The following is a 59,946-nucleotide window of genomic DNA, read 5'->3' as shown; positions in this document are numbered from 1 at the left end:
TTGGGGATAATTCCTCATTTACACAGGCATTGCATGCATTTATTTATTTATGCAAGATGACACCACTCGACTTCATTTATTCCACCTAGTGTGCCACCTGTAGATGAGTTTGATGTAGGCCTCTTTATGGTTTGTGCATTTTGTCGCTCCATGCGGTGCTGCTAAAATCTTTTGCCATTGTTGTGGGGTAAAGGTGTTTTGGAGATCTTGTTCCCACTTGCTCGTATATGAGAGTTTATCATTAGGATCCTGGGCTAGGAGCTGTTTGTAACAGTTTGAAATAAGCTTTTTCCCATTCCATTCCTGTTTGCAGAGGTATTCCATAAATGTGTTAGTCCTAATAGTGGTATAGTCCTTTTCAGTGGAACGGACCTGGCCCAAGGTCATATTTCACAGCGAGGCTATCAAACGTTGCAAGGGAGTTGAGTGAGTATAGATCCGCTACTAAACGTATCCCCCTTTGGCACCAAGATGTGATCCGGATATGGGGAATGATTTTGGGTAGAGCCAGCAGTGGGAACAATGGTGAAGGAAACGAGCCAAAGTTATGTTTCAAAGCGAGTTTATGCCATGTTTGTAGCGTAAACCTGGTGGTAGGTAGCAAGCTGGTGAGGGGGGGTCTGTGTTCTTTATCCAGCTGGAAGTATTGCTTCAGTAGTCGGAGGTCAGCATACCCCGCTTCCAGGTCTATCCAATTTTTTTGCCCCAGAGGGGTGTGCATGCGCACTGCGGATTCCATTATTGATGCCGTATGATAGAACTTTATGTTTGGTATACCCAGGCCACCCGCCGCTCTGGACAACTGTGCGGTCTGGAATTTCACCCTCGGTTGTTTATCTTGCCAAGTAAAATGGTTGTGTCCTCTGTAAAGACTTACAATAGAAGAGCGACAGCGAGATCTGGAGGGTCCTGAACAAGTACAGTATCTGAGGCAGAAAGTTCATTTTAACAGCCACAATTCGGCCTAGCCAAGATATATATTCTCTTCTCCATCTATTACAATCCTGGGTTATTTTATGAAGCAGGGGTTGGTAGTTTAATTTAAAAATATTCTCTGGGTCTTTAGGTAGTTTAACACCTAGATAGACTAAGAATTTCTCTCTCCAATCAAACTGAAATGCAGAGTTAAGGGCTGCTAGGGAAAATTGTGGAAAGTTAATGGGGAGGGCTTGCGTTTATGTGGTGTTAATCTTATACCAGTAGATTTTTTGGAATTCTAGGAGTCTCTTCAGGAGATTCGGGATGGATATAGTAGGATTGGTTAAAGTGAGCAAGAGCAAAGAGCCCTATTTTCTGTATCCCTGCCTTTGTTGCTAGACCTCCAATATCTATGTCGTTCCTGATCTTCTGAGCCAGTGGTTCTACCATCAAGGTGAAGATGAGGGGGGAGAGCGGGCAGCCTTGGCAGGTCCCGTTAGTAATGGGGAAAGTGTCCGACAGGGTCCCGGAGACACTCACCTTGGCCGTTGAGAAGGAGTACAAAGGCTGAATTGCTTTTATAAAAGTGGGGCCAAGGGCAAATTGCTGGAGTGTTTTAGTCATGTAGAGCCCTGTCGAACGCCTTCTCTGCATCTAAAGACAATAGTACTGTGGGTTGTCTAGTTTGCTTAATTATGTGCAGTAAACTGTGGAATCTCCGGATGCTATCGGGTCCCTGCCTACCTAAAATAAATCCTACCTGGTCATTGTTAATCAAAGTGGGAAGTAGCTCATCCAGTCTATCGGCTAATATTTTAGAGTAGATTTTCAGGTCTGTGTTTAGCAGTGCGATCGGGCGGTAGTTTTGGCACAGGTCGGGGGGTTTATCTGGTTTCGGAATCGCGACAATCTGGCTGACCAAAAATTCCGGTTTAGTCACTCCCGTATCTTTAATATTATATATAGTGTTATATATAGTGTGTTTAAACTGCTGATAATATAAATTAGTAAATCCATCTTCTCCCGGTGATTTGTAATGTTTAAGATTTGTTATTATGTGTTCCACCTCTTCCTGTGTGATGTCCTTGTTCAAGTTTTCTAACTGCTGAGGAGTGGGATGAGGGAGCCATAGCGCTTAGAAACATTGGGGTATTAGGGCCTCCGTGGGTTGGAACTCTGTGGGATCCTTATTAAAATGATAAAATTTGGCATATTAGTTGGCAAAGTAGTCTGCCATGTGTCTGGGGTCTGTCAGCTTAGATGTGGGGGTAGAGAGGTAGGCTATTCTGGATTTGGCTTGTTGTTGTTTGAGTTGGGACACTAAAAGTTTATTGACTCTCCATCTCCCCTTGCTTTGTGTATGGTGGCTGGGCCATAGTTCTATACAGGAGCATGATCTGACCATGTACGGAGGCCGATCCACGTCTTAGAGATTTAAGATGTGGTTTGTGGGTCTGCAAGGAATAGGTCTATTCTAGTGTGGGTAATGTGTCTGGGGGAGAAGTACATGTATTCCCTTTCTCTCTGATTTATAGCTCTCCAGACATCTTTCAATGCATGGAGATGGAGTAAGTCTCTGAACTTCTGTGCTGGGGCGTTGGGCGGGGTAGTACTAGCAGTCAGATTCAATCTGTGGACATCTTATGTGGGGTCCAGGACTTCATTGAAGTCTCCTGCCATGATACACCTTCCCTGTTTGTAATTAAGTCATTTTGGTAGTGTTTTGGCTAAATATTGATTTTGGTTGTCTTAGGGACATAGATATTGATCAGGGTAAAATCAGTGGTTCCCAATTTACATAGCAACAGTAAATATCTTCCCTGGGGGTCAGCGATCACCTTGGACACCTGCAATGGAGAATTGAAACTCCTCTGGTTTTATTGGGGGAATAGCCATGAAGGCTAGATGGGTAATGTTTGTTGTGAAACCTTGGCAGGTTGTTCCTGCAGGAATGGGTTTCTTGATAAAAAAAGAATATCAGCTCGGGCCTTAAATGCGTCATGAATTGCCTGGTTGCATTTGTGGGGGGAGTTTAATCCCCTCGCATTAAGAGCGTAAAATCGTACCATTTCGAGGTGCAAGGCAAGTTGATCAGCCAAGTATGATGGCTGATCAACAATAAACAGGCATAACAATAAACAACATTGTGCACCAGAATGCATAACTAACTGGGTCGTGGTTTACTAGTGAGGGACCACAAAATTTGACTCCGGGGGGGGGGGGGTAGCAAAAGGTGGTGTGAATCCGATCCAGGAGTCACCGAGGATTCTCCACAAGAAAAGTGACTCTCCCATTGTATCACAGGAGAAAATACACTGATCCTGATAAACATGGGGTTAATTTCAGGGATGTAAACTAACAGGAACAAGGAGATGATAATGAGACAGGTCTCCATAGTCTCCTTTAGCCTTCCGGGCCTGAGTGCCACATCTTGGCCACTTTGTTAGGTGTTGAAGGTGGGGAAGTATGCGGCTGGCGTCTTCGTTCTGGATGTGTCAAATTGATGTTCCATTTACCCAGCACCTTTTTGGCCTCCTTCGGAGTAGCGAGGGTAACGGGATTACCGTTTCATAATACAATCCGCTTTACCGGATAGCCCCAGGGCTATTGGATGTTGTGCTGACGGAGCATCGCTGTGACTTTGTGGTAAGCTTTGTGTTTCAGGAGAGTGACTAGAGAGGTCGATATATATTTCCAAGTACTGAAATTTAGGTGGCCAGCCCTCCTTCTTGCGTGCCGATGTTAGCAACTTTGGTCTTGAAGAACAGTAGTCGCGGGATGACATCTCTAGGGGCTTTGACGGGAGCAGCCTTCAGTTTGGGTAATTGATGGATGCGATCCCCCGTGAGTACCAGGGCCTGGGCCTCCGTCATTGTGGTTTGTAGTAGTTCCAGGAGGTAGGCCTCAACTCTGCTGGCGGGACCGACTCAGGGATGCAGCGGACTATAATATTATTACTGCGGGCCCTGTCTTCGAGGTCGCTCACCTTGTCTCCGAGAGTGTCAAGTTCTGATTGCACCTTGGAGCATGTGTCGGTAAGCTCATTATGTGCGTCAGCAAATTCCTCCATCTTCTCTTCGATGTGTGCCATCCGTTCTCCTACATCTTGCAGTTCTCGGCTGAGGTCGGATGTCAGTTGTCTAAAATCGCCCTGGAGAGTAGTGCGGAGTTCCGTCAGTAGCTCTCGCAGCTGTTGGGCTGTGGCCGGGGCCGCATCTGGTACCGACATGTCTGGGAGCTCCACTAGGGAATCTCGATGTGTCTGGTCCAAGATGTCCCTGGAGTCTCATGCTGGGGACTTAGGCGGGCGCTGGAAGAATGCTGTGACTCGATTTTGATCTTTTTTGGGTTCTGTAAGCAGAGGTGTTCAAAAATCTCACCCTCTTGCTAATGCACCTGTCTCAGGTGCTGAGGATTAGCCTCGGTTCATCGGAGCGCACAGGGGCGATCAGCGGGCTGCTGCCGCCTGAGGCAGCAACCCTGATGCTGCCCCCTCTCCCATTCCGCGCTTAAAAGTTTAGTGTCGGAGCGGGTCAAAGGGGGCTGCATCACTAGCGCAGCGAGCACGTACTGCGCTTTCTGCACTAGCAGAGCTGAATTTTCGGTTTAAAAAATGGAAATTCGGCACATAAAGTTCCAGAAGGCGGCTTTTTGCCGCCCCTTGTAACTGGCCGTTCAATGCCGCCTGAGGCAAGGTGCTCACCTTGCCTCATGTCAGGAATGGCCCTGGGAGCGCAGTTACTTAGCATCCATCTTGTGGGCTGGTTAGCTCCGTCCCCCAAAAAGTAATAATGAAATTTTAACAAATTAACCTAGCGATCAGGGACAGGAAGGGCTCCTCTGAAACACACTTGAATGTTGGGCTGAAAGACTTTTTTTGTCCTTTAATCCTCTCATAAGGGGTTATAGGCAGAAATATGCAAGTTGTCTTAGTGGCCAATTATTCATACAGAACTGTTGCTTTAACTGCACAACAGGTAGAGAGTAATATTCTGAGACCATTTGCAACAGGTTTTCATTTTTTATTATATGAGGTTTCAGAGTTATTTAGCATTTGTTTTTTAGATGGGGTCAGTGACCTCCACTTAGGGTTGCCACCTTTTCTTGAAAAAAACATTGGCCTTCCTATATATTTATCTTTTCCCTATCAATAACATTGGAATCAACCATCATTTTTACCGGCGAGGCCACTAAAATACCGGCCAGGTGGCAACCCTACCTCCATTTGAAAGCTTGAAAGAGTCATAAGGAGGCAAATAATTAATAAATAAAAAATAATAATAATGATGACCAATTGAAAAGTTGGCCATTCTATAACATAGTAAAAGTTAACTGAAAGGTTAACTTTAACCCTTCACTGTTGTCAACCTGTGGTAATCAGGGACTTCCAGACCGACAACAAGTTTTGGGAGGCGCAGTTGCTTTATATCTAAGTTTACCCCAATGGGCACTTTTTAATAGTTGTTTCCACAACAAGCAACTACATGAACATCTGTTCTCTTTTATGACGCACCAAACTTTATTTGTAACAGGTTTTGTGAGAACATTTTTTTTCCACGTTTCCATCTTTGGCAGAACTTTATTGACAGCGGAAGGGGAACGCGTTACCACGGCGACGAAGCCTAGAAGGCGCCACGCGAGGCATGCTGGGAGAGCGGGAGCTTTGAGTGGCACTTGGCTGTCGATTTCATGCTATTTATTGCAGCAGTTGAAGGATTAAATCTGTAAGTATATCGCTACGGCTGCGATGCTGCTGGGTTGCTCCTCATATACCTTTTGGGCGGAACGATTATCATTTGTTACTTATTTTCAATGTGTGCAACAGGGATCTCCAGCCTTCCGCCCTCTACGGCTCAATTGCAGTTGCACCTCTCAAATCCTGCCCGCAAGTTGTAGGTCTTAGTTCAGCAACAGCTTAAGAGCTACATGATGAAAGGAAACGTCACTTTGAGCAACTTTCCCCTGTGCACAACTTACACGCATTTAGTGGCTTTCAACTAATTTCTAAATGCAATTTACATCATAATTTATTAATTTCTGTGCTCACTCCTGCTTCTGACACTTCTGACAAACAGCAGAGGTTACATTCAGGCAAAGCTCAGAACCAGCAGTGTAGAGGACAATGCAAAAAAAAAAAAAAAAAAGTCTCCAACTGCATTGAATGGAGACTCTTCTCTGTCATTACATTGGAGATAAATATCTTGGAAATAGCAACCAATCAGATCTTTGCTTCTCTTATCTAAAGGTGGCCATACACAGGCTGATAAAATCTGCCGACAGAACAAGTCGGCAGCTTTGCCTGTACTCACACAGGCGCATGTAGGCGCCGAACGCAAGTTGAGACGCAACATGCTGCATTTTTCCTGCGTTCGTCGCCTACACGCGCCTGTGTGAGTACAGCCCCATTTGAAATAATGAAATGCGTCTATTCCTGCGCTCCCCTGCGGCTGAATGCCGAAAAACGGAACGCAGGGGAGCGCAGGTAAAAACGCTCATGTGTAAGAGCCCTTAATCTAATTGCTGATTGGTAGCCATGGGCAACATCTCCAGATATTTATCTCCAATAATAAACATGCCCCAATCTCTAACCCACAACCAAAGATAAAGACATATTTTCTGCACGTTTGCAATTTACAACCAAGGATGTCAACCCCAAAATGATTTTTTGCATATTGAAAGAAAATCGAATTCTAAGTCTTTCTAATATATATTCATTATTGTGCTTGCAGAACACAGGGCTGTGGGTGCAACAGAGCCCAGGCCCAGGACTCCTTGTGCCTAGGGTTGCCTTCCTATATATTTATCTTTTTTCCCTATTAATAACATTGGGATCAACCATCATTTTTACCGGCCAGGCCAGTAAAATGCTGGTCAGGTGGCAACCCTACTTGAATGTTGAATGATGTGCTAGCTAAAGGGCTTTTAAGGGGACTCCTACGTGCCATCCCCAGTCTGCCCCTCTTGAATGCAAGAGTATTTGGAACAGAGCACAAAGACCTACACCTTTGGGCACTAAGCAAAGAACATCGTGCAAAATATCTAGCAGTTTGTGCCTGTTTTTGCACTGAGACCCCTGTATAGTAAATGATACCTAGCTGTAAAGAGAAAAAGTCTTAAAGCACCCACATGCTGTACTGTTGTAATATTGGTGTGTAGGTGCATCTCTGGTCATTTTGCCTGGTCATGTGCTTTCAGAAAGAGCCAGCACTTTAGGATGGAACTGCTTTCTGGCAGGCTGTTGTTTCTCCTACTCAATGTAACTGAATGTGTCGCAGTGGGACCTGGCTTTTTATATTGAGTGCTGTTCTTAGATTAACTGCTGTACAACTTGCAGTACAGCAGTAAAGAGTGACTGAATTTCATCAAGTCACATGGCTGGGGGCAGCTGGGGAAGTGACGATATGTCTAGCCCCATGTCAGATTTCAAAATGAAATATAAAAAAAATCTGTTTGCTCTTTTGAGAAACGGATTTCAGTGCAGAGTTCTGCTGGAGCAGCACTAAAACATTTTTTTCCCCCATGACAGTATCCCTTTAACTACAGAGAAAGCAGACTCTGTGGCTGCAGGCAGTTCCAGGAGGTATAGGGGCCGCATGAGGCCCTAATTCATATACAGTTTCAATAAATTTTGGTTAAACAGGTCAAACGCTAGACATTTTGGGGTCCTGAAAAATAATTTGCTGTGGGGCCCAGTCATTTCTAGTATTTCACTACTGGATAGGCAGTTTTCACCACTGGAACACCAATAACTTGCATGTCCTAAATAAACTGGACTGCCGGGAAACCCTGTACTTTCTGCTTGCCTATGGCAGGTGTTAACGTAGAACTAAAATCAATTGTTAATTAGGGGTCGTCTGTACTGGCCCCTCTCCCAAATCTGCATCATAGAAACTCTCTAAGGAAATCTTCTGCTCTTGGGCATCCTGGAGCATATTCATTTGATCACCATTAGAGAGAAGAGGGACAGAAGTCAAGTGGCCTGTCATGGTGGCTGCCAACCCTGCGGTACATATCTACATTTACACGATTGATACAGGAAACAGAGTTGTCCTGGGGGTGGAGTTGTTTGCTGTTATTGGGGAGATAAGAGGGTCCTATACAGAGGACCCATGAATACAATTTGTTTTAGTTCAAGCATAGACAATCTGCACCTTGTGCCAGGTGTTTATTGCTAGAGTGCAGAACACAGAAAGGTAACTAAATGAGCTAGTCACAAGAGCTTACTACATGATGCTCTTAAGGCCTTGCATTTGCTGTCCTTGGCATTCCTGCTCTTGCACCTAGCTCTGGAATCATATTTACAATAGTAACACAGATATAAAAAAATAACTCGTATAAATTGTAAAAAAAAAATCTATTCAGATACTGTACCCTAGGTTATATTTTACAAAGTCAACCAGATCACTTGCACACTTTTATATTAAGTTGCTGGGCCGCATAATTGCAAACTGATTTATGTAAATTGAATGTCCTTTTAGCTGGATTTTTTAAAAGTATCACCAATTTATCACAATAATACATAATAGCTGAGGTTAAGGGTCGCAAATCATTAAGTAGAAAATGAGGTTCATCTGTCATAGACACTGCTGTTACAGGGCTGATTGTTAAATTCTAATGCCAATTGTGCTGGTTCTTGAGCTCCTATGTCATGAAAATCTAAATTGATTACTATTCCTCCTTATAACTGACAGCAGCACAGAGCATGTGTTGTGATTCAGCAGAAAAGAAGATGGGGACGTACCAGGAGCATCTTCAGAGGCAAATATATTCACAGAGACTGTGGTTGCTTGGGACTAGTACAGAAACTAGTACCCAAAATATAATGTGTAGCATTTCTAACAGTTCTCCATTAAGAGCCATGCATTTGCCCTTGTATGAGTGTTTGGTTTTCTGCTGAAGTGTAGTGGAGTACACTGATCATATATACATATTGTCTTTTTTCCCCTCCTTTTATTGTAGCAACAAAATGCGAAGATCGGCAGCCCCAAGTCAACTCTGTGGGAATCCAGCAAAGAAACCTCGCTTTATACCTCCTGGAAATGTTAATAAAACGTGCCCAGATACAGAAATGAAACATTCAATAACTGATTTGAAGGTAAGAACTTACATGTTATTTATTTATTACCTATAAATATGTCAATAAAGTACCCCTTTTTGTAAAATATATAGTGAATAAAGTACCCCCTATTGTAAAATATAAGGATATTATAAGTTACCGAGGAGTTTCATGACCATATAAAAACACGAGGCCGAAGGAACTCCGAGGTAACTTCTAATATCCTTATATTTTGCAACTGGGGGTACTTTATTTATTATAATACACAAATTTCAGTGAGTCATGTGACAGAAATGACATCAGAACTCACCGTTTATAACTGATGACATCAGAACTCACCGTTTATAACTGATGACATCAGTACTCACCGTTTATAAGGATATAATTTACAAGATATTCATAGCTTTTGTGTATTATAAGGATATTATAAATTACCGAGGAGTTCCAGAACCATATAAAAGCACGAGGCCGAGTATTTTTATACAGGTCATGGAACTAAGAGGTAACTTTGAATATCCTCATATTTTGCACAAGTTTAAATACACAAGTTTGAGTCGTGACAGAAATGACATCATTAAGCTCTGATTATATCCAATGACATCACTAAGCACCGTTTATAAGGATATCATTTACAGGATATTCTTGGCTCTTGTGTATTATATAGTGAATAAAGTACCGCCTCTTGTAAAATATAAGGATATTAGAAGTTACCGAGGAGTTTCATGACCATATAAAAACACGAGTCCGAAGGCCGAGTGTTTTTATACAGGTCATGGAACTCCGAGGTAACTTCTAATATCCTCATATTTTACAACTGGGGGTACTTTATTTATTATAATACACAAATTTTAGTGAGTCATGTGACAGAAATTACATCACTACTCACCGTTTATAACTGATGACATCACTACTCACCGTTTATAAGGATATAATTTACAGGATATTCATGGCTTTTGTGTATTATATATAAATTATTAGCATATTGAAAAGCCAGGGTGCATTAAGGGTGTAACAGATAACAGTACAATCTGATGGCTTGATTGGCAGTTCTTTATTTCCCTATCCCCAATGGGGTTCGCCAAGTTTTTTTTTTATCCTATGGACTTTGTTTATATACCTCTACTCTAAAAATTCTAAATGTTATTATTTTTACTTCATAAAGCCTGGGCACGCTCATCTTGCTTATAACAAAAGCTGTTGTGCAATGCTTTTTGTACACTGTTTGTGTAGTCCATTCTCGCTAATCATAGTGTTGTAGACTATTGTTGCAGGGGAACATTATGCAGTTGAAGGAAGAAATATCTTAAAGGAGACATTTTGGGGCAGATTTATCAAGGGTCGAATTTCGAAGTAGAAAAAGCTTCGAAATTCGACCATCGAATTGCAATACTTCGAATATCGAAGTCAAAGTTTTTTTACATCGAATTTGGCCATTTGCAGTCGAAGTAAAATCGTTCGATCGAACGATGAAATCCTTCAAATCGAATCATTCGAAGTATTTCATCCATCAATCGTACGATTTTTCTTCGACTTCAAAAAACTTAAGAATGTCCCCATAGCTCTAGAATGTCCCCATAGGCTAACATAGCACTTTGGCAGGTTTAATTTGGCGAAGTATTGAAGTCAAAGTTTTTTTAAAGAGACAGTACTTTGATTATCGAATGGTCCAATATTCAAACTATTTTACTTAGAGACAAAGTCGTAGTATCCCAATCGATGGTTGAAGTATCCAAAAAAATGACTTCGAATTTTGAATTTTTTACTTAGAAAATTCCCTCGTATTCACTTCGACCCTTGATATATCTGCCCCATATATATATATATATATATATATATATATATAGATAGATAGATAGATAGATAGATAGATATAGAAGAGTGTTTCAGACTGATTTATTGAATATTTTTGCAAAAACCCTAATAATCCCTCCCTTCTCTTCCATTTCCTGCTCCCTGAATTCCCAGGCTGTGCAGGGGAGCCGGTGTTACTCAGCTCACTGCACTGTAGGACAGGAACCAATCAGAAGCTAGCAGGACCTGATGGGGAACTGAAGCCTGTCTTTGCTTGTGTGACTGCAGGGCTGTGATTGGCTGTCCCCCTCCTACTGTGCTTCTGGCAGGGACCGTTAGGACATGCCCACCCCTCATTTGAAACACAGACAGGGACCATTGAGCATCTATAGGGAGCTCTAATAAAAGGGCTATTTTTAAAGATAATATTAATTTTTTGCACCATGTAAAAGAAACACCATATATTACTTATTGCCTACAAAATTAGGGTTTTTTCATTTATCCTAAATGTCTCCTTTAACTGATAGATGTTGCAGAAAAAATACTTATACCTATATAATAATGAATATGAATTTGAAATTGAATTACCCCTTTTTTGTCCAGTATAATTTCTGATGGATTAACCAAAATATTAGCAAGTGTTTAAATATTCAGTTTTTCTTTTTTTTAGGATAAAACAGAATTGTCTTCAAGAGCCTTTGGAAGAATATGTGGTCTGAACACAGTGCTTCACAGGACAGAAGCAAGTGTGGTGCCAGTGTGCAGTGGTAAAACAGCCACTACGACAAGTGTTCCAGTGTGTAGATCTGTGGCTGGTAAGAACATATCTTGATTGTTGCTTTAAAATCTACACTAAATAGATAAGATTTTCCTGCGCCGCGTGGATGACAGTACATATGCTATATATATATATATATATATATATATATATATATATATATATATATATATATATATATATATATATATATATATATATATATATATATATATATATATGGCTAACTTGCCCTAATATTAATATCAGCATTATATAAATAGTGGTAAGTGGTAATAGTAAGTATAATAATTGTCAGGGGCCAAAGAGTGGCAAAAGTGTGATTTTGCTTGTGAGCAGGCAAACTTTCTAAATGCATGATATCTTGATGAACTGCTACAGTAACAAACTTGTACATAATTAGCAACAAAACCAAGGACTTGTTACATTGTACTTATTAGGTACTGCTGATTACAAGGTTACGTTCGTACTGTATATATTGATGTATTTGACGTTTTTTTCCTTTAAGATTTTTTTATTTATTTAGTATATTGTTTACTCACCCCACAATACGTCACTATGACATCACCACTCCCTTTTTCCGCCACTGGGGGTTTAAATGGTTGGTAATTGTTTGTGTGTGCACTTTGAGAAAGGCTAGAGTGCTAGCCGAAATGTTAGTAGTTTTTTTGATTGAATAAAACACTTGGAAACCTTTCATAAGACCTGTGAGTGCTAGCTTTTTCTTTTGCAATATATATATATATATATATATATTTATATGGCTAACTTGCCCTAATGTTAATATCAGCACTATATAAATAGTGGTAAGTAGTAAGTATAATAATTGTAAGTGGTAATAGTAAGTATAATAATTGTCAGGGGGCAAAGAGTGGCAAAAGTGTGATTTTGCTTGTGAGCAGGCAAACTTTCTAAATGCATGATATCAAGGTTAATTTAGGTGGTATGGGGGGGGGCTTGAAAATTTGACAATGCTCATAACTTTGTAAATGAAGGTAAATGCATTTGCACACATCAAATTACTAATGAAACAGAGGATCAGGGCTCTTTTGTATGTTGTAGTTAATTTTGCCAGACCAGTCGCAATTCCATTGTCCCCTTTTTATGTAATGCTGTTTATCCACAGCATTAAACAAGCACATTGCTTGAAAAATCTGTCTGATAAACTCCCTCTTATCCTGGATAAAATATAATATAATTTAGGCTTTTTTGTTAAATAAGTAGCAAAATATCTCAGGGACAAGGCTGCTTAAGTGTGGATGCATCCAAGCAGGGCTGCCATCAGGGGGGCACAGGGGGTACAGTTGTATACATACAAGCCCGGGCGGCCCAGCTGTGCTGCACTTTTTGAAAATGACAGTGCCCAAGTGAATCGCCGAACCACCGAAAACCAGAAGCGCCAAGGACCCGAAACCGCGAATGGAGCCGAAGCCACAAAAAGACCGGAAGTTAAAGTCCTGAAGCCACAAAAGGAGCCGAAGCTGTATCCCCGAAGCTACTAAAAGAATGGAGCAACGAAAAGAGGCGAAGGAAAATGAAGAAGCTGTTCTCGCAGAGGACAAGGAAGAAGAATCGAAGGTAAATTCCACAACGTTGTGCATCACTGTAATGTTAATAAACAAGTAAGGGGTTAACCCCGTTTGCATATGCTCCTGTGTGCCAGTTCCTCCTTTTGCTTTTCGCTAGTATAAACCCTACATGCACTGATGTAGCAGGGTAGGAGAAAGGCACAGAGACGCGAAATCACAGAAAAGTGTGTAACCATTATTATTCGCTGCTTCAGACCTCTTGTAATTCTCCCCCCCCCCCCAAACATTTGTGTGTAGTGACGACATTCATTAAAGGGGCTGTTCATCTTCAAACAACTAGTTGGTTTCAGATAGATCACCAGAAATAACGACTTTTTCCAATGACTTTCTATTTTCTATGTGTGACAGTTTTCTAATATTGAAGTCTCATTTCTCTCCTTCTGAAGCAGCTCTCGGAGGGGGGGGGTCGCCAATCCTGTAAACTGTTCTAAATTGATACATTTAGTTGATACATTTCTTATCTTTGTCCCTGCTGAGCAGAATCTCTGGGTTTCATTACAGGCAGCTGTTCAAATTGATACAATAGTTGCTAATACTCCAGAGATGCTGAGAAATGTATCAGCTAAATGTTGCAAAATTGTAACAGTTTAGAGTCTGACTGCGCCTGAATTAATTAACAATATAATAGACAAGCCTTTTTAAGTTGACGAGCCATCCAATTAGACCAGTATAGATGTTTGGCATTTCATCTTTAGATGCTTATTGACCTTTAAAACTATGCAATACTCTCAAAAAGCACGGGCTGTTAAAGTACTATCTATAGGCAATTAACCTTCAAGTGTCATGTGATGCTAGAATAGGTGGGCAGTTATGTCTTTCTATCAGAAATAAAACGTATCTGTCCTTGAAAGACTATCTCTGCCTTTATATGAAAGCAATTTTGTTCTGTTGCTCTTGGGCATTTTCTTTATTCCTTTACGAGAAATATATTCCTTTAAACCAGTGATCCCCATCCAGTGGCTTGCAAGAAACATATTGCTCAACAACCTATTGGATTTTGCTCCCAGGGGTTTTAAAGCAGGTGCTTATTTTTGATTTCCTGGCTTGAAGGCAAGTTTTAGTTGCATTAAAGAAACCATGTCTACTGCCAAACAGAGTCTCCTGTAGGCTACCAGCCCACATAGGGGCTACCAATAGCCAATCACAGCCCATATTTGGCACCCCCAGGAACTTTTTGCAACTTCTTTTAAATTTGAATGTGGCTCAGGTAAAAAAGGTTGGGGACCCCTGCTCTAAACATTGCAGGTCTCTATAAAAATATATCAAAATAAAACAGCTTATGTTTAAAACATGTTTCATACAAGTAAAGGCTTCTAATGAACAATTTTTTTTCTAAACGTATGTGTCATGGGTTAATCTCATATTGAAACTGCCATTTTAAAGGCAAACTAACTCCACTGTACAGTAATCAATAGCCCCCCATTTATAAGGCCAACTGCATTGCTAGCCACGTGTAAAAGACCAGGAGCTCTATCTGCAGAGGGTTTGGAGGTCACAATGTTTGTTCCAGTGTCTGTCTACCTGGCAGCCATTGGCAGTGAAAGCCCATCTGGTCCTGGCTTCCATTGTGTGTACTATGGTCCACAGTTGCTGCCATCAGATAGACAATTAAGCACAATGCATAATTTTGCAGAGCCAGTACAGGGGGCCCTGGACATTTATTTTTGGCCAGCAATGCGATTGGGGATTTGTACTATTGGTTAAAAATGGAAGGAGTGGGATTAGTTTTCCTTTAAAGGGCACCTATACTACAAAAATCATTTTCTCCAGCGGATTTGCAGACTGATAGATCCTATATTACATGCATGCGCATAGTGGGCAAGCTGGAGCATTTGCTCATTATGTACATGAGTGTACCCCAACATGGCCTCCTGCACCAGGCAGCATAACACTCACTAGGAGGGGTTTTCTTGACCAGATACTATTGTTTTCACAAACCAGAGTGTGTGCTGTTTTAAGCTGCCCATAGACGCAAAGAAGTCTCAATTTGTTGATTTTCGAAACCGTGCGGAGAGTCCCGAGATTTTTCATCCCACGGAGATCGGTCAATTGGTCGATTGGACAGGTTGATTTCTGCCGGCTGCCGATAATGTCTCTGCATGTATTGCCGATCGGACGATTTTCACTAGCTTTTGTCGGACAAAACTTTAGTACGATTGCTGTCAGGGGCAGAACATCATCTGATCTGTTCTTTTACTACTTCATTTGATCTGAAAGGTTAGTTGCAGGTCTGGAGATGGGGAAGTCCGATCGTTCGAGGATTCGAACGATTGGATCTTTGCGTCTATGACCAGTTTTCGCCTGCGGGTCAGGTAGAGGAAACAATTATTGGATGAGTTGATTAGTTCCTCATTAAGTACTTAATTTCCTTCTTCTGGGTGTATGCAGTGGTGGATTAATTGCTTGTGAGCGCACCTAGGCTACACTTTACACAAGCCCCCCTTCTAGGCTACTCCCATTCAAAAAAGTTTTGAAATATACAATTAACAAAAATGGCAAACTAAAAGAGAAAGGGATGAAAGACAAGATACAAGATGGATAAAGAGGTAAACGAGAAAGGGACAAAAGCAATGGTAGAAATTTTGATATGGGGCCTATAATCTTCACTCTATCTAGATGGTAGGAGTATTAGAGCAGCTTTGATTGTTAATGCTGATGCAGGTGGAATGCGACATGATGATGCGTCTGTGTGAGTACAGGCCCCTTAGAAAGAATAGATTACGTTTCATCCAGTGCTCTGCTGCTGTGGAACGCCTTAGGGTGGTGGCACACGCTCCGATTTGGGGAGAATAGTCGCCCAGCGACAAATCTCCTCTTCTTCAGGCGACTAATCTGCCCAAAATGCCATCCCGTCGGCTAGAATGTAAATTGCCCGGAGGATGGCACTCCTATCACTTCGGCTTTCCAAAGTCGCCCCATCCCGCTGGCGATTTACATTGTAGACGGCAGAAAGGCTTTTAGAGGAGATTAGTCACCCGGAGCAGCTGGCCGACTAATCTCCCCGAATCGGAGTGTGTGCCACCACCTGACCACAGTGGATCACAGGTAAAAATCACTCTTCAGTACGAGCCGTTAAACAAAGTAGTAATTGTCTTTGGAGGAGCAATTTTTAGGTTTTTTATTTTGCCCCAGCTGAGCTAGAAAGCCTGCAGGGCTTTGGGTGAATGATTTCTGTTTAACAAGCATGATAATAAAATTCAGAAGCCCTGAATACATCAGGGAACCAGATACACCTGACTATATGGCTGGGATCCTACTCGGCTGCCTTTAATCAGGGAATGCCCTGGCAATTAGGGGTTAAAGCAGCATCTCTTGTGTCTGAGCCGAATGCTTACAAATCCAAACCATTTGCAATGACTTATCCTTGTTTTTCCTTTTTTCCTGTTTTCCCTTTGCTTTTGCAGCAGAGACAGGTTCCCCTCCCCCCACGGCTGAGCAGAAGGTACAATGCAGGCGAGGCTGAGCTTTGCTGTGGAGTTTGAGCCTTGGGTGTAACCTAACCAGCTAGGGGAAGCACAGATCCTGATTGACAGCAGGACTAGCATTATGCAAATACCACAAGCCTGAACAGAGGCTGATTGGGGCCCCAGCAGGGGCTCTCATACACACGTCACATGTTTATCTTAAAGTCTTGCTCTTGTGTGTAAAGCACGCTTATCCCTTAATCTGCATTTTATACATTCTCTCTCCTATTGCACAGCATTAGAATTTTGTGTGTGTGTGATTTATCATCGTGGCGTCTCTCAGCATTCTTCACAAAGTCTTATGTAGGTCAGGCCTGTCTTAAGCAGATTTCCTGAACCTGTGTCAGATTAAGCTGAAGGAATTTTAATAAACCCTCCCATGTAGGCGTAGGCCTAAGCGAGACTAACCTAGTTAAGCCTGATTTTTTTTTTATGTGTGTGTGTCTGAGGGGGAAAAGAGCTGTGCAGAACTCAAGGCTGAATGGTGGCTCCAGGAACTGGCTGCTAATAAAAGGAGAACTGAAAAATGACGGGGAAAGCTCGCTCGTCTAATTTTACAGTATTTGAAAAGCTCGATTTGCTGAATCTGGTGAAGCCATACATAGGGGTGCTGGAGGAGCACACCAACAAACACTCGGTCATTATCGAAAAAAACAACTGTTGGGAGATCATCACCGAAAAGTACAACGCCATGGGGACTGGGCGGCCACCCCGCACGGCGCACGGTTTACGCACGCTGTACAAGAGGCTCAAGGAGTACGGCAAGCAGGAGCTGATGCAGTGCAAGACTTCGCAGGCCGACTACCAAACGACTGTGTCAGAGGCCACAAAGAAACTTGTCGAGATCATCCCACAATTTAGCGGCTTGTGCTTTGGACGAGACATCAGCTTAGTGCAAAGGTAAGATACCTCTGTATAGCACAACTCGTATATTTATCTTGTGTGTGTGTGGTTAGCTATATGGCTTGCAAATAATTCAATTGCAATATACCAGTCCTGATACAGGAGGAGTACTGTGTGTAGAACTTATAATGTAAGTTCCCTGTTGTTAGACTGACCCCTGCAATAGTGGTAAATACACCTATTACTGCAGCATGTGCCGTACTAAAGCCTTCACTGTATTACCGGCTGCTTGAAACCATGGATTAGAGGATTAGCAAATAACATCCTAATTCATCTTGCCCCTTAGTGTTGTTGGATAAAAGGCCTGCCAATCAATGTATGTGAGATTTGGGTTATATGCACCGCTTCCTTAGGCCGAGGGGAAGGGACCACTTATTCGATAAAAGGTGCTACAGCAGAGACTGTCCTCCCACGTAGTTGTTCTAGTGCCATTGTCTTACTGCCCTTCGTTACATATCTGAAAATGCAGGTAATCCTCATGCACACACATCATTTCATACAAATGGGGGCAGGGCACATATGTCTTCCAATTTCTACCACCAATACTGGAAAGCTGCTCCATGGAACCACTACCATGTTGCAAAGAGAACGTATTCTTTCAATGTTGGTGGTCCTTATTTAAATAGTTAAACAAGGTCCACATAATTTTCATTTATAGGCTAAGACTATTTTTTTCTTTAACCCCCGCTGTATACTTTAACGGCAAACCTGCATGCTTGCTTGTCAGTACTATGGAGTTTAATTCGTTTTTCTGCCCCATGAAAATGTTTAGCAAGTCCATAAGTTTTAATTTTTTAAAACAAGTTACTTTTCTGGTTTTTATATTAAAGGGCCAGGAACAGCATAAAGGGAATATATATTATTTTCACTTAGTAACTGTATTGGTTGCCTAGAACAGTAACAGTGCTAATTTATATGAGAGGTTGTAATCCTATAGATATGTAGACAGCCTTGATTTGCATCTAACCATCACTGAATAATTGTATGCAAACAGATTTTTCTATACTGACCCTTTAAGAGGTTAAAGAAAATATTTGATTTTTTGTTTACCACTTAGGGTTTTTTTCCCACAACGGATCAGTTTTAGCTGCCAGTTTAAAATTGACATTATGTTATAGCAAAAATGAGTAAGGTTTGTGTCAGTGCAAATTGATTTTATTTTCCCTGCTACAGCTCCTACCTTTGTACCCAAAGGCAAAGGTTGCATAGGGACCCATCAGCTTTCCACAGGTGGGGAGACATTGTTTCCTTCCCCCCACTCGTTATTCTAATGTACACACAATTCAGCTATATCCTGCAGAAAAACACAACTCTGCATAATGACAAAAAAAGGAATTCTATGCAGCAGCTATCCTGCCGCCCTGCAGTGTAGGCTCCCTTTCTGCATACCAACCCAAACCTGAAATTCCAGTCCTAGGATGTAAGCCTGCCAGCCAAACCTCTGTTTATGTGGGCAGATGCTTAGGGCATGTTTGCAACAAGGAAACTCCCTAGTGTTTTCCAAGGTCCTTCATTCCACAAAGCATTATATCTGTAATATGTTGAGCAAATAGTAGTATATTATATTCAGGAAACAAAAGTAAGGCAACACGAGTAAAGCTCCAACCAACCTATTGCTCTCCAGTTGCTGCTAAACTACAACTCCCAGCATCCCCTGAAAGCTCTCGATTGATACCATTAGCCTGGTTCAGAAACTGGAGGGCACAGACTGCAGCTTCTTGGTTAGTATTACAGGTTAATGGAGAATTGTTATGGCCTACTCAAACCCAGTACAGGTGTGGGATCCGTTATCCGGAAACCTGTTAACCAGAAAGCTCTGAATTATGGAAAGGCCATCTCCCATAGACTCCATTTTATCCAAATAATCAAAATTTTAAATAATGATTTTCTTTTTCTCTGTAATAATAAAACAGTATCTTGTACTTGATCCAAAGTAAGATATAATGAATCCTTATTGGAAGCTAAACCAGTCTATTGGGTTTATTTAATGTTTACATGATTTTCTAGTAGACTTAAGAGAATTCAACCCTTAACTAAAACAAACCCTACCCTACGTAGACTCCCCTCCCTCCCCCCCCCCAGCCTAGATGCCCCCTCGGAAATACCCCTACCTTTTTACTTACCCTTTGTGCAGATTCAGGGATCGCAGTTTACAGCAGCCATCTTCCGGGCCTTTTGTAATCTGAGACCCGCAAATAGGCTCATGCCCAGTTGGAGCAATTTCCCGCTTTGCGACAACTTGACATGAGCCGAAATGGACGGAAATTGCCGAAGCAATGGAAGAAGACCCGGAAGATGGCTTCCGTGAACTGCGATCCCTAAATCTGCACCAAGGTAAAAAGTAAAAAGGTAGGGGCAATTCCCCAGGGGGGGGGAGCTTGGCTAGGGAGAGAGGGGGGTCTACGTAGGGTAGGGTGGTAGGGTTTTTTTTAGTTAAGAGTTGAATTTTCCTTTAAGGTACGAAGAACCAAATTACGGAAAGATACATTATTTCGGAAACCCCCAGGTCCCGAGCATTCTGGATAACAGAACATATACAGATATATATAACAGATATACCTGTATCTTTAATTCATCTGTGTTACAGTAAAAGGATTTTGTTGCGTGACTTTAGTTTTAATAGCAGTCCATTGTACAGGTATAATGCCCTGTTGCTCTGCTTCCACAAGAGATCCAGCTTTTATAAATGCACTCTGTTTTGTGTGCAAGGCATTTAATTGAAATGGCAGGGTATATTTTTAATTGATATCCTCCTAAAAAGACAATACCTTTTTTTGTGCATTATTACTCAAAAATCAAGCAAACAACGCCATCTAGTAGTACAAAAAAATGCTTTTATGTGATTTCTATGGACAGTGACTCAGCTAAGGCAAGCAGTATGGCAGCATCCAAGGTTTTGTTTTCTATTCAGACATCCGTGGGTTTTTATAAAATCCCCCAGCCTGCCGCTGGAATCTTGTAGGTAAATCCTGTTTGACTAATATATAATTTCAATTATATGTGTTGCCTGTGCAGCTGCATATGAGTAAACTGAACTATTGTTTTTATATATTTTAGTGAATCCGTTGCTTCAGAGGGGGATATGGGATTAAGCTCACAGCAGCTACCCCTGCAAGAACAACTTGCTTCTGTCACAGTCCAGCTAGAGTCAGAGGATGAAGATGTGAAACCCCCTCCAGCTTTGCTCATAGAGCCACTACCTTCAGCTGAGCCTGAGATCGAAGAACCTGAGGATCAGCAATTTCAGCATACACTAGAGGGATCATTATCTCCTCTTTCCTCTGTGGACATGAGGTTATCCATATCTCCCCCAGTCCCAAGGATAGAGGAATGCTTCAGTCATACCGGGGAACGTTTAAGATCAACCTGTGCTTGCAGTCCTGAAACCCTGCAAATGGTGAGAAAAGAACATGAAATCATTCTGGGCAATCAGAGACAATATGGACTTTATATGAAGGAGAAGAGGGAAGGCTTGAAGAGAAGGCAACACTTAGAAGAGGAGTTATTAAGGGCAAAAATCAAGGTGGAAAAATTAAAGGCGTTGAAACTGCGACATGATCTACCTGAATACAGCAATCTATAAAACTTTTTTTTCATTTTTTTTTTTAAATTATTGTTTTAATTATTTGTTTACAAAAGAGACAAATGTTTTTTTTGCCCATATTGTTTACATCTATGGATAATTATAATACTGCTGGAAATTAGGCCAAATGCATTTAGATATATATGTAATATGTTAAGTTTTATCCTATGTTTAAGTGCAAAGGCTTAGGCTAATGTCACACCGGGCTGAAACTTGGTGTGCTGAAAAACGCAGGCCAAGAATCCGCCCTTTACCTTGCCTGGCCCCGGATCCATCATTTTGGGTGCAGGTACTAATTTAAGTAAAAATGCAAGCGCTCATATTTTTTTGACAAATTCGCCATGTGTACCTGCACTGGGGCCAACACATTTTTTTCCGCAGGCCGAGTTTCAGCTCTGTGTGGCATCAGCCTCATGGAGGCTCAGGGAGTACTGTGCTGATCAAAATAACCTTCATTAGAAGAGAACTACCTATGGCAGACACAGCCACTATCAGTTGGGATCACTCAGGAACATCTTCCTGAGATCACTGTAGCAGCCAGAACACTCAGGGGGTCATTTACTAAACGCAAGTGCTTTAGCACTAAGGGGCATAAGAGCATGGCCCACTTAACAAGCACTTGTGTCCCAGGCTATGGTGCACATAATGCTGGATTGAAATCGTCAGGGGGCACATGCAGAAACAGGGCATGATTGTCATGTGCTCCCCCTGCACAGCTGAATAATGCAAATATTACAGGGTAGGAAGGGGTACAGCGTTGACTAAGGTTGCCACCTGGCCAGTATTTTACCGGTCTGACCGTAAAAATGATGGTTGATCCCAATGTTATTATTAGGGAAAAAAGATAAATATATAGGAAGGCAAGTATTTTTTCCAGAAAAGGTGGCAACCCTAGCGTCAACTAACTCGGTCAATGTTGTATTCGTGAGAGTAGCAGCAATTCTATGAGCTCCGGAACAGGGCATTGTAAATTGTAGATACCCCTTAGCGTCTACAAGATTATTTATGTATTATACGCCAACCTAACCTGTCTATATGTAGCTAGAACTGCTTGTATGGCCACATCCCCATATATGTGGACCATAATGGGCCAAACCACCACCACCATCATTCATTTAGCCCATAGGCCATATATTGGATAACAGTGGGATGGGCGGGGCTAAATAATTAATTGTTAAAGAATAAGGGTGTTTCGGAATGCTAAACTTTTTTATGTTCTATTTAAGTTTAGCTTTTTAGTGAAGATCCTGATGAAATGAACTGGCAAATCATATGCCTTGCTGCATGACATTGGCACAAAGTAGGAACCATGATAGCATTCCAGCTGGTTCATTTTATCAAGGTCTCTGTCACTGCCTGGTTACAGGTTTTCCTAGTCTACACCGGAGCAATTTATTGTGTATTAACGGCACTCAGATTATCAGCACACTGTACTGTTTGGCAGCAATGGGTTACTGTTCTAGCATAAAACTCACCTGTATTAATGCATACATCCGTATAGTAATTACCAGGGTCTGCAAGGATTAGCCTAGGGATATCAACTCTATATTTATAATGAAATAACCGCTTCCAAATTAGTTTATCACTATACAGATTATAGAATATTTGTAAAAGTTAATTATCCCAGTTTTTAAAGGGTAACCTGTGTCCAGACTCCAACATGAAGGGGTAAACTAATCCATGACTTCTTTCAGAATCTAACTGGAAAAATCTAAAAAGGAATAAAATAGATTTATTTGGGCCAGTTGCTTATTATAACATTTGATTTATGAAAGTAAGTTTACTGTAGATGCTAGACTTGGAGCCCTAAACCTGCTGGTTCCTAGCATAGGATAGCAAGGAGATTTAAGTCAGTAGCTGCTATTTTAGTACCCACTTCTTGTGCCCATCCACATGCCCCATTATTTCTGTTCACTTAATCAGCGTTACCCAGGTACCTCTTAGTGACACGGAAATAAAGCAAAATGCATATATTTTTATGTTAATTTGTTAAACAGTTTGTGTCTATCAGGGATGCGTTTTAAAGTCCCCGGTTCCTGTATTTCGTTTGTCTTCTCCGCCTTATGATGGAGTGTCACTTATGGTCTCTGTATCTGACCAGTTTTGGATAAGTATGATTATCCCTAAAAATCCAGCAGGAAAGCAAATTATTCTCTAATTAAAGGAGATTTAAAGTAATCCCGCTAAATTAAGGGATTTCAGATGAATCTCTTAATATAAACCAGTTTGTGTTATACTGTTTTTTTTGTACGTTAATAGATAAAGCCATGGTTCCCTCTGCTATGTAAAGCAGGGGAGAGACCTATAGCTTTAAGACCATAAGAAAGTAATATATATTATAAACTACCTTATTTTTGAAGATTTTACTAGAATCCATTCCCTTGTTCAAAACACGAAGCTTAAAGTCCGATTTTACTTCACCTTTAAACTTTGTGTTTTGAATTTCCTCTAACATTAACTTTTGCTGTGATGTAAATTGTGGAACTCCAGAGACATTTTGCATTTAGTATATATTTTTATTTTTGTTGTTATAAATGGTTTGTCTTTATATTTTGTCTCCCACTAGCATGACTTTTAAAATGCTGGTTCCTGGGGTCAATCACAAACCTATATTTTTACATTTTTAATAGTGTTTATGTCCTATCTCTGTCTAGTCAGACACATTCCAATTAATTTTTCACTTGCCTTTCATACTACTTACTGGTTGCAAAGGCAAGGGGGCAGCTCTCCAGTTTGGACTAAAAACTGAACAAAAAACTTGTCTGTCTTATTAAAAATTACTTTAAAGGTGAACCGTTCCTTTAATTCAGTTCAGAGGAAAAATGCCTTCTGATTTAAATTTTGCTTTACGTTTTGTTCACCCCCCTTTGGGTTTTGTTTTTTATTTTTATTTCGCCCTTTCTCCCAAAATCTAGAATTGGGCAAATATATGTAAAGACAAAGGAGTACTTTGCGCTGCACATAACTTTCTGCATTTAAGCAGGGGTTGGAAACTTGAGAACTTGAAATATGAATGTGCACTCTATGTTTGATTTTTGAGTAAACCGAATTTAATTTGAAAACAAAATCTGTTTTTTTATTTTTTATAGACCTTGCATCTGTTCTAAATCAGCTGAGGCAATGTTTATACAGTTTAACAGCCTTTTAATAATAATATAATAATTATGATAATTATTGGTTACAATTCCTAGCTGTATCTTTTGGCACAGAATGCTTTAATAGATTTCTTATGGTTAGAATCACCAGCGTCTACTGAGGGTGTGTCTCACAAGGGCTACTACCCTATAGGTCCCCCAGGGACCCCCCACCACCCTCCCACTTGTTCATCCACCACCAGCCCCCCCCCCCACCCCTCACACGTGATCACCTTCTACTTACTCCGCTGCCATCTGGAGAACAACAATATTGCAGTTGGGGATCAGATCTGGGTTGGTGGGGCTTACCGGGTTTTTTTTCCCCAGTGTTCCCCCGGCCCAGTCTGACCCTGAGACTCGCATCTGAACGAGCCTGTGCCATGTTGGCCATTGCATACGGTTGCCACCTTTTAAAAGAATACTTACCGGCCAGTGGGGGGGAGTGGTAACCTAAAAGGGGCATGGCAGTGACATAAAGGGGTGTGGTTATAATGTAGCAGGGGTTCTGCTCGCAGCGGCCTGAGGATTGGTTATAGAACGATCCTTAAAGAAAAAAAGTTAAGTGTCAGGTAGATTGGGAGCGAGCCAAGGGCTAATCGTAACGGTATTAAAAATTTACTGGCAACGACATTGCCGGTAAATTTGTAATACCAGCCGCCAGGGCTGGATTTGTCTTTCTGGCGCCCCTAGGCCGGCTGCATTGTTTCTTCTCTGCGCCCCCCACTTCCAATTCCCCTTCCCCAGTGCAAAAGTGCACGCATGTGCACACTCTTCCCCCTGACCCTATCTGCACCGAGGACTGCGTGCACCAGGTAAAAAACTAGGAAACTGGCAACTACTTTGGGAATCCACTACTTTGGGATTTGGCAACATTTTGAAATTTCCTTGTTCTTGTCATCAACAGTCGTGTGATTCTGAGTATTTGGTCGAGTCCTGCCGAGCTGTGCCTGGTAATGCATAGTGATCTGGGGGCATAATGGAAACTGATCATCATTTTCTCACCCAGCATACAGACACTGACAGACTAAATCCCTTGTGTGACTAGGGTTGCCACCTGGCCAGTATTTTACCGGCCTGGCCGGTAAAAATTATGGTTGACCCCAATGTTCTTAATAGGGAAAAAAGATAAATAGATAGGAGGGCCAGTATTTTTTTTCAGAAAAGGTGGCAACCCTATGTGAGACATAGCCCTTACTGTGATCATTAAAACTGTCAGTTTGGATGAATGGAACAATATGTCTTCAGCTGACCATGTAATGTATAGTATAAGGCCAATTGAAGAAGATCCTTCCATTCATGTTACCAAAGCATGTTGGGTAAATATGTGTGTTGCGGTTTGGGTCAGGTCTGGGTCTTAGAAACAGTTTTTGCGCAGGACTCTAGTCCACAATGGAGAGTGATCTGTGACAGTTGCGGTCTGTCGTTGCATTTTGTTGATGTCTGCACACCTTCTAGTAACAAGAAGACACCCTTTCCTTATGAGCCAGTATTAGAATATGTTTTATAGCATAGTCACCTCAATTAAACATTTTCATTTATTACAGGTGACCCTTTTCTAAAATAATTGCTTATTTCAGGCTCCCTGATCCCCTGTGCGTGATGAGGGTGCCTGCATGTTCCCTTATATATCTCCCTGTTCCATGATTTCTGTTCATCTGGGATCCTGTACTGTCATGATATTTACATGAATCTCCTCTTGTTTATCTGGGAGAAAATCTCGAGTGTGGCGCTGCCTAGCAACTCGCATCAGGAAAAAAGCTGCCTGTAAGAGAAACGAAATTAATGCTTCTGTTTAACACCAATTGTTCTGTAGGCCTTTGTGTATAGTAAGCCAAATCCAAGCATTAAATACTCTTTGCTTATCATGTGAAAATGCAGACAAAGCAACTCCTATTTCTCGATAATAACATACATTCAATTGTGTTTGGTATTTCTGGAACTTAATGCTAAGTTCAAAAGTAAAAAATGCTAGCAAATAAAATGTAATAATTGCCCCTGTTTTGCACCTTTCTTTCGCAGCTATAGTTTATTATTTTTAGGAGTGCACGGAATCCAGGATTCGGTTCGGGACAAGATTCAGCCTTTTTCAGCAGGATTCGGCCGAATCCAAGTGTCTGGCTGAACTGAATCCAAAAAATCACATGACTTTTCGTCACACAAACAAGGAAGTCCAAATTTTTTAGCTGCGTGTCTGGTCTGGTTTTCCTCTTCATTTCCCTAATTTACATATGTAATTTAGGGTTTGGATTCAGTTCGTTTTTTTCGGACAAATCTTTCACAAAGAATTCAGCTGTATCTTTTACAAATGATTCGGGATTCGGCCGAATCCTAAAATAGTGGATTCCGTGTATCCCTACTTAATTTTAATGTGTAAAGATAACCAATTCTATACAACCGTTACCCTTGTTTGCTAATCGGGGTATTCATTTTACAGATGATCTTTTTGGGGGCCTATTATCAACATTCAAATATGTGAAGTTTTTTCAACCTCGACTAAACTCACATTTAAAAAAAAAAAAAAGACAAATGTGTAATTTATTTATTAAATGGTCCGAATATAGACGCACGAACAAATCAACACGTGGAACAAATCCAAATAAGAGTCCAAAAACCTTGAAAGTGTAAGAATTTATAAACAGAAAAAAAACCCAAAACGTCAAAGAAAGATTTTACAGTTTGCATAGGGCAGCTCCCATTGGTTTCTATATGACCTTGCCAGCTTTGAGATGACTATTAGAGTTTTTCATGGTTTTTCCACTTAATAAATACAGATTTTTTTTAATTACTTAAATACATGATTTTTAGCTGTAAAAAAGTTTGATTAGGGCAACTAAAAAAAAATGTGAAAAATGGCAAATTAGCTAATTTTTTAGATAAAATTTTCTGGACAAAAATGAGGCACTTTGCAATATTGCTTTAATTATTATTACTACTGTTATTATCCTTTATTTATATAACCTACTCTTCAGCGCTTTTACAGAGATTATACATCATTCTCATGAATCCCTGCATCAGTAGAGTTTACATTTTGTTATTGTTTTATGTTATTAATTTAACTGTTATGTTAATATTTTGTCCAAGTGCAGAAAAGAATTGTCTATATATTTTCTCCCTGCTTGTTCTTTGCACCAGGCAGTAAGGACTAAGATGCCGGGTGTTAGTGTTCAGTGCTGCTGGTGAGTAGCAGTTGCTGGAACAGGTAGTTGTCATTTATAACAGCTCTAAGACATCAGTTTTGACATCACTCTATCAATCCCATTCCTTCAGCAGAGTTGTCAGGTGGCTGGTATTTGGTTATCTGCCCATTGTTCTGTTGATAGGATGCTGATGCGCTGCTGGGAAGAGAGGGGGTGATATCACTTGCAGTTTAGCAGTAAAGAGTGACTGAAGTTTATCAGAGCATGTGACCTGGGGGCAGTTGGGAAACTGACAGTATGTCTAGCCCCATGCCAAATTTCAAAATTAAATATAAAAAAAATCTGTTCTTTTAAAAAATGGATTTGAGTGCAGAATTCTGCTGGAGCAGCACTATTAACTGTTTCTTTTTTTAAAAAAAACATGTTTCCCCCGCGACAGTATCCCTTTAAAGTGGTCTCACCTTCTGTTACATGCAGTAAAAGAACACAAGAATGAGGAGGAAGAATCCAGCTCTTTTGCAAAGTATTTCAGCGTGGTTTGGTGCAAGGCCTCTAAGAAGAAACACAAGAAGTGGGAAGGAGATGCAATCTTAATCGCTAAAGGGAGAGCAGTGACATTAAAGGACATGGAGGGAAAAGATATTGGAAAAGGTATAAATGGTTTCTAACCTTGTAAGACTGACTTGGGTGAGTGTGCCTTAGGTTTATTAAATGGATTTGATCAATACAATTCCAATTCAATTCTTTCAGCATCTATTCTATGCTCAGAACGGTTGTGTAGGCATTTCTCTATTATGCCACATGCTTTTTCTTGATTTTTTAGATCTTCTCTCTTTAAAGCTGGCCATACACGGGCTGAAAAAAGCTACCGACAGACCGAGTAGGCAGCTTATTGGCCCATTTGTGGGTTCCTCCGATGGGCTTCCCCAATTAATATCTGTCCAAGAGTTGACCAGATGTCAATTGGGCAGGGGCGGATCTGTTCGTTGATGCAGTCCCGCAATCCAACCGCCCGTTATGATCCGATCGTTGGGCACTAGGGCCCATGATCGGATCAGCCCGATATCGCTCACCTCAAGGTGGGCATATTAGGTAGAGAGATATGCTTGTTTGGCAACATCGCCAAACGAGCGGATCTCTATGTGTATGGCCACTTTAAGTGTTGCTTTATGGCATTCTTTTGGTATGTAAGGTTGATTTATCAGATGTTGTATAATCATTGACAGTTAGATCCACTATATCTTACAGGCGGCTCCTTTTGCCTAGAAGATGTATTAGAGCTCACTCTATTAAAATCACCAGGCATCATGTCTCTCTACATGCATTCGACCTTTGATAAATAGCCCCTAAATGTCAGATGTAGATACACAAACAAATTACACCATCTGACTTTATCTGATGCGCCTTTACATTCTAGCTATAGGGGGATCCTAAAAAATTCTTGCTTTTGCATGGTGTTGAGTGCAGTTGAATGGCAATATAAGATTAAATTGGACCCACAAAATCTCCTGTGCAGTTTAGCTCTAAAACGGTAGACGTATCCAAGAACCAAACCTTCAGCTAGAATAAAGTAATCTGTTTCTCCAGAAGGAACTGGGTTCCTCATATATTTCCCATAGAAATTATATTGAAATCACAATTGTCTTTAACTATCATGGGAAAACATGTTTTTTTTCAAAATGCATCAGTTAATAGTGCTGCTCCAGCAGAATTCTGCACTGAATCCATTTCTCAAAAGAGCAAAAAATTTTTTTATATTCAATTTTAAATCTGACATGGGGCTAGACATTTTGTCAGTTTCCCAGCTGCTCCCAGTCATGTGACTTGTGCCTGCACTTTAGGATGGAACTTCTTTCTGGCAGGCTGTTATCGCTCCTAATTAATGTAACTGAATGTGCCTCAGTGGGACTTGGCTTTTACTATTGAGTGTTGTTCTTAGATCAGGGGTCCCCAACCTTTTTAACCCGTGAGCCACATTCAAATGTAAAAAGAGTTGGGGAGCAACAAAAGCATGAAAAAGTCCCTTGGGGTGCCAAATAAGGGCTATAATTGGCTATTTGGTAGCCCTATGTGGACTGGCAGCCTACAAGAGGCTCTACCTTGGGACTATAATTAGTTTTTATACAATTAAAACTTCATTTCAAGCTTGAAATTCAAAAATAAGCCCCTTCTTTGAGGACCCTGAGAGCAACATACAAGGGGTTGGAGAGCAACATGTTGCTCACGAGCTACTGGTTGGGGATCACTGTCTTAGATCTACCAGGCAGCTATTATCTTGTGTTAGGGAGCTGCTATCTGGTTACCTTCCCATTGTTCTGTTGTTAGGCTGCTGGGGGGGGGGTGATATCACTTCATCTTGCAGTACAGCAGTAAAGAGTGACTGAAGTTTATCAGAGCACAAGTCACATGACTGGGGGCAGCTGGGAAACTGACAATATGTCTAGCCCCATGTCAGATTTAAAAATTGAATATAAAAAAATCTGTTTGCTCTTTTGAAAAATGGATTTCAGTTCAGAATTCTTCTGGAGCAGCACTATTAACTGATGTGTTTTGAAAAAAAAAACATGTTTTCCCATGACAGTATCCCTTTAAGGTCTTCAATGCAAAGTCAATTTCATCCAGAATCTGAAGTAACCCATAGGTCTGTTTGCCTGAATCTCCAGTTTGTCAAATCTGGGCATCAGTTCTAACATGTCCCCACATTTTATAATCTCTCAGTATAACTGACACTTCTATAGGTATTATCGGGCAAGTAGCTTCTAGCTGATCAAAAGGGTAGAGAAAGAAGCATGATGCCTCAGAAGGTGAAACCATTCTGGTTTCTATATAGAAAGTCAGTAAGTCCATGGAATGTAATTATGCAATATTTATTAAAACAGCAAACTAACATTTAACCAGTGCAGTGGGAATTACAAAAAAGATATTGAGCATTAGTGTTTAGGGTCTTAAAGGAGTTGTTCACCTTTGAGTTAACTTTTAGTAGAGAGTGATATTCTGAGACAAGTTTCAATTGGTTTTCATTTCCTTTTTGAGAGAGGCCTGCATAGAAAGATGAGTAATAAAAAGTAGCAATAGCAATACATATGCAGCCTTCCAGAACATTTGCTTTTTTAGATAAGGTCAGTGACCCCCATTTGAAAGCTAAACACCTAATAGATTGCTACCTCAGTAATATGCTAGTGAGAAAAATGTAATTGAGTGTAGGCAGCCAGTGACTGGTGTTGTGCATAGAGCTTGTCTAGATTCAGAGCACTGGTGTGCACCAGGTACTTCAGCTCTACACAGATAGTTTCTTGCTGTAGCAATTTACAGTACATAGAACTATACAGTTTAGCCTGGATTTAAGCTGTGGCATTTAAGGAACAGTAACACCAAAAATGAAAGTGTTTTAAAGGAATGACAATATAATGTACTGTTGCCTTGCACTGGTAAAACTGATGTGTTTGCTTCAGACTATAGTTTATATAAACAAGCTGCTGTGTAGCCATGGGGGCAGCCATTCAAGCACATGATACACAGTAGATAACAGATAAGTTCTGAAGAATCCCATTGTATACTACAGAACCTATCTGTGTACCCTATGCTTTTTCAGCTTTGTGTGGCTGCCCCTTTTATCAACTATACTGTTTCTTAAAGCGATATTGACATGTTCCTATAAAAATCATAGGAACGTGTCAATATCAAGTAGTTGCTGCACCCAGAATAGTTCCCCTGAAAGCCCCCTTCAAAGCCATCCCCAGTCCCACGAACCTGCGCTGACCCGACCCTCCGACACAGCTAAAATATCTTCTGTGCTCTTTCAGTGACGCTGGGCTGGGGGCGGCACGATCCTTCCATAGGCTAGTTATGAATGAAAACAGGACTTCAGCCTATGGAAGGATCCCTCCTCCGGGCCCCCAGCCCAGCACCATGGAAGCAAGGCAAAACATTGGTTAGCTTTGTCAGTGGGTTGGCTGCAGAAAGGGTTGCGGGCTAGGGGCGGCCGTTTTATATAGGAATGTGTCAGTATCGCTTTAAGAAAATACACCAGTTTTACCAGTGCAGGGCAACAGTATATTATATTGCCATTCCTCTAAAACACTTTTTGGTATTATTGTTCCTTTAAGGAGTTGCTGTTGCATCATGGCCTTAAACAGGCCTCTGGATTTACAAGTGACTTCATTTTTATGTTTTAAGATAAGGGTTTTTACCCTTAGGAGACATATAGGAAATTGAATTCATGCTATGCATTTATGAAAACATATTGTCTTTTTGTAGGTACAGGGTACAAGATAAAAGACCTGGAAAGCCTGGAAGAGGGCCAGACTCTGATGATTGGTGGAAAAGAGATAGAAGTCATGGGCATAATCTCTCCTGAAGATTACAACAGTGGCCGATGTTTCCACTCTGTAGTGACATCATCTACCTCTATCCCTTCAGAATCCATTCAAGTGAAACCCTTCACCAACCCATTGAAAAATGACAGCAAGACTACTAACAAGGACAATATGTTTAAAGAGCTACAGAATATCAAGCCTCGCCATGATCCTAGTGCCCCAAGTGAGATTTTGTACTAAGACTAGTAAATAGAACTAGTAACTTACTGGACTTAGGAAATTCAGTGCCATTGGAATTACTCCTTTAAAGTGGCCCTGTCAACCAGACATAAAAACCTGTATAATAAAAGTCCTTTTGAAATTAAGCAAGAAATCCAAATTCTTTTTTTTTATTTAAGCATTCATAGCCGTTTTAAACTAATTTAAAAATCTCTACTGTCAATCAAATACTGCCTGCCCCTCCCTCCTTAGGTATAGAGGCGGGGCAAGCAATTACTCTTAACCATTTAATTGTGTAACCAGTGCATGGGGATGGACATCAGGTCCCCAATGCCGGTTCACAAACAAGATTTTGAGATGATGCCAGTCTTGCCTTCATAACTGTCTCCACAAAATGGCTCCTGTCTGATTGCTATAATAATGAATTCACAGACAGAAGGAAACCAGATTAATTTTTTAGGGTGACGGGTCCCCTTTAAGGACCTGCTGGGGTGTTTTATAAGGAAGAGGTTAAGCTGTAGTGAGACCATAAACTAACCCCTCTGTGTTGGGCTCCAAGTGCAAGACTGATCTCTAATTGCTAGTAAAGTCTCTTTGTACAGGTATGGGATCTGTTATCCGGAAATTATCCAGAATTCTCAGAATTAAGGAACCAATGTTTTCGAAATGATTCCCTATATCTCTGTAATAATAAAACAGTACTTTGTACTTGATCCAAACTAAGATATAATTAATCCTTATTGGAAGCAAAACCAGCCTATTGGGTTTATATAATGTTTAAACACATTCTAGTAGACTTAAGGTATGAAGTTCCAAATTATGAAAAGGTTCGTTATCCGGAAAACCCCAGCATTCTGGATAATAGGTTCCATACCTGTACTGTATTTCTTATTCATGGATATAGAAAAACATATTCATTTGTTTCCAATCAGGTTATAGGATATTAACAGCAAGTTAAAGTTAATTCTTTTTTCTTTTCCAAGATGCCTTTGTTATGCCAAAACCAAGTCAGCAGCACCAGTGGGCTTTTAATAAGTCTGGCTTGCCAATCGTAGATGTGGTGGTGGATCCCTATTTAGCTGTTCATCTTAGACCTCATCAGAAGGAAGGGATTCTCTTTCTTTACGAATGTGTAATGGGAATGAGGTAAGGGCAAAACATGAACTTTTATACATACTCTACCATATGGGAAAATGCTTTGTGCCGATTTTGTAAGGCATTAAATGGGTTACTTACCTAACTGGCACTAACACTACTTCTGCCACACTGTTATAATTCTGCCACTAGACTGCATTTCTTAACACATGGAGAAATTCCCAATGTAGGTCGTAATTATAGTGCCAAAAAGAACTAAAATGGCACCATTCAAAAGTTGTCAAAGGTAGTGTTCACTAAAAAACTGTCACCTGCTTTAGCATTTGCAAATAAGTGATTCTAATTAAGGGGGAACTATTACTACTGTAATTTAAGCTTCATCATACTAAAAATAAGAACTCACTCTTCATGCACTTGAGAGTCTGATTTTGATTGGCAGTTGGGTCTAATATAGATTTTGTGGGCGCCTCTTTTGCTTAGAAGATGTATTAGAGTTCACTTTTTTAAATTCATCAGAAATCCTGTCTCTCCACAATACCTATAGCGTTACGAGTGTGGCTTGTTTATTGCAGGGTTAATGAGCGGTTTGGCGCTATCCTTGCCGACGAAATGGGTCTAGGGAAAACCCTCCAGTGCATCTCCTTGATTTGGACACTCCTCCGTCAGGGCCCATATGGGGCCAAACCTGTTATAAAGAGAGCTCTCATTGTCACGCCTGGCAGTCTGGTGAAGAACTGGAGGAAGGAATTCCAGAAGTGGCTGGGAACAGAGCGTATCAGAGTATTTGCAGTTGACCAGGTACCATAACTGTTAATATGATTTATTTACACATAAATATATTGGCACAATGGGGCTAATTTAATAAAATTCAGAAGAATCTTTTTTGCTTAAGGTATGGAGATCCAAATTACGGAAAAACCCCTTATCCAGAAAACCTCAGGTCCCGAGCATTCTGGATAACAGGGTGCATAACTGTAATTGCAAGGAAAAAAATTATAAACTTTACTCTTATATTGGGACAGTATTGGGGAGGAGTAGTCACACTTATGTGGGAAAAATATCATATAATAAAAAATCCTTTACTCCTTTAAGCTGGCCATACACTTATCATCTTTCCCTAATATTCCCAACTTGAGACAATATTGGGCTGATTTGATGGATTGACCTATTGGAATGATAACTGCATCAATGAGCCAATGGGGTCCTCACCCCAGCAGGATTTTTAAACAATAACTGTTCATTGATGTGGTCCCCACCCCGATGGCCTGCATTTACCATCATCATATGATCATTTGGCTTGAGGGAATCAGGGACAGATTTGCCTAACCAGGGGATCTTTAAAGGGATTCTATCATGATTTTTATGTTGTAGTTTTTATTTGTAAATTACACTGTTTACACTGCAAATAATTCACTCTACCATATACAATTTAGAGTGACTGAAATTTATCAGAACACAAGTCACATAACTGAGGGCACCAGGGAATATAACAATATATCTAGCCCCATGGAAGATCTTAATATGAAATATAAAAAAAATCTATTTGTTCTTAATAAAAAAAAGATTTCATTGCAGAATTCTTCTGGAGCAGCACTATTAATGGGTATGTTTTGGAAAAAAACCTGTTTACCTGTGACAGAATCCCTTTCATTGTATGGCCAGCCAGAATCAGTTTTAAGTTCGTTGGACTTAAGAAAAATTCTAAGTAAAAACATTTGAGTGAAGCATTTTCCTGAAATAAAGAAGGACCACACATTTACAACCCCTTAAAAAAATTCTTCTGTAAAGGTTATTTTCATTTGTTTCACTTTAGGATCACAAAGTGGAAGAGTTCGTCAACTCCCCTCTTTATTCCGTGCTCATAATAAGCTATGAGATGCTGTTACGCTGTCTGGAACAAATAGAGAGCCTAGATTTTGATCTAGTTATTTGTGACGAGGGTCATCGCCTAAAGAATACGTCTATAAAAACTACGACCTCCCTGACCAGTCTAACTTGCAGCAAACGAATCATATTGTCCGGTAAGTTTCATGTGATATGACTGATAAGTTAACTGCATGTTATATTTGTTTTAGTGCAAAATTCAGCAAATTGCAATAAACACAGTTACCATATACAATGTGACCGGATCCCCTGTTTACTACATACCAGGCAGTGCAATAGCTTGTCAGGTTTATACTGCTGCTGAGTATGTTAGGGGAACAGAATGACTGTGATTGGCCTTTTCACTATATTTATAACCTCTTGCTTCTTTAAGGGACTCCAGTTCAGAATGATCTGCAGGAGTTTTTTGCACTGATTGAGTTTGTAAACCCAGCAGTTCTGGGCTCTTTGTCCACGTACAGAAAAGTCTTTGAGGAGCCAATTGTTAGGTCTCGGGAGCCAACAGCAACACCTGTAAGTACAGACATGTAAACTTTCTGCCCTTAATCTTCACTCCAGTGATGTCTATAGTGTTTATGGGCTCAGGACAAAATACCATACTTGGGGTCCTATTATGGATAATCCAACATGCAGCAGCTAAGAACTGCAGCTTAGACAACCCTAAAATGAATTGTTACTAACACCACCTTGCTTTACTTTATACACTCTCACAATTAAAGCCCATTCACAAAGATGAGATTAAGCCGTGGGGTACAATAAGAATTTATTTGCTCACTGTATACAACTGCTGCTCTGGGTAACTTCACAAAATGTTAGAAAAAAATGGCGGAGTGCAGGTGGATAAAACTGGTACCTTCCTTACAGTATCCAATGAGTAAATACAAAATGCTTTCATCCACTTGCAAATAAAAAGTGAGCATTTATTTCATGAGATCATGGTTTGACACAAATTCACACCAATTACAACGTTTCAGGGAGGTGTATTACCCAATCCCAAAACCAATTTTCACTCTGAAGCTGGCAATGCGCTCCGATGGGTCGATCACCTGAATAAATTAAACCTTCCCAATCGATATTGTGGCGAGATAGCGATTGTGAAGACCCATCGGAAGCCCACCGAACTGGTCTAAAGGACCGATATCGGCATGCTTTAATCTGCCCGTGTATGGCCACCTTAAACTGTGTGCTTGTGCGAGCACACAACAAATTGTGGTGCGCACAAAGAATTTTGTGTGACAACACAACATTTTGTATTTATTCTAATCTGAGCACACGGTTTTCAAAAGTGCGCACATAACTGAGAAGGAATTAGAGGGAACGTTGCCCAGAACAATTTCCCCAGCACTGGCCAATGCCCAACTATTGTGTAAAAACTGATGATGCTCATATTTGCTTTGTGTTTATAAGATAAAGATCCGAGCAGATACAATTGTTATACATTCTGTTTTTATTTTTAAAATCAAAGCTTCTGTAGTCGTTCTAGGACAAACAGGTAAATGATGGTGGGGATTGTGGTTACTTATCTTAAGTAGCATCACAACTCATTTTTGGGTCCTGACCCAAATGTTAAGAATCCCTGATCTAAATGGTAAAGGAACAATATACAGAATTATTTACACATTTTCTAACTTGCTTATAGGAGTCCTCTTCCTCCCTAAGTGAGTCCTTGAATTATAATTCAGTCATTTTGAATGGCCTGATGAATGGCTTGTGTGTGTGAGTTAGTTGGAAGGGCATAGTCTGGTGTCGTATAGCTAGGATGATAGGGTGAGAGTATGCTTTAGGGTCTTAGCTGTTACTTGTGAAAGATAGGGACAGATTTTGGCAATATTGCGTAATATAAAGTGACAGGTTTTTAGTCTCAGTTTCATCTGTTAATGAAGGAGTTGATTATTTAATATATTTGGATATCATCAGCATACAGATGATAATTAAAGCCAAATGAGTTATTAGAAGTATTTTAAAGGAGACATATTATAAATGAAAAAAACCTAATTTTGTAAGTAATTATAAGTAAAATATGATGTTGCTTTTACATACTGCTAAAAATTAATATTATCTTTAAAAATAGCCCCTTTATTGGAGCTCCATACAGATGTTCCCTGGTCCCTGTTTGTTTTTCAAATGAGGGGTGGGCGTGTCCTAACGGTCCCTGCCAGAAGCATAGTAGAAGGGGGACAGCCAATCAAAGCCCTGCAGTCACACAAGCACAGACAGGCTTCAGTTCCCTATCAGGTCCTGCTAGCTACTGATTGGTTCCTATCCTACAGTGCAGTGAGCTGAGTAACACCGGCTCCCCTGCACAGCCTGGAAATTCAGGGAGCAGAAAGCGGAAGAGAAGGGAGGGATTATTAGGGTTTTTGCAGAAATATTCAATAAATCAGCCTGAAATACTACTTTTTTAAGCACCATTCTTCTATATCTTAATGAGTATAACGCACTGTTACGTTCTTATTTTTTTACACAAAATGTCTCCTTTAAAGGAAAACTATACCCCCCAAACAATGTAGGTCTCTATTAAAAGATACTGAGTAAAACAGCTCATGTGTAAAACCCTGCTTCATGTAAATGAACCATTATCATAATAATATACTCTTTTAGTAGTATGTGCCATTGGGTAATCATAAATAGAAAATTGCCATTTTAAAAAATAAGGGCCGCCCCCTGAGATCGTAAGATTCACTGTGCACACATACAAACCACATGTAAGGTCACATGAGCCAATTAACAGACAGAGTTCTGCCTTTTGCTTCCTCACTTCTTCCTGTTACAGTTAGTGTTGTAGTATTTCTGGTCAGGTGATCTCTGAGGCAGCACAGATTGAGTCACGAAATGGTGGTTCAAGGCAAGAGATGTAAAAGGGCAATATTTATGTAAATATATATTCCAGTTTGGTAAGATTCTTTAATATGTCATTCAATTTGATATAAACTATCTGTTGCTTAAGTATTCATTTTGGGGGTATAGTTTTCCTTTAACTATCCCACATTAATAGGAGATTCATGTACATCACTATAGAATGTTCTAGCAAGAGTATGGCGCTTTATAAAGGTGGTTACATTCTATGAAAATAAATTCAGCTTTTTTCCCAGGAAGAGAAGAATTTGGGAGAAGAACGAGCAGCTGAACTTGCAAGGCTGACCGGTCTTTTTATACTTAGAAGGACCCAGGAGGTCATAAATAAATTCCTGCCTCCGAAAATCGAAAACATTGTCTTCTGCCAACCATCTCAATTCCAGCTTGATCTGTACAGAAGGCTTCTGAATTCAAGGGCTGTTAAATCCTGTCTGCTGGGAAATGGAGAAAACAGCCCCCACCTGGTGTGCATTGGTGCACTTAAAAAACTATGCAACCATCCATGCTTGCTGTTCAGAACTATCCAGGTAAGTGGAAAGCTGTGATTGTACCCTATTAATACTATTAATTAAGACATTATAAAACAGCACCTAGGAAAGAGGAGCCTGAGCTTTTTGCATTGTCCTAGTTATAATGAAGAGGGATACTTTGTTGTGCTGCAGGAATCGACAAAATAATTTTTTTTCAATTTGGACATGTAGAGACTCTGCATTCATTTTTCTTGTTTCCACTCTAGGAGAAAAGCACAAATCCTGATCAGGGTGAACACAGTCTGTATGAAAGTATAGCTGAACTTTTCCCCCAGGATTATGATGGTGCTAAAATTTCAGAGTCCGAGTCTGGAAAACTGCTGGTCCTGAGTAAGCTGCTGTCTGGAATACGGGAACTCAGCCCATCTGAGAGGTAGGGGTTGCACTCTCTTCTCTACACCTTTCTGCAAGAGACTTCTCTTCTTGACTCAATGTTGCTTAAATCATGCTTCTCTAAATATGGATCTTTGGTCAGCCAAGAAGTGATGTGCTATGGTTGAATAGTACTTTGTTACTTTCTAGGGTGGTATTGGTCTCCCATTATACACAGACCCTAAACATTTTGCAAGCCCTGTGCGTTCAGCATGGATACAGTTGCACAAGGCTGGATGGGCAGACCCCGGTTACACAGAGACAGCACATTGTCGATGGATTTAACAGCAAATACTCCTCAGACTTCATCTTCTTGCTGAGCTCCAAGGCTGGGGGCGTTGGCCTCAATCTGATTGGTGCTTCTCATTTAATTCTGTATGACATTGACTGGAATCCTGCTAATGATATACAGGTCTGGCAAAAAACGTTTTCTATTCTTTTGTAAATAGTCTGCATTCTATAAATTGCTGTTACTATCTTCCTCCATGTAATACACTGCCCGAGTCCTGAACACAAGAACTGCTTACACCAGTAATAGACTACAAACCCAAGCATCTTCTTGCTACTGACTGCAGGAGATACAGAAAGGTATAAAACATTCTCCGCTTCAGTGATGCAGGTCATACACCATTAACGGAACAGTTCAGTGTAAAAATAAAAACTGGATAAATATATAGGCTGTGCCAAATAAAAAATGTTTTTAATATAGTTAGTGACACTACTTCCTGCTTTGTAGTTTTCTAACCTCTTCGTTAGTCAGCTAAGGGTAGAGACACACTGGGAGATTCGGGGAGATTAGTCACCCATCGACAAATCCCCTCTTCTGCGGGGCGACTAATCTCCCAAACTGCCTTCCCCTGCCTTTTGCCGGCTAAAATGAAAATCGACTGTGGAAGGCACTCGGATCGCTTCATTTTCCAAAATCACTCGAAGTTGCATCCCAAGGAAACTTCGGGCGACTTCAGAAAACGAAGCGATCCGAGTGCCTTCCCGTCGACGATTTTCATTCTAGCCAGCGGAAGGCAGGGAAATGCAGTTGGGGGAGATCAGTCGCCCCGAAGAAGAGGAGTTTTGTCACCCGGCGACTAATCTCCCTGAATCCGCCAGTGTGTCTCTGCCCTAAGGGGGGCCACATGGGACATAACTGTTCTGCAAGTTTGCAATTGATCCTCGGCATGCAACTCAGATTCAAAACCAAACGGTTATGACCCATATGGCCCCCCTTTAAGTCAGGGATTGGTTGCTGACTGGTAACCAATAAGAGATCTGCAAAGCAGGAAGTAGTGTTCTGGCTATTATGTTAGACATCCAGTCACTTCAGCCTTTATACATTACTAAATATAATGAAAAAATTACAGATTATCTAGTTTTTATTTTTATATGGAACAATTCCTTTAAAGGGGATATCCATCCGAGAACTGTTTTTTTTTTTTTTTTTAGCATAATGAAAGACAAGAAATCCATTTCCTGCCTTTTGAAAACAATTTTTAAAAAGCCTTCGGTTCTTTAGCGATAAATTGATAGCAGCCATTGTTTGGGTTAATACGGAAAAGCAGCACTACATTCTTCGATTCTCTTTGACTCTAAGGCGCTGGAGGTTTGCGTTTTTTTAGACAGCTCTCTAACAGAACAGTTCATTTTTGAGACCGCAGTCCTTAGTGTCCTGCCTTTCTCCCCGTGTGGTGTCCCAGGGCCTAGAAAAAACTTAGGTAGTAGATTTTGGGACAGCTCCACCTCTACTCTATTTTCACTTTCCAATCTTTTAACACATGAAATGCTAGCTATTTAATATTTTATGCAAAAAAAATTGTAATAACTACACTTGATTTGTATGTAATAATTTAACTTGTGGATGAATTTATAATCCAATTGATACTTTGCACGCACTGGCACTTTAATTAATTAATTGATAATATTGATTATTAATTGGAATATAATTATTAAGCTGTTTGGATGAATTCATTGAAATGACTAAAGATGGATTCATTTGTGTATTAGCAATTAATTGTGTATTTAATTTTTGCACTTATATTAAGCACTAAACACTTTATACATGCCACTTCATTTTTCTTTTTTTTTACCAATTGGGACAAATAAAGTAAACAGATAGTGTGGGGTTACTACGTTCTTCTTTTTGGTTTAATTGCGTACTAGTAATTACACCTCACACATTCTGGTGTAATAAGTGATACTTAAACTAATTACAAGAATAACCTCTGCTTTCCAGACAAGTAATTCTAATCAACTTTCCAATATACAATTCCATGGTTAAGTATAAATGTAATTGCAATTGAAAACAGTGTTTGCTGATCCCATTCTGTTCTCTGGGCCTATTAAAAGAATATAGAGTGCCGTGTGTAGTGATGGGCGAATTTGGGGCACTTCGCTGGAAAATTTGCGAATTTCCCGTGATTTGCAAAACTGCGCCAGCGTCTCGTTTTTGACGCTGGCATCCGCTTTTTTGGACGCCATCATCCGTTTTTGGCGAAATTGCGCCAGTGTCCAAAAAAAGCGGTGAAATGCAAGAATTTGCCACGAATAGCGCCTGGCGAATAAATTCGCCCATCACTAGTCGCGTGTTCTCCAGTTGCAACATTGTTTCAAGAGTCAGAGCCAACAGTGCAGAAACTGTAAACATACGCATCTTTCAATTGCAGTTACATTTATTAATAAATAAACCATAGACCGTAGGTTATTTGATGGAGGTTGTTACAATTATTCTGCCTAGGTTTATTCATTTAGACTTCTACCAGCAGGTGTCGCCATAGTGCTATTTAAATGTTTATGGAAGTACTTTTTGCTTATATACATATATAATCTAATATCATTTACTTTGTTTTTCTGCTTTGCTTCTGTATTTGTACAGTGCTACCGTGTGTTTGCAGCACTAACCATTTTATAGTGCTAACATGGAGAAGAGGCCAAAAGAAGTATGAAATGTAAATTATAAATACATCACTGAAATGTAGCAATGGAGGAGATTTAAAAAAGTCTATATGGCACAGGTTAAATAGCGGATAACAGATAACACTATTATGTTCTACAGAGTTTATCTGCTGTGTAACCTGAGCCTTTTTTCCTTTGAAAGGCTGCCCCCATTGCTAAACAGCAGCTTATTAACATAAACAATAGTAGTGTTTCTGAAGCAAACACACCAGTTTTACCAGTTCAGGGCAACAGTACATTATATTTTTATTACTTTAAAAACTTTCATTTTTTGATGTTACTGTTCCTTTAATGCACGTGTAAGGAATACAGCTTACCTAATATTAGAGAGTCCTCTTTAACTTCAGCAATGGAAAGAGAAATATTTTGGGCATAGTACATTAACTTTAACCATTTCTTTGCTTTAGGCAATGGCTCGAGTGTGGAGGGATGGACAGAGGCGCACTGTGCATATTTACAGGCTTCTCACTACAGGTGAGTGTGAGTGTTCTAACATGTACCATTGTTTATGGCAGAAAGTGCATAGCTTCAGTATGGTGTTGCTGAGTCAAAACACACACAACTTTACATTATGCCATAGGTGTGAGCCTCATGGGCCTGCAGTTGATGCCTACGGGTGTGAAGTGCAAGATCCTGACTGGGAAATGTTTAAAAAGCCATTATATACTTAGATCAACATTGTGCTTTTTTCCATGTGGTGGGGGAAATAGTTGCTGTCTACACTGCTTATTCTAAAACCCTAGCCTGATATATATACGGTAAGTGCACACAATGGTGATCCTTGGATTCAGTCACAATGCAAGTTCTCACATTTATATCTGGAAGAAGTTAAAGGAACAGTAACATCAAAAAAATGAAACTGTTTTAAAGTAATAAAAAATGTTGTTGCCCTGCACTGGTAAAACGGATGTGTTTGCTTCAGAAAAACTACTATTGTTTATGTAAATAAGTTGCTGTGTAGCAATGGGGGCAGCCATTCAAAAGGCTCAGGTTACACAGCAGATAAGCTCTGTGGAACATAATGGTGTTATCTGTTATCCACTATTTATCCTGTGCCATATAGACTTTTTTCAATTTCCGCCATTGCTACACAGCAGCTTGTTTATATGAACTATAGTAGTGTTTCTGAAACACATCCGTTTTTCCAGTGCAGGGCAACACTACATGATATTTTCATTATTTTAAAACAGTTTCAGTTTTGGTGTTACTGTTTCTTTAATTCTCCTATACACAAATGAAAATGGTCTCCTGTTGGATACCATGGCATCTGTCATTCCTATTCTTTTCCAATAAACTCCTGGATATAGCGATGTCACCGTGCCGAATGTGAATTTTATTTTTCCTGCAGGCTCATTAGAGGAAAAGATCTACCAGAGGCAGATAAGTAAGCAAGGCCTGTCTGGTGCTGTTGTGGACTTGACAAAGAAATCCGAGCACATCCGCTTCTCTGTAGATGAGCTGAGAAATCTATTTACTTTGCATGAAGATACAGATTGTGTGACTCACGAGCTGCTGGAATGTGACTGCATAAAAACAAACTGTCTTTCAGGTAACGCACCCGATAAATGTTTTATTGTTGTATTTACACTCATTGGTGTTATAGTTCATTTCGTTCAGCTGGAATTTAGCTCCAGTCCACCACACAGGCTTTATGGCCTCTGAACTGAGCACACCCAAGGATATTCCAGTCTGTGTGTAACCTCTTAGTCATCTGCTTTACTTTAGCCATACCTTCCCATATGTCTGCCCCCAGTTACTTTAATATATATTACATATATTCACCCCTGTGACTTTGTACAGAGGAGAGCATGTAGCACCCAGTTTCGCTCACATCTGTTTCTTGGTTTATTAAAGATGTAGTATTGCCTTTTTTGTATTTATGTTCTTCAAGCTGATTACAAGGAAGGCAAAATAATAATAAATCTGAGATTCCACAACTTAATGTTAAGCATTACTAAGCACGGGTTATAAGGATATTGGTTACAAGATAGTCGTGGGTCTTGTGTATTATATAGTGGATAAAGTACCCCCTCTTGTAAAATATAGGGATATTATAAGTCACCGAGGAGTTTCATGATCATATAAAAGCACGAGGCCGAAGGTCGAGTGTTTTTATACAGGTCATGGAACTCCGAGGTAACTCCGAGGTAACTTCTAATATCCTCATATTTTGCAACTGGGGGTACTTTATTTATTATAATACACAAGTTTCAGTGAGTCATGTGACAGAAATGACAACAGAACTCACCGTTTATAACTGATGACATCAGAACTCACCGTTTATAAGGATATAATTTACAGGATATTCATGGCTTTTGTGTATTATATATAGATATAGATATAGATATATATATATATATATATATATATATATATATATATATATATATATATATATATATATATATATATATATATATATATATAGAGAAAGATACTGGTGCTCTCGAAAAAATATAGTGCCTGGTTGCAGTCCTGTAAAGCCTCTTCAAGATTACTCTCATATATATATATATATATATATATATATATATATATATATATATATATATATATATATAAATATACAGACTTCCATTCCAAACTGTTTAATTTGCAATGAAGAGTCTTGTCCTGCTGTACCGTTGGCTGGACTAGGCACATGACAGTTGCTGGTATCCAGAGGAGGCACCAGGAGGTAGGTGAACCATTAGGAAAGGTACCAGCCTCTACATTGTTTGGCTCTTGCTCTATAACATTCATAGTTGTATCAACTTTTTCATTTTGGTTTCAGATGGTTTGCCTCAAAAGCCATTAATCCATAGGAGTTGTCAGCTTGAATTACACCGGGATCAGCTTAATAAGAATTTTTCCATGTCTGAGCTCATGCAGTGGAAACATTTCTCCGGGCAGCAGAGTACGGATGATCCCTTTCTGCAAATGGGAAAAGAACATATTTCTTTCGTTTTTCAGAACACAACAAACGTCCAAGTAAACCCAACGTCAGAACTTTCTCCTGCCGTGTGATCGTTCTGTCCCACTGTTTATAGGATAAGTGCTCGGCCATTGCCACAGGTACTTCCACCCACAGCTCTTAGCCCAAGAAACTGCTGTTGGCTGCACCATTCATCAAACACATGTTTCGGTTGCTCTTCTGTTTATATCGTTTCACTGGCAGAGATCACACATCACAGAACAAGAGCCCTGTGGTCCATATACCAGTTTGCAGTGCAGCCTCCTTTAACTTTTGAGCTGGACTGGTATGGCCGTAAGGCTCAGCTGGGTCCCTCCTTTCTTTTACTCTGTTCTTTATTGTGTTCTTACCACATTCTAACAACAGGAAGACTTGTAACCCTGTTATGCACCAGACATATCTCTATGTGACCATCAGAGCCCCACAAAATCTCCCACATCTTGTGACTGCCAACTTCACAATCTTGCTGCCATTTCTCTTCCAGCAGGGGTATGAACCCAGTGTATATTGGGTGATGCCTTGGAGTACAGCACCAACATCTCTTATTTATAGATAATCTGGGAAGGCCTCATCACTTAATAGTTCACACTAAAACAATCTAGCTTGCCTTTCTACATGACGTCACTATTGGAATTAAAAGGAAACTGTCAGAATAAAACTTTTTGTCTTGCTGTGAGCGGTTCATTTGCTTACTCTTTTCTTTTCTTGCAAACCTTCAGCAGTTTGTTTGGCTTTGTGGCACAGATTCTAGATATTTACTCGGCATCCAAGCAATTTACTTTTTTAAATTATGGAGTAGTCTGTGTCTGATTTAGATATGAGAGTGGAGAAGAACTCTGGCAAAAGAGAAAAAACACAATTCATTTTAGCATGTGCAAAAGTTTTTAATACAGCAATGAATATGTTAAAAGTGGGCAAATGCTCATTTTCTATTTTATATCAAGTAAACAGAGTAGCTTTCTTTCTCTGTGGTCACACCTGAGGGACAGTAAATGGCGCTAGAATTCAGAATGTCAGAATCCTAATATTTTACTCTTATTCAAATACATCTCTATCTAACCTTCAGTGCCACATTGTATAGTTATGTACCTGTAGAGAGCCAGACAACATTCTGTATATCGTTCGTTTTGTTTTTTGCAGCAGTTTATTACTTTATAGAATGTATAGGGCCTTGCATTTATGTGCCTATATTTAAAGGGATACCTTCATGGGAAAATGTATTTTTTTCAAATTGAATCAGTTAATAGTGCTGCTCCAGCAGAATTCTGCACTGAAATCCATTTCTCAAAAGAGCAAACAGATTTTTTTATATTCAATTTTGAAATCTGACATGGGGCTAGAAATATTGTCAATTTCCCAGCTGCCCCAAGTCATGTGACTTGTGCTCTGGTAAACTTCAATCACTCTTTACTGCAGTACTGCAAATTGGAGTCATATCACCCCCCTCCCTTTCCCCCCCCAGCAGCCAAACAAAAGAACAATGGGAAGGTAACCAGATAACAGCTCCCTAACACAAGATAACAGCTGCCTGGTAGATCTAAGAACACCACTCAATAGTAAAAACCCATGTCCCACTGAGACACATTCAGTTACATTGAGAAGGAAAAACAGCAGCCTGCCAGAAGTCATGTGACTTGCAGGCACAAGTCACATGACATGGGGCAGCTGGGAAATTGACAAAATGTCTAGCCCCATGTCAGATTTCAAAATTGAATATAAAAAAATCTGTTTGCTCTTTTGAGAAATGGATTTCAGTGCAGAATTCTGCTGGAGCAGCACTATTAACTGATGGGTTTTGAAAAAAACATGTTTTCTGGTGACAGGATCCCTTTAAGGGACATTATACATTCTAGCTGTGGGAAAACAATACATGCTTTCTGGGGCCTTTCTTGCAGAGTAAAGCTAGGCTGTGTGTGAGAGAAGTTTTATTCAAAACGAATAGGATGGTAAATCCGAGGCAGGGTTCTGCTATTTTTCTTGATAATCAGGACCTCTAGAGGGCACTTTTGTACAGACAATAGTAATGTAACCATAAATGTATGCACTAAATTTTACACAGACAGGCATAAATGCCTCATATTTGTCTCACAGCACTGAATCCTGGATTTGTTTCAGGATTGGGCAAAATTCTACCTTTATGAACACATTGAAATACAGTCGACTACATAGCAGTTTGCTGAACCACAACTGAAGTCTTGTTTTTTATGGAGAGTTTACTTCATTAAACACTTGGGGCAGTGGCACACATGGAGATTAGTTGCTTGTCATTAATTCTCTGCTCTGACTAATCTACTGCAAATGTTTTCCTACCAAATGCACCACTTTGAGTGAGTGGCCCATAGAACCCTAAGGCACCAAAAGAAAGAGCATGGTGGCTCTGGGAAGAAAAGTAGCCCAGTTTGTTGCATTTTTGAAAGACGAGGAGCAATGACCCAGGATCTGAAGTATATCACTAAGCCTAAGAACTTTGCACCCCACTAGTGATTCTACCTTTCCTTGTCATTTAAAGGAGAACTAACCCCCCTTCACTGCCCCCCTCCAAGCTCCCGGCAAGATTTGTGTCACCACTCTAACAAGAGGATCAGAGACAGATAGAAGATGGCGACTCTGCTACGTAACTCAGCAGATTTAAAGCAGGTCAGCATGCAGGTCAACTTCTTAGAAGAATGAATGCTGCGGAGATGAAGCTTGGAGGGGGAGCAGTGTAGGGGGGCTAGGGTTTAGTTCTGCTTTAAGCAATCCTTGTCCTTTAAGAAATATTACAAACGTGCTAACATTTGAATACTCAAATTAAGGGCCATTTTAGTATTTTATTGAGGATTCAGCAGGGTCAGTCTGGCCTGACAAAGTACCAAAAGATTTCCCATTGGGTCCTGACCCTAGTGGACCCCAGTCAAGGAAATTTGCTATCACCCCCTCTTATTTCTATCCTATTACATTTAGAAATGTCTCCATAGTGAAAACGGACTTTAATGTCAGGTTCTTTGTGGGACCCTCTGAAACTGGGTTTAGTACTGTGCAGAATCCATTACTGATCACGTGCAAGGAATCTAGTTAATAGACGAGTGCTGTACTACTTGGTGATACTTTTTTATTTGCAATTCTTTTTTTAGGACAAGGCTTAAGCATATCTTTGTATAAGTATTGCTTTTGTGTGTGTTTATATGAAAGAAATGACTTGTTAGTTATGATATTGTTAATAATGGCACAGTCATGCTCTAGCAGCCTAGCTATACGCTGCACATTGCAGGGAATTTAGAACATAATGGTTTAGCAACAAAATCAAAGCAAACGACTCTATGAAAATACAGAAAATGTTGCAGAATCATATACAATCATGGGCACCTGATGTAACACTACTGCTCCATGCCATGCACACGTACATGTATATTTCAGCACAAATTCTGGTGTACTCAAACCCAAAGTTTACGTTTTCAGCATTATTTTCCACCATATTCTGATCGAAGAAGACTTTGTCTCTTCATTACAGACTAAGCCCATTTTAAATCACAGTGGGTCCCTTATAGTTTCTTGGCCCACAATGATTAATTAAAAAATGATTAATAAAATATCACCTTTAGACTTTCCAGAATTTCCACTCAAAAGCATAAAAAATGGACAGATTCCATTAATGCCTTTATGAGAGGTTTGGATTAGTGATGTGCGGGTCGACTAAAATTCGATCTGGCAGTAACTCCATCTGAACGTAACCCTGGCACGCTCATATATATATATATATATATATATATATATATATATATATATATATATATATATATATATATATATATATATATATATATATATATATATATATATATATATATATATACATACCCATGCCAGCCCCGCTGTGATGTCCAAACTAAAATAGAATTAATCCTTATTGGAAGCAAAGCCAACCTATTGGGTTTATTTAATGTTTACATGATTTTCTAGTAGACTTAAGGTATGAAGATCCAATTTACGGAAAGATCCATTATCTGGAAACCCCTAGGTCGCAAGCATTCTGGATTACAGGTCCCAAACCTGTATTGCAATATATTCAGCATATTTCATGTGCCTCGCTTACACTGACACTTTTGCTATGTCGGCAATTGAATTTTAGACTGTGGTATTGCCACAGTCTAAAAATTACCAGTTCAGACCTTTAGTGGTATAATTTAATACTACTCTTAATAACATAATCTTTTTTTGTTTCTTTTTTGAAAATAAATGCATGCACATTAATAACTGAATATGCAGAGACATAACCATAACTATTGGTTGCTATTGGTAACTGCACTTGTGCCACTTAGCACCTTTGTTCATAAATGATCCCTTCTGTGTATCTAGGTGTATGTGTGAGACATACAGGAACTGTTGAACGGTCAGGTGCTAAGTTGCACCAGTGTGCTCACCCATAGCAACCACAGCCATGATTTTATTTTCTAGTATGTGAAAGTCTATTGAAAACTGGTTAGTTGCCATGGGTAACTAATTGCTGTAAGGAATAGTGGGGTCCAATATGCCCGAATGTCTGTGCCCCTGATCTATCTAATCCCTGCAAAATTGACCTGTCTCCTTTATAGAACATCCTGACCCTCTAGGCAGTCTAGGTTTCTGAATGAGCCTTTGGGGTATATTTATCAAAGAGTGAAGTTAGAGATCGCCACAGTCCTCTAGAGTGAAATTCTGCCGATCTCCATTCATTTCTATGGGATTTTTAAAAGAGTATTTATTAATGGGTGAAAGTGGAAGCTCATCCTTTGATAAATACGCCTTTCAATATCCCATAGCATTGAATGGAGATTGGCGGAATTTCACTCTAGCGGACTGTGGTGATCTTTTACTTTTTGATAAATATACCCTATTGTGTTCACATTTAAGTTGACTTTTAGGGGTAGATTCACTAATGGCTGAATTTTCGGCAGCGTCAGCTTCGCACAGCTTGCACCAGTTAGCCTGGCGCAAATGCGCTACGACAATTCACTAATATGCAGAGTTTCATCCTGGGCTCCGAACTCTGGCGACTTTTCGCTAGCATTACTTCGTCAGTGCGAGATCCGCTAGCGTTCGTTTGTGCCTAGTGAAAATTCGCTAGTGATCTTGCGCTTAGGTCAATTTGCATACGGTGGGTAATATAAAGTTGTATGGACGTTTTTATTATAAATGTTGGTGCAAATGCTTGAAGTTACCACTTTTTCTTATACATGTCCAGGGAACTTTAATAAAGACGAGCGTTAATATAAGGCCCTACACTGTAAATTTAATATTCCGTATATTATGAAATGTCTGGAGAAAACCAGTTACCCAAAAAAAGTTTGTCAAGGCTTTTACAGGCAATCCCGCTTCAAAAAAGGAAAAGTTGCCATAGTTTTTGGAACTTTAATGCATTGTCGGCAAACAGGATATGATGTAAGTGACAGAAGATTGAGGAAGATCTAGCTGCTTTATAGCACTTCGACTGGTCTGAGGTGGAGAAGTCAAATCTGACAAAAGAGGTAACACGGTCAGTAAAATCCGCACTTTGCTGATTAAAAAGCCAAATAACTCAAAAACCTCACATAATCACTTACAATAAGCAATTGCAACACTTTCTACACCAAATTTCAAGTTTACTCAAATGTGAACAACCCCATTAAGTTACGATGCTTTAACTCCAGAAGGTCTACACTTTCTGCTAACAATTTCAGTTTCTATCTCATGGGCTGCCATTTGTCAGGGACGTCCGTTTCCGGTACTACTTTAATTGTGTTAAATGGTTTTCACTTGTTTTCATTATGGCAGCATTTTCTAATAAGCCAAATCAACATAGCTTAATCATTTAAAGTGTATTTGTCTTGCAGTCTAAATAAAGCAGATGAATATTTATTTCAGAATCCTTTAGCCCCATTTCCCAGCGGTTTGCAATTTTGCAGGTTGATGAGAAGTAGTTCCATTAAACAAAATGCGTCACTCCTCAGAATGCAGAATCCGTGTCTCACTTCCACTTTTGGTCGCTCTGTTTTATTTAAAATTTGGGTCACTAAGACAATCAGTTAAACATAAAAAGTAATCCGAGTGCCTGATAGTGACATGGAGAGGCCCACGGCTTGCTGAGTCAGTCGTGTAGTTACTACATGTGTAGGAGGGCTGGCAAAGAGATGAAGGAAACAAACTGAGGTTGCTAGGACAAGCAAGAAATATTCATTCATTCAGTAGTGATTGCTGGAAACAACGTTTTTTTGGCAATTCAGTTACATACCGGTAGTTAAGTTGGGTTAAAAAAAAAAAGATCAAAATCCATCAAGTTCAACCCCTCCAAATGAACCCCAGTGCACATATATATATACTCATACTGACTCATACACACCTATCTATACACTCACATAAATAAACTATATATACCAGTGTCTATACTAATGGTAGGGTATAGAACCATAACAGCCTATATTATGCTTGTCAAAGAAATCATCCAATTCAATTGCCGACATAGCAAAAGTGTCAGTGTAAGCGAGGCACATAAAATATGCTGAATATGTTGCAATACAGGTTTGGGAACCTGTTATCCAGAATGCTCAGGACCTAGGGTTTCCAGATAATGGATCTTTCCGTAAATTGGATCTTCATACCTTAAGGGGCAGATTTATTATGGGTCAAATTTCGAAGTAAAAAATATTTCGAAATTCGACCATCAAGTTAAAATACTTTGAATATCGAAGTCGAAGGATTTTTCACCGAATTTGGCCATCGAACGATCAAAGTAAAATGGTTTGATCGTACGATTTTACTTCGATGTGTAAAGACTTGGAAAAGTGCATTAGAAGGTCCCCATAGGCTAACATAGCACTTCGCTAGGTTTAATTTGGCGAACTATTAAAGTCGAAGTTTTTTTAAAGAGACAGTACTTCGATTATCGAATATGCAAACTATTTTTACTTCAAATCGAATTGGAAGTAAATTCAAAGTCGTAGTATCCTATTCGATGGTCAAAGTATCCAAAAAATTACTTTGAATTTCGAATTTTTTTACTTCGAAAATTCCCTCGAATTCACTTCGACCCTTGATAAGTCTACTAGAAAATCATTTCAACATTAAATAAACCCAATAGGTTGGTTTTGGACATCACAGTGGGGCTGGCATGGGTGTGTATATATATATATATATATATATATATATATATAGAGGGGAGTGTGTTAGGGTCAGGTGCGGTTACTGCCAGATCGAATTTTAGTCGACCCGCACATCACTAATCCAAGCCTCTCATAAAGGCATTAATGGAATCGGTCCAAAGCTTTTGGGTGGAAACTCTGGAATGTCTAAGGGTGTGGCATTTTGTTCTTTTGTATCTTTTTAAGGACTGAAGCCCAAAACTGCCCTGCATACTCCAGGTGAGGCCTTACCAGGGGTCTATATAGGGGCAAAATTATGTTTTCCCATTCAACGAGTTTGCCAAATTTGATGCCCAGGTCTCCAATTTACTCAAATGGTTCTGCAAAGTGACAGCATCCTGCATGGAACATGTGGATGCCTATTTATTAAAGTGATACTGACACCAAAAATTTTCTTTTCAAAATATTCATCTACATTAAAGGTTACCTATAGGTCATGTTGATCGTTTTTCGCTGATAGTTTTGCTTTTGTAAGTAATTGTCACTTGAAGTTCCTAAACCTGACAGTTTTACCAACCTGACTGTCCCTTCTTAACCTGTCAGTTTCTAATGCTAATGTACTCCTGCTGAACAAATATGGCAGCCCCTCATAGAGGAATAGGGTAGTAAGAAAGGTAATGTAAAAGCATCAGGCAAATACTTTTATTGCAAAATTATAAATAGCATTTAAAGACAATGTTATGATAGATAATAAAAAGGTTATTTTCTGGTGTCAGTATCTCTTTAAAGCTCAAATTTTAATGGTTATAGATTTTCTGGAAACCATGACTTTCTCTAAAACCCATGACATTCATTAAAAGTTTTAAAACAAAAAAAATATGAACAGAAAATAACGCTGAACTATGTTGTTTAAAAATACAAATTCCTTTAAAAACTATAAAAGCTCTAAAAGTCCAAATTGATTTAAAATAGTTCAATGGAATCAGCTCCGCTCCCATTGACTTCCATAGGACCTTGACAACTTTTACCTGGTGAGGTTTTTGTGGTTTTTCCAATTTTTAGAGCTTTTTTTTTAAAAAAAAATAAATAAAAATAGGAAAATCACACATTTTTAGACATTCGTGGAAAAAACTAAATTTGATTGTTAGTAAAATAGGGCCAATATTACTGTGCAATTTAGTATCACGAGGAGTACAGGTGTGGGACCTGTTATCCAGAATGATCAGGACCTGGGGGGGTTTCTGGATAAGGGATCATTCTGTCATTTGGCTCTCCATACCTTAAGTCTGCTAAAAAAAATTAAACCCAATAGGATTGTTTTGTTTCCAATAAGGATTAATTGTTTTATTATTACAGAGAAAAATGAAAAATTTTAAATAATTTGATTATAATGACTCTATGGTAGATGGCCTTTCCGTAATGTGGAGCTCTCTGGATAATGGGTTTCTGGATAACAGATCCCATACCTGTGCTGTAATTATTTATCAAGAAGTGAAATATAACAGGGACTGTAACCATTGCCAGTATAATACTACTTATACCAGCTTATTTTGTTTCATCCACATACCTGATCCCTGAACATCTTTGATTTACTGGCTGAATAAAGCTCTTTTCATTTATGCTATATGATGCTCTGTTTAATTTTTATCAACATTTTCCAACATTAATGTAAAAGCATAAGATTCTCATCACGGAAGCTTTATACAATTATACAATGAAGCAGATAACCATATGGGTGATGAGGAAGAGAAGAGAGGAAGAAGAGGGGACGAAAAAGAGGATGCGAGAGAGACATTGGGAAAGAAATGATCTGTTTTATGTTAAAAGTAAAAGAAACAGGTAAATATCATTTATTATCAAGCTGAGTGTGGGCTTCTCTGTGTCACTGTCAGGCAGTCTGCTTAGTCAGTGCTACAATGACTCCATCTGTAGGAGACCTGGCATTAGAGTGCAGCAAACAAACAGTGGTTGCTAGGCCAAGCAATATATATCAAATCAATCATGTTTGTAGGAGAGTCAGTGCTGGCTCAACTATATTCAGAGAGTTTATATCTAAAAAAATGTTTATATCTAGTGATTAAGCAACAGCACTGACTTTTATAATATTTGCTGCACAAAAACGCAGCACAAGATAGTCCACATTTTATGGTGCTACGGTCCTATGCTGTGGTTATTCAATAAAGAGTTAAACCAGACCAGATAATAACATTTTGCAATATAAGATTAACATACTAACACACATTACATGGGCAAAAGTATATTGACCCCAGCCTATTCTACATTCCATACCCAAAGCAAGGATATTATATTATATCAATATCTAGTCTTCTGGGAAGGATTTCCATTAGCTGTTTGATGGGATTTGCTTCCATTCTGCCACAAGAGCAGTAGTGAGCTTGGACACTGATTTTGGGGAGCAGGCTTGGCTTGCAGTTGCCATTCAAGTCCATCCCACAGGGGTTCAGCTCTGTGCAGGTCAGTCAAGTGTTTCCACTCCTGTCTCAGCCAATCAATTCTGTATGCAGGGCCGGATTTACATGGCAGGTGACCCTAGGCCCACTGCTGTTCGTCGCCCCTGTCTCCTCCCCTTTATTCGTGCAAATTTTCATCATCTGGACTGGAGCAATGGGGATTGGCGCACAGGAAATTTAAAACATTATTGTATATCCAGCGCATGCCCTGTGTTTTCAAACCAATGTGGGTGTGGTTGGGCAGCATGCCGCCCCCCTAAATTCCTGCCGCCCTAGGCCCGGGCCTAGGTGGCCTTTCCACAAATCCAGCCCTGTCTGTATGGACCTGGGCAGGCCTGGATTTGTGGAGAGGCCACCAAGGCCTATGGTTGCAGGATTTTAGGGGGCAGCATGCTGCCCAACCACACCCACGTTGGTTCAAAAACACTGGGGATGTACAGGAGATACGATAGCTTTTTAAATTTCCTGTGCGCCAATCCCCATTGCTCTGGTCCCAATGATGAAGATTTTAGCGTATAAAAGGGAGGGGGTGGGGCTGACAAACGACCGCGGGCCTAGGGGCGCCCACTATGTAAATCCGGCCCTGGTACAGGGAGGAGATAATCTGTGTGTTAATTTAAATAAAAAAATTTCAGTTAATATAGTGAATAAAGTACCCCCTTTTGTAATATATAATGATATTATAAATTACTTAAGAGTTCCATGAGTATATAAAAGCACGAGGCCGAAGGTCATGGAACTCTGAGGGCGTACTTTATTTATTATAATACACACATTTCAGTGAGTCATGTGACACTAAGCTACGATTATAACTAATGACATCACTAAGCACCGTTTATAAGGATATAATTTACAGGATATTCATGGCTCTTGTGTATTGTGTATAAATATATAGTGAATAAAGTACCCCCTCTTGTAAAATATAAGGATATTATAAGTAACCGAGGAGTTTCATGACCATATAAAAACACGAGGCCAAAGGCCGAGTGTTTTTATACAGGTCATGGAACTCCGAGGTAACTTCTAATATCCTCATATTTTACAACTGGGGGTACTTTATTAATTATAATACACAAATTTTAGTGAGTCATGTGACAGAAATTACATCACTACTCACCGTTTATAACTGATGACATCACTACTCACCGTTTATAAGGATATCATTTACAAGATATTCACGGCTTTTGTGTATTATATATATATATATATATATATATATATATATTATATATATATATTATATATATATATATATATATATATATATATATATATATATATATATATATATATATATACACGTTTCATGATGGACCTACAGCAAATCTTCAGTATGGTAACTGTTCACCTGAAACCCCAATAAAACGGTGGGGTTCCTAGTAATAGAAACCACAGCTGGAGACTCTGTATGTCCATACCTGCTCTAATATACAAGGTGATTGTATGTGAGGTTGTATCAGCTCACACGGTGCAAAGGGTGCTGTGCAGTAGTTGATATTGCTAATGCCCCCCAAAACTTTTTTGTGCCCATATGATCTCTTTGAAAGCCCCTCTAGATCACTTGGCAAATAGCCTCCATTATGCTGCATGGCACACACACACATGCCTGGCTCATTCAACGACAACTCGGCAAGGTTTGATGTTTATGCAGCAGAGGATTAATAAAATAAACATTAGCATGAAGCATAAAATAGAATGATCAGGATCAGGATCCTGAAGGCCTGCCCTTCCAGGAAAAGAAAGTGACTAAGCTGTAAGATTTACAAGCACCTAACCATGTTGTGGATTTATTTCATGGCTTCTTGGAAAAAATTGACTGATGTGTTCAAGTTTTCTCAATGTTTATTGGATTTTGATGGCTAGAATTTTTGCACATATTAAAGGATAAAAGTCAAAGTGCAACCTGTAAATATTTACTAGTCTCTGTAACTAGTGATGGATGAATTTGGGCTGGAAATTGGTGTTGATACCATGCAAATAACATTACGGAGATACACTGTAGGATATTTCCTTTCAGCTGGCAGTGTAATAGTGTGAAGTCCATAGAAAGTCTCTGCTGAATACATGGTCCTTAAAGGGATTCTGCCATGATTTTATGGTATAGTTTGTATCACTAAATTCCACTGTGTACTTTGCACATAATTCATTCTACCATCTAAAATGTTATTCTTGTACAGGTGTAGGTAGCTACACCTGGTCATGTGCTTTCAGAAAGAGCCAGCACAGCTAGGAAGGAAAGGGACGTGGATGATATGATATCACTCCATCTTTCACAGGGCCAGAACTAGGGAAAGGCAGAAGAGGCACCTGCCTAGGGGGCTATAGACAGGCACCTATTAAGCATCTTCTGCCTACCCCTAGTCTGTGTTTAATGCCCTCTTTACCTCTCCCCTCCCTCTTCCCCTCTCCTTCACTCCCCCTTCCTCTCCTTCCTCCCCCCTCTCCTCCGCGCACAGTGGGTAGTGGATGGCCGGTCATGTGGTCTAGGGCCCCCGGTCGGCTTGGTCCAGCCCTAATCTTGCAGTGCTGCAGTAAAGAGTGACTGAAGTTTATCAGAGCACAAGTCACGTGACTGATTGCACCTGGGAAACTGACAACATATCTAGACCCATGTCAGATTTCAAAATTAACTATAAAAAAACCTGTTTGCTCTTTTGATAAAAGTGTTTCAATGGAGAATTCTGCTGGAGGAGCACTATTAACTGATAGTTTCGTGCCACTGATTTTCTTACATATCCGTCTACTCACAAGATGGATTTGGTCATCCATAGAACATGGAACCCCAGCATACATTTTCAAAATCTCCAATAATATTTTGTTTTATACAAATTTTCAGTCCATGTACGGACATTCAAGGTTTTACTGCATGAGGTTTGTGATGTGAGAATAAAATGAATCTTGTTTGAATTGGAGTTAAGGTACACCTATCGATGAAAGGCCAAGTATAATACTTTCTGTACTTGCCCCACTGGTTCTGGGGCCATGACAAAGTCCTATTTTGCCCTGGGCAACCACCTAAGGCATAGCATTGCTTTATAAGGTTTATAATGTGCTGTCATCATTACTGAGCCATGTGCTGGATAGTGATTCAGACTGTAGGCAAATATTAATTGATAATGATAGAATACAATGAGCTAACACCAACAGCTATGTTGTTCCAAGTAAGCGTTGCTTCTATATGATCTAAATTCCTGGAACAGTGAATTGTTTTTCTGTGACTTATTCTATCCCTGCAAGATCCATAGCACTGTCACACACATCTTGCTCCACACTCACAGTGGTATTACTGGGTTTGCTGAGAACATAGACTCAATGCCACGTCTAGAGCTTGCCTTTGCACACAAAAAGTTATGCACATCCTGTACATTTAGGGGGTTATTTATTAAAGTCTGAATGCAAAAAACTATTTTTTACTGATTACTGATTTACAGATTTATTATACCCTGAGGATGGAAAAAGTCTGAATCCGATAATCTGCCATCTCAGACCTGCCAATGTTGTCTATAAGTCAATGGGAGAGGTGCCTATCCTACTTGGAAGTTTCTGAGGTCTGTGCCGGAATAAGCCCAAAAATCTGACTATTTTGGTCTATTCTGGCAAAAATCAGATTTCATTGATTTTTTCCCCGATCCGATTAAATCGTGCTTTTCTAATAATAAATAAGGTCAAATCGTGGATTCTAGTTTGGTCTGATTTTTTTTAATAAAATAATCGGATTTTGATAAATATTCCCCTTAAAGTCCTACGCATTTGAGTAATGTAACCCCAGCAAAAATATATTTTTCTTGTGATCTGCACCCCTCCCATATGCATATTCTTTTGCTAGCTTGAACCAGACAGTGCAGAACAACAAGGTGGAACCCTATAGCAGACTGCGCCCCCCATTCCCCATTGCCCTCCTGTGGTTGCCAGGTCTTCTTATGGTAGTTACGCCAGTGCTTGATACCTGTTATGAGAAAATAAAATGCAAAGTCTTTTTTACAGCTAACAGCTACTCTCTTAAATTATAGTTGCCAAGTCCCTAATTTCCAAGGACAAAACTGGTTTCGACTGTCTGTTCCTGGTTTTCCTAACTGACCAACTTCAGGAATAAATGTCAGCGATGGCCAGAAATCATTTCGCTAATCATGACAATTAGGCATGTCTTTTATGTTATAGGGACATAAGAACAGTTTTCTTAGGCAAAAAAAGCAGCTTCAAAATTATTTTCAGTATTTACAAGTTTTTCAGGCAAAAGAATGTTTTTTTTATTGAATTGATTCAGAGCAGAGCCCATATTGTTTGTTTTAAGAAGAACAACAATATTCCCATTCCCCTATGCAGAGCCAGAAACTAGTCATTTCTTATATGAAACAGAGCTCTGGCCTCATAATCAGAAGCCTCTATTTTCTGTGGACCATTGGGAACCAATTTCTGGAAAAAGCAGCGCCAGCAGTTTCTCAGAAACCCCATAGACCATTTAAGGTAAAGCAGAGTGAATATTCATTTCTATAGCAAGGTTATATACATAAATCAGTTTGTCATGGTAATAACCTGCTGTTATGTTCTTCGTATAATATCAGGACAAGGATTAATGTATCCCTGTAAATCCCTTGTCCCAAATCATAGTTATTTTACCATATAAATCTAACATGGAATGTTTCACCTGAGACATAAAGTCCACTCAGATGCAATTAAATATAAAGCGTTAGACACTAGGGGTGTTATTACTAAATCTCAACAAAACGTCACAACAAAATCAAGCTTTGATTCCTATAATAGGATTGATGCTCCAAAAACTTGACTTACAGATTTTCACTGTGAAAACTTGACTTTTTCAGATTATGGGACGAAAACCCAGACTTTTTCGGATTATCCAGCACAGATCATTACGCCAAGAAATAACTTCAGAGACATCTGCCACTGACTTCTCCACAGGTTTCAGATGGGGTATTTTCGGATTCAGATTTTTAACAACTTTGGGGTATAATAAATCTCAAGTTTTTTTTCCATGAAAAATTTCCCCCTAAAAACCTTGGCCAGATAATTTGAGCTTTAACCCTTTAAGTGCCAGCAGAATTTCACATTTCTGGTACGCGAAATGCCAGACGTTTTTTAAGCATTTGGTACTTGTTCAGTTTAACAAGGTTTTTCTGTAGGAAAACCTCCATGAAACTAGGAAAATTATATATTGTTTTTTTCGTTATAAATTGGACTTTGACATGCAAGTGTAATTTTGCAACTTTTCTGGAGATTTAGTGTGTATTTTGGGTGAAATATGTAAAAAAAAAAAAAAATTATTAAAAAATGGAGTATATCTTGAGTTTTTTTTCCACAGAAAAGTTGATTTTACGAGCATTTTTTTTGTGTTTGTAAAAGCCGTGATCCTGCCAAGTCCAACGATACCAAATATGTATCAGTAACCCACTTTTTTTGTCCAGGAGTAACCCCCAAACTAAATCAGCATTTTCTAGAATTTTACACCAGAACAAAGTAGATAAGCACATGTAACAGTTGATGCAGCATAACTTATATGTAAATTTAAATTATCCCTTCAAGTTTTGGTATTTTTTAATCTGACAAAACAACACGGTTATAAATGTTGAAACCACAGACAATTTGAAAGACAAACTTCTCATGAATAAAACAATACCCCATATGTATGGATACACATAGAGACGCAGCCACCAAACACCCCAAAACAGGAGCAATGCATAAGGGCAATTGCAGTTGAAAATCTGGGGACTGCGCTCTATGTGTACTACTTGTGGTTTTCCATCTAAACACCCCCAAAATGTGAAATAACCCCCACAAACCATACATTACCGAAAAGTACACTTCTTCAGCTATTCAAAGATGCCATTCTCGCTTTTCTACACGGAGAATTGTGGCCGCAGTC

The 59,946-nt window shown here is 39.7% G+C and overlaps 2 protein-coding genes across 2 annotated transcripts; both read left to right on the top strand.

Moving 5' to 3' along the window:
* Positions 1-5,495: 5,495 nt before the first annotated feature.
* Positions 5,496-45,200, top strand: rad54b.L (RAD54 homolog B L homeolog; the record flags this gene model as incomplete). The annotated part of the gene is given in 15 exon segments (NM_001091651.1): positions 5,496-5,642; positions 8,878-9,013; positions 11,436-11,580; positions 27,831-28,004; positions 31,611-31,892; positions 32,872-33,034; positions 33,556-33,781; positions 34,797-35,004; positions 35,241-35,380; positions 37,960-38,250; positions 38,460-38,626; positions 38,776-39,037; positions 41,979-42,045; positions 42,920-43,120; positions 44,345-45,200. Coding segments are annotated over 14 exon segments (2,688 nt in total). The 3' UTR covers positions 44,578-45,200.
* On the top strand, positions 12,370-24,149 carry LOC121394759 (fibrinogen silencer-binding protein-like). Its single transcript, XM_041566554.1, has 3 exons — positions 12,370-13,121; positions 16,537-17,496; positions 20,557-24,149. The coding sequence occupies exons 2-3, from the start codon at positions 17,123-17,125 to the stop codon at positions 21,080-21,082; spliced, it is 900 nt and encodes a 299-aa protein (XP_041422488.1). The 5' UTR covers positions 12,370-13,121; positions 16,537-17,122; the 3' UTR covers positions 21,083-24,149.
* Positions 45,201-59,946: the final 14,746 nt, after the last annotated feature.

This window comes from Xenopus laevis, chromosome 6L (genome assembly GCF_017654675.1).
Source record: "Xenopus laevis strain J_2021 chromosome 6L, Xenopus_laevis_v10.1, whole genome shotgun sequence".
Taxonomy (NCBI): Eukaryota; Metazoa; Chordata; class Amphibia; order Anura; family Pipidae; genus Xenopus; species Xenopus laevis.
This window is presented reverse-complemented; position numbering and strand designations above follow the sequence as displayed.

Excerpts from the sequence above, each read along its gene's own strand:
- LOC121394759 (XM_041566554.1), top strand. The coding sequence starts at position 17,123 with ATGACGGGGAAAGCTCGCTCGTCTAATTTTACAGTATTTGAAAAGCTC. Across the intron at positions 17,497-20,556 it reads GACATCAGCTTAGTGCAAAG|TGAATCCGTTGCTTCAGAGG; the intron begins GTAAGATACCTC and ends TATATATTTTAG.